Source organism: Cyanistes caeruleus, chromosome 11, assembly GCF_971803275.1.
Source record: "Cyanistes caeruleus chromosome 11, bCyaCae1.hap1.1, whole genome shotgun sequence".
NCBI classification, from domain to species: Eukaryota; Metazoa; Chordata; class Aves; order Passeriformes; family Paridae; genus Cyanistes; species Cyanistes caeruleus.
The window spans coordinates 21,344,617-21,400,991 of NC_141711.1; the positions used below are offsets into that span (position 1 = coordinate 21,344,617).

The 56,375-nt window shown below is 46.7% G+C and overlaps 1 protein-coding gene and 3 long non-coding RNA genes across 5 annotated transcripts; 1 reads left to right on the forward strand and 3 right to left on the reverse strand.

Moving 5' to 3' along the window:
- Window positions 1–3,098: 3,098 nt before the first annotated feature.
- LOC147651113 (uncharacterized) lies at window positions 3,099–5,786 on the reverse strand. Its single transcript, XR_015275107.1, has 2 exons — window positions 5,071–5,786; window positions 3,099–4,732 (listed from the first exon to the last, which is right to left on the reverse strand). It is a non-coding gene; the product is annotated as an uncharacterized LOC147651113 (long non-coding RNA).
- LOC147651114 (uncharacterized) lies at window positions 4,401–18,268 on the forward strand. The gene is made up of 6 exons (XR_015275099.1): window positions 4,401–6,105; window positions 7,784–7,872; window positions 9,638–9,799; window positions 11,934–12,066; window positions 14,241–14,335; window positions 15,061–18,268. It is a non-coding gene; the product is annotated as an uncharacterized LOC147651114 (long non-coding RNA).
- A 4,089-nt stretch (window positions 18,269–22,357) lies between these two features.
- Window positions 22,358–28,884, reverse strand: LOC147651115 (uncharacterized). Its single transcript, XR_015275112.1, has 2 exons — window positions 28,600–28,884; window positions 22,358–27,712 (listed from the first exon to the last, which is right to left on the reverse strand). It is a non-coding gene; the product is annotated as an uncharacterized LOC147651115 (long non-coding RNA).
- Window positions 28,885–42,891: 14,007 nt separating this feature from the next.
- LOC147651116 (E3 ubiquitin-protein ligase PHF7-like) lies at window positions 42,892–50,309 on the reverse strand. Of its 2 annotated transcripts, none has more exons than XM_086846529.1 (16): window positions 49,891–50,309; window positions 49,520–49,795; window positions 49,101–49,192; window positions 48,914–49,015; window positions 48,534–48,658; window positions 48,295–48,457; window positions 48,102–48,208; window positions 47,772–47,885; window positions 47,507–47,625; window positions 46,535–47,347; window positions 45,929–46,211; window positions 44,908–45,034; window positions 44,389–44,459; window positions 44,089–44,176; window positions 43,297–43,379; window positions 42,892–43,081 (listed from the first exon to the last, which is right to left on the reverse strand). In XM_086846529.1, exons 2-10 carry the CDS (start codon window positions 49,560–49,562, stop codon window positions 46,581–46,583), a joined length of 1,632 nt encoding a protein of 543 aa, XP_086702655.1. In that variant the 5' UTR covers window positions 49,563–49,795; window positions 49,891–50,309; the 3' UTR covers window positions 42,892–43,081; window positions 43,297–43,379; window positions 44,089–44,176; window positions 44,389–44,459; window positions 44,908–45,034; window positions 45,929–46,211; window positions 46,535–46,580. The 2 variants fall into 2 exon arrangements, with proteins under 2 accessions (XP_086702655.1, XP_086702654.1); XM_086846528.1 differs by having other exon boundaries at window positions 45,929–46,214.
- Between the last annotated feature and the right edge of the window lie 6,066 nt (window positions 50,310–56,375).

The window sequence follows — 56,375 nt, forward strand, 5'->3', positions numbered from 1 at the left end:
TTTCATCATGTTTAAATATGATTCAATTTGAATTGTTCTATGTTTTGTTAAACATATTTGTTTAAACTATTACAGATAGTTATTTCTTTTAGAGAGATGGAGATGACTACAACTAAAACAGCTGTGATAGAACACTGATGAACCTGCTTGTGGATAAAAGTGAATGCAGTCTGTGACACCCTTGATTTCATTGGGAGTTCTTTTGGTTGTTGCAATCACTGCAGTTTTTGTTTTTTATAGCTTTCTTATTTTTCAGTGTTTCCAGAATTCCAAGAAAATGTACCATTGCTGAGAGTCAGCTGCCATGGGAGAGGCTTCAGATTAAACCAATTGCTGAATGGTTGAATTGGTCTGGTACCTGAGGCTTCTGATCATTTGCTTTGTACAAATGCATTTTAACAGTTTGCTGTGCTGTAAGCATCTCATAGCTGCTACTATTGAGGAACCTTGTTTTAGAAATGAGTTTAGAGGCATCTTTCCAGTTTAAAGCCAGGCCCTGGCCAAGCCTTGACTTTATCTGAACAGAATGTTTGCCAACAGATCCAGATGTTTTCTGTACCAAATCACTATTTGAGTCACTTTTTGACTCAGCAATTTGACCCTATTAATATGACAGCTGGATCAATTTTGAAGTGAGCTTGGAGAATCATTTCTGGAGGTGGTTGTCCAATCCTTCACTGATTTCTTTTGTTTGTTTGCAGACTCTAAGATGCTGGTGCAGTATATAATTGGTTAGTGGTAGTTTGATATTATATATGTTATTAATAATGTTTATGATTTGATTGATTTTTAACTGCTATGGGTTTTTATTTATTGTGTATATAGTTTTGTGTTAACGTTGATGTGTATGACAGAAGTACATCTCATTTTATTATTTTTTTTTAAAAAAAAAACAAAACGGGGGGAATTGATGCCCTAGAAGCATTTGATTAGTGTAATATGTGCATTAGAAATTTGGAGCACAATAATGAAATATTTATATTGAAAGTTTAGAAAGATCATATAACTTAAATTTCCAATTGGGTGAACCATAGCTAAGCCAAAATGCTTCATTAACTTCAAGGGGAGAAGAGTCTGTGTTTTGTTGGCAGGTTCAAAAAGGTCACCTGTCCATCTGACCAGACTGTCTGCCTCTGAACACATGAGATCCAGTGAACAGAGAAGTCACCACACAACCTTGGTACTCCAAACAGGATCAGAAGTGGAGCTGTCAGGACACAGTTGTGAACACTACACAGACAGTTTGCCAACAGAAATTTTGTGTTGTTCTCATGATGTTGTGTCTCTACCAATTCTTTCAGTTATTCTCTGTTTTAAGATTTAGAAGGATGTGAAGAACAAGCTGAACTTCGATGCCCTCACTCAGTCACCGATCAGCTGCCAGTTGACATCACAGGAGCAGCGGACATTCCAAGACTGAATCACGTTAAATCATTGTTTGTGAGAAGAGTTTTATAGAAGATCTAGAAGAGTGTAGAGACTCCATCTACCTGTATATAAAAGCAAATTGTAATTTTATTTGACCCTTTCAGCAAATTGCTTTCACGCTTAGATTGCATAAATACCAGAGCGCGTGTGTTAAAAGGTGTTAGATAATTGTTTAAGATAAAGAGTATAGCTTGTGTGATAATTGTTATTTGTAGGTTATTGATAACTTTAGAAAAGATATTAGTATGAAGTATAAGTATTCCCCTTTGAAGAGTTAATATAAGCATATTTGAAAGTTCATTTCACATTAATGCCTTAATTGTGAGTCTGCAGGCATGGTGTCATTTGCATGGAACACACTGTTTATGGTAATTGTGTTGTGTAAAGTCCCAGCTGTCTGCTAACTGACATCCAAAAGTGACAGAATATTTGGGTCACTCTGGCACACTTGAGTGGCCAAAAAATCGATGTGTTTTAGCCTAGCCACACCTGGAGATCCTTTTCACACCTGTCTCATAGGAGTCCCTGAATGGGATCCTCAAGCATTTAAAGGTTTAGTTAGTAACGAGACTCGACTGAATCAATTGGCAATGTCGCAAGAGTGCAATCACACTGTTGGCTTCACATTAAGACAACTTGAAGCCTGCTGGCAAGCAAAAATTATCAAAGTTCTCAATGTTACCATAGAGCCCCCAGAAGAATTGGACTTGTTAGGTTCCACCAGTACCTCAGGTGGATGAATAATGTTTGAATCCCCAACAGAAAGCCACTCCAACAAAGTAATGCAACACTGAGCTCTAGTTAACCCTATAGTTGATCTTGTTACTAACACTGAAAGTAAAGCTTTTATTCACGGTACAATCTCACAGGACAATTACCAAAGCGATTACCTAGTTCAATATTCCTAATCTGTGGAGATAGAGCATGGAATGGAATTCCTGCTAGTCCACATGGAGGACCCTGTTATCTTGGGAAACTTACATTGTTCCATCCAAGCTTGCATCAATTGCTGAATGTAGCTGGTAAAATAAAAAACATCAAACAGTCAAAGCGAAGCCTGAATGAATTACAATGTAATGATGTTAGAGACCCAGACTTTTGGAATCATGGTATAATATGGGCAACCTCCTTCTTTACTCCAGGAGCAGCTGCTGCTGAAGGCTTGTCAACTCTAAAAAGGCTCGCTTATCAGACTAGAAAAGAATTCTACTAAACATCCACAATGTTAAGTGAACTTTCAGCTGATGTGAGTAGTGTACATCATGCAGTATTGCAAAATACTTGCAATATTGCAACTACAACAGCTACAGGATGGGTTACATGCCCTGAAAGAAGATAGTGACCCCATTGGAAGTCGGTTCGCCAGCTGGGGCATCACTGGATGGTTGTGGCCTCTTGTGCTAGAAGAGGGATGGATTTTACTTATAGTGTAATTGGGATGGTGGTTTTAAGTTGTATGTTATCCTGTCTTCATAGAAGTGTAGTGTAACTTTTCTTTAAAAACTCCTTTCTCTGTTTCTCTGTTTCTGCTGTATCTCTTCTGTACTCTTCTGTCTCTTCCCGGATTTCTCAGCCTCCTTTGGACTGAATTCTTTTGGGATTCTCCCTCGTGGGGAGCCCTGCTTATCTCAGTTCTTCTGATTTGAAGAAAACTCTCGAGCTCATAAGAATCTTGTTTCTCATGTTTATTAAAAGGTCATCACAAAACTTAACAGGTCTCTCCAGGCTGGCTACACAAGGTTAATCTTTGCAATCTGGTACATTTCTTTCTACTGATGGTACAAACAAGGCCTTGTGGCACATTTGTGTCTGATGCACAAAATGGCTCTGAACTACGCAGTTCTTTTATCTTTATACCTATTGTTACCTAATTAACAATAGACACGTATATTATCTTTCTTAATGACCCAATGACCCATCACCTGTGTGCAGCACTGTGGCATTTTCTGTCCAATCACTTACTATTACCCAAAAACCTCTAGGAGAGGAACATGAAGAAGAAAGAGGAAGGGACAAGAGACAACACCCTAAATCCTCCATCTTGTCTCCTGTTCTCTAAACTAACTTTTTCACCCAGTGATTTAAAAAAACTTTCTAATCTACACACTTACACTTTTAGCTTTTATTATCTACCTTTAACATTTGTTCTCATATATCACCATGAAAACATGCTCATGAATTTCATGTTATATGAAATTCAGTGTTTTTCTGGATCTTATAACTAAGTATCAGAAACAAGGGCACACACTCTGTATTCCAGACTCCAACAGGTTCTGATCACTCAGAGCAACCAGAGGTTTTTCAGGAAGCAGAAAGCCTTTATTTTGGGGTTTTCAACCCTTTCTTAAGGTGTTCCAATACAGGTTATCTTGACTGGTAGAAAGAACAAGACCTCCCTCATCCCACTGGTTGGATAAGAGAAAAACACTCTCAGAACATCTGTCTTGTTTTGGGAAAGCAAACCTTACTTTCACTGACATTCCTTGAGAGAGAAAATGTTCTCCAAAGACTTTCTCTTGGAAACAATCAGCCCCTGAGAGCTTGAATGACTCTCAGGTTCAGAAAATCATGTCCACAGTCAGGCTGCGTCCCTGGTGTTGCTCTTGGTGGTTCCCTCTTTTCCTGGGCACTCCAGTGGAGGAGGTGCAGGCCCAGGTGATGCCACTGAAGGAAATGTGCCCTCAGCCCAGGGATGCTCAGCTTGGACTCCCCCAGCCCCTCGGGGCCCCAGCGCTGGTCACAGCAGCCCCTGCCTGGCTCCTGCCCACCCACACCGTGGTCAGCCCTGGCAGCTCCAGGACATGGAGCTCAGCTGGGGCTGGTGCTGTGTGGGCTTTGCTGGTGCTACCAGCCGGACACTGGGCTAACAGCTCCATCTCTTTATTGGAATGGATGAAGGGGCCATCACCTACACTGGCAGATGGGCTCACCTTCAGTGTTGTTTAGAGGGCAGGGCCACGGGGCTCAGGGACAGAGGAAGGGCCATGTTGGTCTCAGGTGGGGCTGGAGGGTGCTGGGCTGGGCCTGGGGTCTCTACAAGAACTAAGGAATGGGCTACGCCGAGGCAGAGGAGGACCAAAAAAGGGACTGAAGGGACCTTGGGGATACCCATGGGGAGAAGAGCTGGCCGTGGGATCTACACGGTTATAGGAGGATTCCTCCTGTTCTGGGATGGCTGCTCCGGGGTCCTCTTCTCAGAGCTCTTGAGAGAGCTGCCCTGGCCCTCATTACTGAAGAGGAGCTGCTCAAGCTGTCAGGGTGTTTAGTGCAGCCACTGTCTTTCAACTGCTGTCCAGAAGTGCTCCTGTGGAGAGAGAAGGTGGCTGAGGCCCCCAGTTGCCGCTGGCACACAGAGACCCTCCTGCACAGCAGGGCCCAGAGCGGCCAAGGCTCCCCAGCACGGCTGCAGCTGCTGGCACAGCTTGGCCCAGCTGGAGAGCTGCCCCTCAAGGCCCCGGCGGGCAGGGGATGGCTCTGGGCAGGGTCCCTGGCCAGCAGCAGGCCCCAGAGCATGTCTGCCTTTCAAGGGCAATCTCTTCCCCTCTCTTCTTCCTCCCTGCCTCAGTCTCACTGAGAATATTTCCTGTCTACAATAGACTTTCAAAAGAAGCTGTTTGAGGGAAAAATGAACAAAACACTCACCGTTTTCTCTTCCAGGCATAGCAGATTCCAAAGCAGAACAACATGAAGATAAGTTCCAAACAAAGTAGGCCTGCTATTATCCCTAGCCAACAGAGTGTTCCCTGACAGAAAGCCCTTTCAATCCCCTTCTGGGAATCAGGAACATGAGTTGTGGCGCCGGCTCCATCTACGGAAGCAATGGGCAGTGTGAGCCCGTGCTGTGCTCTGCTGCTGAGCTGGCAGCATGCTGGATACGGCCAGGACGTTCTCTGTTTGCCCCAGAGCTGGGGCCTGCGGGCACCTTGCTGCCCCTTGGCACAAGGCTGTGCCACCCAACAGAGCCCAGAAGGCCGGGAGCAGAGCCCAGGGACAGCGCAGCTGCTTGGGCAGTGGCTTGTTCCAGGGACTCAGGCCAAAGCCATCCCTGAGCAGCCACAGCCACCCCTGACCCTCCCTGCTCTGTGACAGCTCCCCCAGCCCAAGGGGACAGAGCCAGGCCCTGTCAGGAGCCAGTGCAGGCCCTGCCCAGTTGGGAGACGGGGCTGGCTGTGGCCCTGGGCTCTCAGCAGGGCTCCCGCTTGGAGTGCCTTGGGCCTCTGGGCACTCAGGACCAGCTCTGGGAACAGCTGCAGAGGGAGTGATGTTGGTGCATGAGTCCCATTTCCCAAGGGCTGGGAATGAGCTCCAGAGGCCTAGGAGCTGAGGCACCTCCAGCTTTGGCTGCCGCCACACTGTGCAACGGCCAGCCCTGGGGGTAGAGCTGCTGGCACACAGCCCCGCCGAGGGCTGAGCCCAGCACAGCAATTACCTCCTGTGTCTGGGCCTGTGCCTGGCATCGCCTTCTTTCATGCAGCAGAGTCTGGCACAGAATCACTGCTTCATTCAGGAATGGTTTCCTGCTGCACAGGCTCTCATTTCATTTCTGTAGAATGGAAGAGGGACCGCTGGATCAGATGGGGCTGCTCCTCATTGCGGAAGTGCCATCTTCAGGAGGCAATATTTGTGAAAGGCATGGATAAGGATCAGAAAACATGCAGGATTTCAGGACTGTCCCAGGTTGGTCCCTTCTCCAAACAGCCCCTAGACCTGATCTACCTGGAGACTGAGAAATTGCAGGGGATCTCAGGGTGTGCATGGCCTGTGGTGCAGTTTGAGACTCCCTGTCAGCTGATGCCAAATGCCTTCCTGCAGAGGCTGGGGAGAGGCTGCAGCCAGGCCAGGCTGGGAGACAGCCCTGCAGGCTGTGAAAGCATCAGCGGGGCCCAGGAGCCCCGGCAGAGGCAGCAGAGCAGCGCTGCCCCCAGGGTCACTGCCAGGGAGGACAAGGTGAAGGCTGAGCCCGGCTCAACCTCACGCAGAGCTAAGGTGGGATCTGGGCTGCTCTCTGGCAGGAGGAAGGGTCTTGTGCCATCCCAGAGAGCCTGTGCTCATCCCCAGGGAACAGTTCTGCCCTGCATGTGCCCCCTGCAATGAGCTGTGCTGCTGCCAGTGCCCCGTGTAGCTGTAGGGCTGCTCAGCTGTGGGGCAGGGACAGGAGCAGGAGGCTGCATGTGCAGCTGAGCCATGGCTGCAAAGCCCAGGGCTCTGGGCTCCCTGCTGTCCCAGGCCAGCCCAGAGGCCAGGGGGTTCCTGTGGTAGCTCTGTGCAAGTGGGACAGGGTTTTCCCCCTGGCTCACTTCAAGTGGCTGCTGGCAGGAGCATGTTTCCCTGTGCAGCTATTTAGAAGTTTGCAGGAAGTCTGTCCCATGAAATATGGAGCTCCAGATGTTTTAGGTTTGCATTGTGGCCTCTGTTACATTTTGTGTGTCCATTTTGCAAAGAATGACTGCAGTGGTCCCAAGGAGGTTACCCTGGTGTCAGGAGTTTCCTTGCCAACTTCCCAGATGCTCTTACCTTCCAAGGCCTTGCCTTCCATCTAGAATTGCCTTTTTCCCTCAAAGACTTTATCTAACTCTCCTTTATTTTTAAGCTGACCATTCTGCAGGGGCAAAAAATCCTGATTTAAAACACTGGCTATTTTCTGCTTTTCTGCCACTTGATTTTAGCCTCTGTGAAGTTGTTGTATAGAATGAGTAGTTCTCTGAATTTTTACAGCTCTGTTGGATAGTATTTCAGAATGAGCTGCATTATTCTACTTGCATTAAGAAAATCAGCTTTTAGTCAGTCTGTCCCAAAAGTGGCCCAATCTCATACAGTTTTGAATGAAAATCCTTGGGGAAGGCAAATTATCTAGTGTCAAGAACAGAGTTCACCTTTGGGTATCACTCCTGCACTCCTAAGCTTTTCTTTCAATCTCCTCTAAAATATTCCAACAAAGAGAAGAAAGTGTTGATTTAAATGCCCACAGGTATTAGAACCAGGGTTTTCTTTTAGAAACCCGAAGGAAGATGTTTACTAAAATCAGCATAAGGGCAGATAAGAATCTCTGCCAAGAGCAATCTCCATCTCTGCCCTTCTCTTTCAAACACCGAGGCTCTCCAGCATCCAGGGTCTGAGGCCTTCATCATGCAGCAGGTTTCAGTCTGCTGGCCAACAGAGTAATGTCCTGTCTGCTGCCAGTAGCACATCCACTGGGAGAGGGTCCAGGCATATGTACCTTGCTGCTCTCCTACACAATCTCTGTGTCTTATGAGAGCTCTGCAGTCTGGAACCTGTCTTGCCTGTTGCCCACATGGCGTTTTTGAGGGCTTGAAGTCTGCCAGAGGTTTACACGAACCTTTGCTTCCATTACCAGGCCTCCCACTGAGCCAAGCCAAGGAGAAGGATTATCCCAGCAGAACTGGTCTTAGGAGAGACAAAAACCTGAGGGATGGCTTTGGAAAGGTAAGGGATAAAGACATAGATGAGCAGACTTCCTTCAGGGTCCTTCACAGTCTTTCAGAGTCCCTCAGAACTGAGTCCTTCAGAAGCCAGGAAGTGAGAAACAGCTGCCATTCCTGGCCATGAGTGTTATGCAACAGCAATTACCCCTCCTTGCTGCATATTGCACATGGTTTATATTCTGCTGCCATGGCCTGTAGGAACTGAACTGCCTGCTCACTGGGCATGTGAGCTCTTCATCTGTCTTGGAGCACTCTGATGACTTTTGTACTTCAAGCAGGGTTTCCTGTCATAGGTTGCAGTTGGAGCAGTGTAAGGTTGTGGCCCTAAAGTCTTCCACCTCCCTGTGTGTAATTGCCAAGGTGAGGACAGGAGACATGCTTGTGAAACTATTGGAATGAATATGGAGCTGCATTAAAGGCTGTGGCACTCTATGGACCCTGTGCTCCTGATGAGATGTTGTGTCTGGTTTGGGTGTCTCTGCTTACATCTGTGATGTATTTCCATTGCAACTAGACCTAGTTGCAATGCATTATGCAAGTTGGCTCAAAAGAACTTAGAGTGGAAGGTTGAGGAGCTTATTGAGGAAGAAGTGAAGAAAAGGACACAAAGGAAAACATCCTTGCAGCTGCCTGCACAGACAGTTGACAGTGGGAATGCAGAAGAAGCAAGTAGGTGGTGGCTACACTTGTAGTCTTTTTTGACCACTCGCTTGCCCTTTGCACAGTGCTGCAATTAGACAGGGGGGCTGCTCTGATTGCATCTGAGTGGAAGCTTGAAGAGGAGTTCTTTCTTCTCCCCCAAGAAATATACAGAAGCCCATAGCCTCACTGAGTCAAAAACAGAATATCAGCTTCCCACCTTCACCTCCAAATGCCTTTCAGAGAAGAAAATTTTGTCTTGCAAAGTTGACTGAGGTTTAAGACTCTCTCCTGGAGAGCAGCCTCCAGGGAAGGGGAGTCCAAAAGAATGCTCTTTAGCCATGGTGGAACTGAGAAGAAACAAAATTCAACTTCTTCTAATGGAAACACCAGAGATCCTCCTCCTGCCACAGCCTGCAGAGGAGCTGGCACTGTAGAGCTGTGCTGAAGCCCCAAGCCAGTGCTTCTGCTGTAGCCCCAGGAGCCAGCAGTGTTCCTGACTGAATCCTGGCTGAGGGGCTCTGACTGCAGTGCTGTGTGCGCTGCCCCCAGGGTGGCAGCAGGGACCTTAGGAGGCAGCACTCAGCCCCAGGGCATCACGCAAGGCTATCTGCACTTTCATTTGGTAACTTCCCCAGCCAGCCTCTGAAACAGGAAAACAAAAGCAAAGCAATACCGTGTTTTCCCTGTTTATTAGGGGAAGCATCACTGCAATTTGGTTTTAAACTCTAAAAGAGGGTAGATTCAGATTAGGTACTGGTGGGAATGTTTTTATAATGAAGGGGATGAAGCACTGGAAGGGTTTGCTCAGAGAAGCTGTTGTTGATCCAACCTTGAAAGTGTTCAAAGCCAATTTACATGGGGCTCTGAGGAATCTCATCTAGATGAAGATGTCCCTGCTGACAGGGGTTGGACTAGATAGTGCTTAAAGGTGCCTTCCAACTCAAACTCTTCTAGGATTCTGGGATTCTGGGATCATTGTCCCATGTTAGCGTGCCAGTGTTATACTTGAAGTTCTTTAGGATAACAAAGAGATGTTACCCAACTCCAGCAAGTTTTCTGGCCCTTTTCATCGTCACCCTGTGCAGCAGCCTTCACTTACAAGCTCCTCTTTGGTCTCCCCACAGGCTTTAGCCGACTGCCTATCAATGGCACAGCTTCCAGTGTGCAGAGAAAACACCCTGGTAGTGCCTTGAAGAAGAAGGTCTTGAGGAAGCAGGACAACGTGCCCGTACTGCCCAATATGCCCATCATCCATGGGGATGGCAGCTTCCCACAAAATTCCTCAGGTAAGCCTGCTCCGAGGCAGCTTTTTCCCACACGGGTTTTTTCCTGCCCCAAGAAGCCCAAACTGCCATCTGCCTCACCCAGCACAGCTTGGATCTTGGGTCCCTAGCCTGTCCTGAGAATGAAGAGCAAATGTACTTTTGAGTCACTCCAGCTCTGCAGTAGTGGAGCAGCTGGTTCTTAGAGATCCATTGGAAAGTGGAGCTGAATAAAGTAGTGGTGAAGGCCTAACTCTGGCTTTTGCCCCACCTGATAGTCCAAACTACAACACTGGTGCCAGGAGGCAGCTGTAACTGCAGGGATGTGGTGTGGGGCAGTGTGCCAGGGTGTGCTCACTGGGCACCCACGAGTACCACCACGATCAGTTGTCCACTCACCATCTCGGCCCTCTGCCCGTGCTGCTGTCCGGCTCTGCAGCCAGCTTTCTGCTATCCCAGCAAGGGCTGTCTCTACATGGCAGTCAGCCCTTGGTGCAGTCGTGCTGCTGCTCCCAGAAGTGCCCAGTGGCTCCTCACTGCTGCCATCCCACGGCCTGCAATGCCAAGAGGGAACAAGCAGTGCCTCCTGTGTCCCCCCAGCCAAGTACAGTGGCCGTATGTAGCAGGTGACAGCCGGGCGGGGCTGCCTGGTGCTCCCGGGCTGTTTGCTGCCTGCAGTAAATACCCAGCAGATAGTCCCAGTGGCTCTTGTCTCTCCCTTGTGGGTAGAGTGCCTGTGCTATCATTCCAAGTAGGGAGAGATGAAAAAGAAAGGAGCTAGGATTGATACTTGGAATGCTCCTTTCTAGAGGTGCTACTTCCATGTTCAGAATTGACCAGAACTAGCGTGACATGGCTCTCCATTGGTAGTGAACCTAGATGTGTATGTCTACACACTTCTGCAGTGACATCACTGATGTCAGTGTCTGGGGTACATCAGTGACATCCACATTAGCTCCTGGCTGAATATTTTAGATGTTATGGTATACTTTGTGAGAACAGGCAAGGTAGCACAGAAACCCTGGAGAGTCTAGAGCAGTTCATCTGGGTTCTGTGCAATGTTTATTACTCCGTCATTGTAGACAGCTCAGATGTTTTCATCCACACATTAGTAAATGATCTTTTGAGTGCACAACATGAAATTTTGGATGGACAGTGCTTTTGATGACAATTTGATTTCATAAGAAATGTTTTTATCATCTGATATTTCTCATACCATGTACATTTTTTTCCTTACAAAAAAATTCAATTAAGACAAAGCCTGGACACCTGATTATCAAGAGCATGTGTCTGGCAACCATTTGCAGCTGTATTTGCATATTTTTATCAGAGTTTGCATTTGGAAGGCTATTTTATCAACTGTCTAGACTGGAAATTGCATTTTTCCACAAGAGAAAGCTTAGGCACTGCTGAGTTCACAAACATGAACATTTGATGACAAACAAATTTCACCTCAGCATCTTTGAAATACAGCCAGTGTGTACCTATGCAAGAGCAAAGATTCATGATGCTTGGTAAGAGCAAAATCCATAAAGTACTCCCTGGCCAACAGTAGGCTACAATGCATGTGCAGTCAGCTGCCTGCTGTCTAGAAGATTTGAAGGCAATGGAAAGAGAGGCGCTGTCAGGAGTGAAGGGTCAGGTATCGCTGCTCCCTGGTCGCTGCTGCGTGGGGATTCAGCCGGGCCCAGCAGGGCTGGGTTGTTCAGCCTTGGCTTGGGGCTGTGGCAAGGCAGCTGCAGGTGTTTCCTCAGGGAGCTGCAGAGTGCCTCTGTCCTCGGGGCTGGGGGAAATCAGGGTGCTGAGACAAGAGAGGTAGCTGAGGGGTTCCCTCCTGGGGTAGCAAGTGCTGCTGGTGGGCGCTGTCTGGCAGGCAGTGGGAGCTCGGCGGCCTCAGGAAGCTGCCGCTGCCTGTGGTAGCTGTGGCACTTGGGAGCTGGTGTGTGTGGGCAGCTGTCAGCTTTAGCCTGGAGCTGTGCCCAGCTGGGGGGGCTGGGAGAAAGCAAGCAGCCCAAGGAGCCAGGCAGCAGGGAAGTGTCTGAGCCAGTGCCACTTTGTCCCACATGGAAGCCTGGCTGGGAGGTGGGGCTGCAGGCCGCTCCATGGCGGGGTGCCTTGCCCGGGGCTGCAGCGCTCATGGCTGACCCTGTCCTTACAGAGACCTGGCAGACGGCCACTGGTGCCAAGCGTCGAGAGGAGCCGCTGCGTGGGAACAGGCAGAAGGACACAGCCTCTTGTGACCCACAGCAGGCCTTGCTCAAGGCACTCTCCTTGCTGGGCAGCGATGACTGGTAAGAAAGGCCCCGTTCACTCTGTCTCCCTCTTAGCGTTAAGGTAGCTCAGAAGTGGATCTTGCTAGTGCCTCTGAGCCCCAAGAGCCCAGAGGGCCAAGGAGCACCAGTGAAACCACTGCAGAGCAGTGGGAGGATAAAGATCTGACAGCAGCCTTTCCTTGGCCTTGGTCTGCAGCAGTGCTCCAGCTGCAGCAGGTCCCTGCTCTTTGCTGGCTTTGCCTGCTGCTTCATGGAGCTGCAAAGGCAATCTTGAGGGAAGAGAGAAAGCTGTGGGACAAGATGATTTGCTGGCTGAAGGCAGAAGCAGGACGGCAGCACTTTTGAGTGTAGAGATTTGGGTGCCTTGGGGCACTGGCCCAGTGGGATTGAGTAAGGTTTCTTCTCTCTGGTCCCACTGCTGACAGCAATGGCAGCTGACAGGGTCTCCCTGGCACCTCCTGCATGTGAATGCCACAGGCAGCTCCAGGGAGTTCCTCTTTCTGAGAAATGGCCTGACTTGTGCTTTCAAGTCCCTCAGCCTGTCATTACTGCAGAAGGGCTCATGGCAGAAGAGAAGGAAAAAGAAATATAATCCTCTAGGAATCTTGCACTTTTGGAATTCAACTTTTTCCTTCAACTTTTTCCTTCTCACTGCATCATATGGGCCTGAGATGCTTGGTCAAAACTCACATCATGTCCCAAAATTTGACACAGACAGAAGGAGGCCCAGCGGTGCTAACCTGACAAATGTTAGTTGGTATTGTTAGCGTTCAGGAACACAGAATCATGGAATGATTATATGAAGGTGCTTTATTGAAGAGCTCTGGGTGTCAGGGGTACTCATACCCAAACCTGACCCACCTTGGTTTCGAGCTGAACATGTTTTTATATTCTATCATTATATAACTTACATGTTAATTATTAAACTTACATTGTTCTATTGTATCCATTGTTTTTACTCAAGCAGGAATTTCTCGTGATCCCCTCAAAACCCCCTCAATTGTTTCTCATGTTCTTTAAACAATAATTATATCTAATCACATCTAACAATTGTATCATTCATCATATACTGATTACACAGGTGCAGTTTCACATGATCTTTAGCAAGCACAAGGCCAACCATTCCCAGGACCTACTTTTCCCAGGGCTTGCCAAGCCTAAATTTCTTTCTAAGTCCCCAAATTTTCTATGATTTTAAAACCTTTTACTATCAGTATTGATTGTCTTTTTGATGTCTGTGTTAGGATCCACTCATTGGTGAATGCTTCATTCACATGGGGATAAGGACTCCATTCACATTGGGATAAACATGAAAAATCTGCTACAATGCATCTCCATGTGCAGTCGCCTTTGCTTTTCTCTTTCTCTTCTGATTTCTCTTCCCCATTTCTCTTTGGTGCCCTGTGAGGTGCAGAGAGCATCTGCAGGTGTGGGGGTGTCTGGGTGACACTCAGGGGTGCCCGTGGGATCATCACCAGCCCTGTGCTGCATCCCTGATGCCTCACCAACCTTCCTGGAGCTGTGGGCCTGCACAAAGCAGGCGCTGAGAGATGGAGTTGTTGTTTGCACCTTTTAAATAACACATTGCTGTTATGGGGGTTGTTTTAGGTAGGGGGTTTTGCCAGAGTTTCAAGTGTTCTTGCCCAGGTGTGGAGTCTTCTGGGACATGCTGCTGCTTTTTTCTGGGCAATGTGGAGGAGGAGTGGAGTGGGTGACAGACATGCGTAGATTGCAGAGTGGAAAGTCAGCTCCAGAGTGCCAGTGCAGTCTCTTACTGCTGAACTGCCTGCTGGGGCTGGTAAAGAAGGAAAATGCCCCAGGAACAGCCCAATGGGACTGTGTCTCAGGGACAGGAACAGGGAGGTGACAGGAAACAGCAACTTGGTCTGGTCTCACAGCTTCTAGGAAGCAGTGACAGAGGAACTTCATGGGCCAGAGGTTTCAGAAAGGCTATCTTGTAAAATGGCCACAAATGAAGACTCTGAGAAAAATCCTCTATTTGCCTCGTCGATTTGTGTATGCTTTTGACAGCCACAGCATCCTGTGGCAACAAGTTGCACAATTTGCTTAAGTGCTCCTTGAAAAGCACCTCCCACTGAGGTGCCCCTGAGCTGCCAGCCTGGTCATTTCAGAGGGTGCTGCCTAGTTCTTGGTGGAGAGAAAAACCAATCTTTTTGGTACTTGCCTTTCAGGGAGCTGAAGGAGAAGCATCAAACAGCTGGCTGGGTCCCATTCAGAAGTCGTGCTTTGCAGACTTTGTGAAATTTGCCTGGCAGTTACCAGCGAGGTGAGAACATTCTTCTGAATTGTCCCCTGTACTTCATACATGGTGTGTAGAGTAGATATGTTCATGTTCATGTCCATGTGTGCTCAGGAATTGCCTCCAGTTCTGTTTTTAGACCTTATATTTCTAGTGTCTGTCAGCTAGGATGTGTGTGTGCATGTAGCTGTATTTCCTGGTAGGTTGGGTGTCTGACACTCATCTTTGAGTGAGGTGTCATTGTAGTGCAAGGTGCAAATGCACAAACTGAGACACTAATTATGTTATTTACCAGAGTCCTAACCTCTGCCTGAGCTGTAATTCAACACTGCCAATTAGTCTGTAGACTTGAGCCTGTGCTTTCCGTTTCTTGGCTGAGTGCTTCAACTTCTGGTGTTGCTTTTTTGAACAGGAGCACATGATTCTTTTGTCTTTATGACTTGTGCCTTATGGTTTGCTAGCAGCCCTTGTTTAATTTGTTTGTTTCCAAACAAAAGGACCTAAAATCAAAGGGGTGGGCATTACAGAGGAGTTAAGTTAAATTATTTGTTTTTAGGCCTGCTGTCAGCAGGTCTGAGGCCCGAAATTGGTGCCAGACTAAGTGCCTTTCTGTGCTTCAGCTCTCCTGCTCTTATTGTGCTTTTTGTTCCCCTGGACAAATTGGGATGTGTTGCCATTTCCTGAGACTTTTGTCTAAGGCCACAGGTTTTCTTTTCAAGGTGATTCTTATGTTTCTCTCATCACTTCCCCAGGTGAGCAACCTCTGCTCCAAGGTGTCCTACACTGCAATCGTCACTCTTGGAGAGCTCTTTGCAACCTTGAAGAAGGACATGGACTCCGAGGTGGATGAGGTTGCTCAGGTCCTGCTCCCGATGGTTTGGAATTCCCCAGAGTTTGTTGAGAAAGCAGCCAATCAGACCCTGGGGATCATGGTTTGTAGGAGATGGATTCGGGAATCAAGAGAGGACCCAATATGAGTTAGCTGCTTGTTCTAAATTTATTACAACCTTAGCTACATTTTTATAGTATTTTGAAAAGGCAACATGCGATCTGTATTCTACTAGGTTTGGATAATTGCTATTTTTCATGCGTTAATTTCTACATTTCCATTGGTCCAGCTCATAACACCCAAGCTCTATAAGATACTTTTTAGGAAAACTTATTAAGATACATTTAGCAGATTTCTCACCCTAAAATTCTTATTTTTCATTGTCTTATTAACAATTAGTCTTCTTCATTTCTTTGATACAATATTCTGCCAAGGACTCAAGCTAGCTCAAAGGCAGGGTTGTGCAGGCCCCCAAGGAGCTATGGCCTCGAGAAGCAAGTCATTCTCCAACAATTCCCCGTTTTTCTTCTGCACAACCATGACTTTGGTTACCTTAACAAACAAACGCTTGATTATAGATATTGCACAATTAACACATAACAAACCAAAGATCATAACACAGAAAATTAATAATCCTATTTTACATAAACTCTTAACCCATCCTGTCAATCCAAGCTAATTTGCCAGTCCATCAATCCTAAAGAATCTCACATCTCCTTTGATCTTCTGTGTATGCTGCATAAGTTCTTGAATTTCCTTGTGGATGGATTTTGAATGATCTTGTAAGTCCATACAACACATACCATCAAAGTCTTCACATCCATGATCATGTGCAAATAACAAAAAATCAATGCCTGCTCGATTTTGAAATACTGTATGCTGAACTTTTGACATATCAATTGCTAATTCAGAAAGTACTCTGCTAGTACCTTTTGCTTGTTTTACAACCCAACAACTAAGTTTCTTTAAATTGCAATGAGCTCTAGCAGCAGCAGCACCTGGCAAAAAGGTTGAAGCAAAAAACACTTGCCATCTGTTCCATAAATCTAAATTATCATCACAGTCAGAACTCAAAATTTGACTAAGATCTCTTTTCCATCTGACACGACGTGCGCTATTAGGATGATGGAGTGGAAGTGCCACGCTGAGTTGTCCAATTGTGCAAGGACCTCCCACAGGTTGTGATGGGATACCTGCCCATGCTCTGTTACCACAAATTAGAAAATAACCTGTTGGTAGTCTACGATTGATTTGGGATTGAGTCCCAAATACAGGGTTTGATGCATTCCTCAACATTTTAGCACACCACTGTGAAAAACTGCCAGTTGGACTTGTCAGTGTGATGATATTGGATTGTTCACATCTTTGATCAGTACTTTTTGCACACAATTTTTTGCTAGCATTTTGAAGGTTTTTAAGCAAGGCAGGCACCCTGGCCAGCGCCAGCATGGTGGCTATCTCCAGCCACACGGGCCATATCCCACAGCATCAATGTGATGGATGGCGTAAATGGCGTTTTATTGCAGGGGAATTTAACATTTTATAACCTAGGGTCATTGTGTTACTCCCATCTGCTTACGTCATCGTTAGGTGCTACAGGCTAATTGCAGGAGGTTTTACTATCCTAGAGAGAGGGGTGGGTTACTCCTTTCCGTTACATCCTGATTTCTTCCGCACCGCAAGGCCTTAAAGTACAACATATTCCCCCCTCTCTATGAATAACTAATTGCTAAAATATAAGGTATATTAGTCTTAAAAAATTCTAATGTTATTTTTATATATGTATCTCTAAACACTTTGTCTACTTATCTGTATTAAAAAGTTTTAAAAATGGATAATATAAAATTGAGTAAAATACAAAATACACTATATTTAACTAAAAAGCTAAAAGCTTATAAAATGGATACTATAGTTTGCATTAGTAAATATAAAGCACATGCAGTAACTAAGTATATTTTAAAGCATCTGTTGCCTTTCTATAAACAAAATGTTAACTTTTTCTAGTTGGCTTTTAACAAAGGACACAAGCTTATTTAAAATACATGGTCTAAAGATTAGCACGAGTAAAATCATCACAACTGGTCCAATCAGGGTAGACACCAGGGTGGTTAGCCATGGAGATTGATCGAACCAGGACTGGAACCAGCTTTGCTGGGCTTCTCTCTCTGCTTTCCGTTGAGACAGCCTGTCTCGCAGCTCTGCCATGGTGTCTCTCACTACTCCGGTGTGATCTGCGTAGAAGCAGCATTCTTCTTTCAGGGCGATGCAGAAGCCTCCTTGCTGCATGAATAGAAGGTCGAGACCTCGCCTGTTCTGCAAAACAACTTCAGAGAGTGAGGAGACTGATTTTTCTAGAAAGGATATGGATTTCTCAATTCTCTGTAGATCCTCATCTACAGTCATCTGTAGCTGAGAGAGGCTCTGACTCTGGGTTACCAGAGCGGAGACACCCGTGGCTGCTCCGGTCGCTCCCAAGCCGAGCAGCATTGCTATTGACAGTCCTGCCAGCAGCTCCCTTTTCTGAAGGCGGCCTGCTCGCTCAAGGTACTGGTTCACTTCCTCTTTGGAGTGGTATAGAACTCTGGGAATGATAACACCTAATGCACAAAAGTCAACAGAGGAATTAAAGCTTTGGGTATAAATGCAGGGGCTTAGCCCACTGCTTCAGGTGTTATGACTATAAACAGCACAATTACTATAAGCAGTTTACCATGTAAATGACACCATACTTGCAAACTCACAGCTAAAACTTAAAAGTTAAATGAACTTTCAAAGATACTTACACTACCTCTTAAAGGAAAAATACTTACACTTTATACTAACGGCAATTACTACACAGGCTAAACACTTTACCTTAAACTATTATTTAACTACTTTTAACACACGTGCTCTGGTATATATGTAGTCTAAGCGTGAAAGCAATTTACTGAAAGGATAAACATACAATTACAATTTGCTTTATATACAGTTAGATGGAGTTTCTACACTTCTTAGATCTTCTATAAAATTTCTCTAACACGATTCAGTCCTGGAATGTTCACTGCTCCCGTGATGTCAGCTGGAAGCTGATCGGTGACTGAGGCCTTTGATGTTCAACTTGTTCTTCACATCCTTCTAAATCTTAAAACAAAGGATAACTGAAAAATTGATAAAGACACAACATCATAATAACAACATAAAATTTCTGATGGCAACTGTCTGTGTAGTGTTCAGACACAACTGTGTCCTGACAGCTCCACTTCTGATCCATGTCTGGAGTACCAAGGCTATGTGGTGACTTCTCTGTTCACTGGATCTCGTGTGTTCAGAAGCAGACAGTCTGGTCAGATGGACAGGTGACCTTTCTGAACCTGCCAACAAAACCAGGCACTTCTCCCCTTGAAGTTAATGAATTACACTAATCAAATGCTTTTAGGGTATCAATCTCCCCGGTTTTCTTTAAAATATAAAAATGAAATGTACTTTTGTTCAACATTAACACAAAACTATATACACAGTTAGTAAAAACTTATAACAGTTAAAAATCAAATAAATCATAAACATTATTAATAACATATGTAATATAAAACTACCATTGATTACTAAAACACTGTACCAGCATCCTATAGTTAATAAACAAACAACAACAAAAAATCATCAGTGAAGGATTGGATAATCACCTCCGGAAATGATTTTCCAAGCCCACTTTAAAATTGATCCAGCTGTCATATTAATAGGGTCAAATTGCCGAGTCAAAAACTGACTCAAATAGTGATTTGGTACAGAAAACATCTGGATCTGTTGGCAAACATTCTGTCCAGGTAAAGTCAAGGCTTGGCCAGGGCCTAGGCTTTAAACTGGAAAGATGCCTCTAAACTCATTTCTAAAACAAGGTTCTCAATAGTAGCAGCTCTGAGATGCTTACAGCACAGCAAACTGTTAAAATGCATTTGTACAAAGCAAATAATCAAAATCTTTAGGTACCAGACTAATTTAATCATTCAGCAGTTGGTTTAATCTGAAGCCTCTCTCATGGCAGCTGATCTTCAGCAATGGTACATCTTCTTAAAATTCTGGAAACATTGAAAAATAAGAAAGCTATAACAAACAAAACTGCAGAGATTGCAACAACTCAATAGAGCTCTCAGTGAAGTCACGGGTGTCACAGACTGTATTTATTTCTGTCCACAAGCAGGCGTTCATCAGTGTTCTATCACAGTTGTTTCAGTTGTAGCTGTCTTCATATCTCTAGGAAAATAACTATGTAATTTAAACAAGTGTCTCCAATAAAACATAAAACAATTCAAATTAAACAATATTTCAACTTAACAATAATTATTTATGACAAAAGAAAATAACAAAACTTAACTTTAAAAAAATATCCAAGTTATACAACTTAACTTAAAAACATTCAAGTCTAATTTTTAAACTAAAATTCAAAACCCAAATTGGTATATATGCTGTTATATGTGTTTTATATAACAAAAAGATTCACATTAAAATTTCCTTATTAAAATTGTCAAAAAAACAAGCAAATGGGTAATATATGGTTAACATAACTTTGAGATTACTGAAACAAAACAAAAATCTTTTAAGTTTCTTGGGATGCATAAATATCATCATTTTCCATGTTATTTTGTAAAAACAAAACCAGCAGATATTATTAAAAATACAACATCTATATATATTTCACTATAAAATATCTATAAACTTTTTAATCTATTTTTGAAGGCACTTCATTCAATAGAAACTTATTTTTAAATCTCAATCTTGATTACAACAATTTGCTGATTTACAAACAATACAATTTACAAAGCTTCTAATTTTTGAATTGTCCAATTAAAACTCTCTTTTTTATCCCTCTCCAAAATGTCCAGCTTTCTGTTGTTTCTCTTTTGTTTTGTTGCTTTGCTTTCAGTCTTATGGGGGGCTGGGGGCGGGGGGAGGTGAACCGCTCGCTCTGCTGTTGTAGCTCTGCTCCCATGCCCCTTCACATTTTCTACTGTTTTTTTTTTCTGAGGACTCGGGCTCTGAGCATTCATCGCTCGTATCTCGATCAGCGTCAGAGTTCGACTGGCTGGTTACTTCCTGTTTTCTGTGCCTTTTTGTTGGGCTCCGGCCCCGCCTGCCACCCCTGTGGGTGGGCTGTTCCCTCCCTCCTGGTTCTCCACGCCTTTTGTTCCACCCTCCATTCCGCCTTTCACCCTGCCTTTCACTCCGCCCCTCACTCCAGGCTCTGTTCTGCCCCCTGTTCTCTCCTCTTCCTCCCTTTGCATTCCAATCATTCTGCACCCATCCCCCACTTTCTTCTCCACAGTTCTTATCTCTCTCAACTTCCTGCCTGTGCCCATCTTTCAAGGCCAGTCTTTGTTCTTTGTTAAAGACATTTTTTCCCGCTTTATAACTTTTTTTCTCAGCGCCATCTTTGAGTCTTTGGGGGGATGTTTCTCCCCTTCCTGTCTTTGCTACATTTCTGGCTTCTTCTGTTAAATTTTTCCAAAAATCTCTTGCTTTCTGTTGCCCTTCTGAGGGCAGCTCAGGGTTTGGGGTTTTAGGGGGCATATCGTCCTCATGTGTCCCTTTCTGCTCAGCTGAGCTGCTCTCATCTGGAGGCTCTAAAGTTTGTGTTGTAGCACTGACTCCTAGTTTTGGGGTGACCAACAGACAGCTTTTTGCTGCTGTCCAGGTTTCTTGCTTTTGTCTAGCTTTTTTCAAGGCCTTAACGACCTTACCCCATGACTTAAGATGTTTTATATTACCAGAATCTAGTTTCATTAGCCAGAGCTCTGGTACATTTCTCCCACACCTCAGGGTGAAGAATGTCCACTGGCTGCTCTATAACACCGATTTGTAAAAGCTGTGTAACAGCAAGCATAAAATCCTTAGATTTACAATCTACCCCCCACTGTTTATATAATTCAGATACGACCTTTATCAACGATTCCATCTTTCTTCTGGGCCCAGGATTTCCCTCGCCAAGATTAGTCCAGCTATCTTGGCCGCTGCTCGGTGGTCCAGGGTATCCTTGCTTTCTGAGTTTCTTGTCACGTTTCTTCCCACTTTTCCTCCCGGGCTTCGGCACCATATGAAGGTTTTTAAGCAAGGCAGGCACCCTGGCCAGCGCCAGCACGGTGGCTATCTCCAGCCACACGGGCCATATCCCACAGCATCAATGTGATGGATGGCATAAATGGCGTTTTATTGCAGGGGAATTTAACATTTTATAACCTAGGGTCATTGTGTTACTCCCATCTGCTTACGTCATCGTTAGGTGATACTGGCTAATTGCAGGAGGTTTTACTATCCTAGAGAGAGGGGTGGGTTACTCCTTTCCGTTACATCCTGATTTCTTCCGCACCGCAAGGCCTTAAACTACAACAGCATTTAGATAAATACAATAAGCAGCATCTGATGAATCTGCTAGATCAATTTCTTGTGGCTCAAGGCCTTCTGGAAGATGATCATTTCAAACATCATAATTCTCTATACACTGTGAAAAATTGTTATGGCCATTCCCTAGACGCTTTGTCTTAAAAATGTCCTGAGTCTCTTTCATTGCCTTGTCTAACAAAGTCCATCTTGATTCATTGACTGGAACACCAATCAGACAAGTAATGAAAGGAGTCTGAGGTGTAGACAGACTAGCACAGAAGGTCGTGGTATTTAAACTACGAGCAAGTGAAACCCATACATTTTCCCGTGGATCTGTTAACGTGCCTGTTATTAAAGGTAAAATTACGAGAATGAAAATGCCAGTTGCCATTTTGAACTCTTTCCCACTGTCTATGTGAAATAGTACAGTTTCTGCACTGTGCTGCAATTATATTAGTTTTCTGAGCAAGTTTTGTAAAAGTTGCTGTTTTCTGAATTCTAAATATTAGACTGGCTCTTTCTAAGGCACCCACATTTTCCCATAATGCTAAGGCTTCTGCCTGTGTTAAAGAACAATTTAAGTATTTTGTCAATGCAGTAAGCGGAATTAAATGGTGAATTTCTCTATAACACCTAAGACACCCTCCATGAGATCTTGATCTCTGATATTTCCACAAATCTCTTTTACAACCTCCACACACAATTCTTATCTACAATTTTTCTGTGGTTTTACAATAGTAACACCTTATACCTTCTAATTTTTCTTTAACTTGTTGTAGATAAACAGAAAAAGAAACACTTTCAATATATGGATTTCTATAATCAACTGGTACACCTAATAGATAATTGACTTCTCTCACTAATGGTTCAAGGGCAAGTTGCCACCATTTATTTTCTCGCCACCGTCTACTTTCTCGCAGTCTGGCTGTGATATCCCGCTGTTGATGTGGTTGATCGCGGCTCGCGTCCATTTACTCGGCACCCATAACGGTCCTGTAAGGGTATCAACACACACGTAGCCTCGGCCATTAAATAGGACTTTGGCTGGTCCTATCCAATGTCCTGTTTTAGGATTTCTGTAATCAACAGATATTTCATTAGTTACAACACCTGATTTTACACATCCATTGTGTATGACAACTGGAGGATCTTGACAATCTGCAAAAACACACAAATGGTTAATTACAAAAAGAACTTTATCTAATTTTTCTTTTGGATCAGAGATGTCTCTGAATTTGTTAAGATATTCCTTTCAGGTTCTGTTGGTTCGTTCCACTATTGCTTGTCCTGTAGGAGACTTTGGGATCCCTTCAATATGCTCAACTCCCCATTGCTGCATGAATTTTCTAATATTGTCACTGGCATATGCAGGGCCATTATCAGTCTTAATTTGTTCTGGGACCCCCATAATAGCAAAACATTGGGTTAAATGTTTCTTTACATGCAAACTCTTTTCTCCTGTCTGGGCTGTAGCCCATACCAATTTTGAGCAGGTATCTACAGTAACATATTTTAATCTGCCAAATTCAGAAGCATGGGTAACATCCATCTGCCATTCCTCTAGGGCTTTCAACCCTCTAGGGCTGACTCCTATCCCTAACCCAGGACCATGATGACTACATTGTGGACATGCTTGTACAATTCCTTGTGCTTCTGAAATTGATAATGAGAACTGTCTTCCTAGGCCCCTTGCATTTTGATGAAACTGTTCATGAGCCATACGAGCAGCCTCAAACTGATTGAGAGGAACTCTCCTCTGCACCCAACTAGCTAATTGATCTGCAAGATGATTGCCAAGACTAAGGCCTTCTTGAAATTTATGACTTCCAATATGTATTACACAATATGGTGCTGATCTTAATTGTGTAGCTTGTTGTATTTGTTGAAACAACTGCATAAACCGTTTATTTTGAGTTTCCTTAATAAAAGCATCCTCAATCCTTTGTAAAACACCTGCAACATACAATGAATCTGTAACCACATGAAGGGGACAATTTATCCACCGACACATAGCCCAACAAACAGCTGCTAGTTCAAGTGCCTGTAATGAGTCTCCCTGTTCAGCACGCAAAATATGATAAGTCCAAGATCCTTGTTGCTGCCAGACAATTGCTGCTCATCTGGTTGTTTTACGAGCATCTGTAAAAACTGTATGTCCCTCTTTTAAAGGCATTAATGAATGTTTAGGCAATTGAATCCAGTTATGATCTTTCAATATTTGAATAACTTTACTTTTTGGAATTTCATTAGTTACTTGCCCATTATATGCCAATAATGCAAGCTGAAGAGGATAAGAGTGAGGCATTGTCCATTCAAGATCAGCAGCAGTCATTGGGATATGAATACTCGCTGGTTCATTTCCCGAAATAGCAATTGTACGATCACAACCTTTTTTAATTGTCTCTCCCACTTGTTCCATCCGGGTCTGTAAGCTATGCTTAGGTTGCATTGATACAAAGACCCACTCAATTACGTAAACCAGATCTTCTCCCCCGTTTTTCTTTTGCCATTGGACAATAATGGCACACACTGAACAAGGCTGTGAAATAACAAGCAAACAAAGAGGCAAATTTATTACACACTGTGACGACCATCTTTTAACACGTAAAGAAGCGAGATATGAAATACACTGTTGCTTTTTTTCTGTGAGGACAATTGGAGCAGCAGGGTTAGTTCCTTTTAATAAAGGTCACAAGGGGGCAAGATCTTCATTAGTAATTCCAACAACAGTGCGGACCCATTGTAAATCACCCATTAAAGTTTGCGCATTTGTAAGATTTTGTATTTTGTAATTCAGTGTTGCTTTCAGTGGACGTATTATGCTGTTACTAATTTGCCACCCTAAGTACTTCCATGGGGCAGTTTCTTGGATTTTCTCAGGAGCAATTTGTAATCTAGCATTAGCTAATATTTGTGTGAGCACATTTAATTGTTCATCTGTAAAAGGGTGTTCCTGTGCAATGAGAATATTGTCCATATAATGATAGCTGATAGATTGTGGCCATTGTTCACGTATTGGCTGCAAAGCTGTGGATACAAACAGCTGACACATGGTGGGACTACTGCACATTCCTTGAGGCAGTACAGTCCATTCATATCTCTCACTAGGTTTCTCTTTATTAATTGCAGGTAATGTGAATGCAAACCATTTTGTATCATCTGGATGTAGTGGAATAGTGAAAAAACAGTCTTTCAAATCAACAATTAACAGTGGCTACATCTGTGGTAACATTGCAGGTGAAGATAATCCTGGTTGTAAAGCTGCCATGGCCTGTATTTGTTCATTGACCTTTTGTAAATCATGCAAAAGTCTCCATTTCCCTGATTCCTTGAGTACGACAAAAATAGGCGTATTCCATGGACTTACTGATGATTTAATATGTCTTGCATTAAGCTGTTTTTTAACTAATTCATGTGCTTTTTGCAGCTGTTCCTCACTTAGCGGCCCCTGCTCCACCCACACAGGATCATTAGTTTTCCAGGTCAGTTGTCATGGGGCTGGCTGCACTGCAGGGACCGCTGTGAGAAAACCCAGTCTGGGGTAGTTAGTACTAGTCCCCATTGAGTTAAACATTCTTGACCAATGAGGGCAAATGTTCCTTCTGGCAAAGGTATTACTGTTGCAACTGCACGGGCCTTTTTCCCTTCAAGCACAAATGTTAGGAACAGGTGTGACTAAAGCAGCTGCAGACACTCCTCCAACTCCATCCACAGCAGTTGCAGTTGTTTGCAATGGCCAATAGCTTGGCCAAATTTTGTTAGAAATGATGGTAATATCTGCACCTGTAACTAACAGTGCTTGTATATTTATTTGTTCTTTTCCATTTATGATAGTTATTTTTTGAACAGGACCATCATGCATTTGTAGTGTTAGATATGCAACTGGTCCCGTTGAACCAAAGCTAGCATCTCCTCTCATGGGTCACATAGGTTTGGATCCTTTCATCATTGCAGATACAAGATTTTGAAAGGGAATTATTTGTGCAATTTTACTGCCTTGAGGTACAAACAAAGGCGGATGCAGTGTATATGCAACCATTTGAATAACTCCCGTGTAATCTGCATCAATGAGTCCTGGTATCACTAAGATACTTTTTAAGCCTGCCAATGAACGTTCTAGCAATAATGCTCCTACATCATGTTTAGAGGAATGAATTGGACCTTTGAAAGTTGTAGGTATCTTTTGTGGCCGATTATCAATAAGGGTAACTCCTACTGCTGTTTCCAAGTCGATTCCCAGGCTCCCTGCGGTTGCGGGGCATAGCTCTGGGTCTCGGGGGCAGTTGCTGTTATCCATGCGTGACTGCCTTTCGCGCTCTTTCGCCCGTTTCCCGAACACCGACATGCCATGGTAGCATGAGTATTAGATTGGCAATTATTACACCAGACATGGCCTACACATTGCTTTCGTAAATGCCCAGTTTTTCCACACCGAATGCAAACATTTGTCGGTCGGGAGCGTCCTCCTTTTACAAGAGGTTTTAAAGCTGCAGCAAAAGCTTAGTTTTGGGTGGTTATTACATTTAACATTGTTTCATTTTGTTTTTTCACAGCAGTAGCCACAGCCTCTGACATAAAAGCAGCTTGTTGTTGATACACTGCATTGGCCATGCGTTCTAACATTGTTCCCAAGTCAGCTGTGTGTGGGAGAGCAGTTCGTATCATTTTAGCTTTTGGATTTGCATTTTCAAATGCAAAAGTCCTTGTTAGTTGTTCTCGTACTTCAGGAGTTAGGTCTGCTGCCTGATGGAGTGAAATGACAAGTCTGTTAATAAAAGAGATCAAAAGACTCATTCATTCCCCGTTTGATAGTGGTGTAGCTTGGTGTCCTTTTATCAGCTGGAATCCTCCACAGGGCTTGCTTTGTTTCCTCAGCAGATGCATTATGCAAATCTGCTGGAAATTGTAATTGCTGTGCCGCTGAGGCATAGATACCTTTGCTCATTAACATATCGATAGTGGCACCATGAAGAGGATCAATTGGCTGTCATGGTGTATTTATAATTCTCTTACAGCCAGATTCCCATTCTCGCTCTCCTAGTACATACTGTGAGGGACAGAGTAATAGTTTTGCTATGGCCATACAATCGTCAGGTGACAAAATATTAGGTGCAAAAATATAATTAATCATTTGCTTAGAGGGCTCTGAATGTAGTCCATATTGAGTAATTTTATTTTGTAATTGTTGCATTAATTTCCATTCAAAAGGTGTATATTGTGCTCCAGGCTGGCCATTATCAAGAGTTCCTTGCTGTACTGGATAGTGTGTGGAGAACAGGCAGCTGCAGCTTCTCATTGTCCTTGTAAAATAACATCCCTGATTACTCCAGACCAGCGACTATGAGATTCGACTGATCGTATCTCCATTCCCCCTGAAGTGGTAATTATCATGTCACCTACTGGCTGCCTTCCATGAGGATTTAGATTGCTCATGTAACATGCGATCTATATTCTATTATGATTGGATAATTGCTATTTTTCATGTGTTAACTTCTACATTTCATTGGTCCAGCTCATAACACCTGAGCTCTATAAGAGACATTTTAGTGAAACTTATTAAGATACATTAAGCAGTTATAGAGGATACATTCTGCAGAATTCACATCCTGACAAACTTCGTAAGACACATTCACAAGATACATTCAGTAGATTTCTTATCCTAAATTCTCATCTATTCTTCATTGTCTTATCAACAATTAGTCTTCTTTATTTCTTTGACACAATATTTTGCTAAGGACTCATGCTAACTCAAAGTCAGGGTTGTGCAGGCTTTCTAGGGAGCTATGGCCTCGAGAAGCAAGCCATTCTTCAACATTTTGTGACCTAGGAGGCTGCCATGACTTCAGCCTCTTGTGACCCCAGAGTCTGCTGTGACCTCAGCTTGTTGTAACCCCTGAGATTCCTCTGACCTTGGCCTGTTGTGTCCTCAGAGCCTTCTGTGACCTCAGCCTGCTGTGATCCCAGAGCTTGCTGTGACCCCAGAGCCTGATGTGACCTCATTGCCTTGGCCGTACCCCCTGAGTGTACCCACAGTGACCCTTCTACTTCACCGCCAAGCTGGGGTGCTGTGGGGTGGCCGGGAGTGCTGGTGCTCTTCTTTCCAGGGTGACTCCTGCTTCTGAGACTGTGTCTGAGAGCTGCCAAACCAGAGGGTCTCTGGGCTTCCTAGGGGCAAGGAAGAGTCACACATTCTTGGCCACGATGCTGGAGCTACAGAGGTGTTCCTGTGGAGAGAGAAGGTGGCTGAGGCCCCCAGCTGCTGCTGGCACACAGAGACCCTCCTGCACAGCAGGGCCCAGAGCGGCCAAGGCTCCCCAGTACGGCTGCAGCTGCTGGCACAGCTTGGCCCAGCTGGAGAGCTGCCCCTCAAGGCCCCAGCGAGCAGGGGATGGCTCTGGGCATGGTCCCTGGCCAGGAGCAGGCCCCAGAGCATGACTGCCTTTCAAGGGCAATCTCGTTCCCACTCTCTGTCCTGCCCACCTTGCTTTGCCTCTGCCCACTGCTCCTGGGGCTGCTCTTGGCCAGGCAGCCTCAGTGGCAGCCAGCACTGGCTGCAGCCCCAGCGGGCTCCCCAGGACAAGGCCCAGCAATTAGGAGGCCAATGAAAGGCCTGGGCAGCAGCAGAACTCTCAGCAGAATTCTGTGGACTACCATTGACTACAAACAAGTGCACAGCAGCATGACTATGTGTCAGGCTACCAGTGCTGTGCGCAGTTTTAAGAAAACCCTGGAAAAAAACCAAAAAATTACTGTCTGATCTTGTACACTTTCTGGACCCCAAAATAACAGCATTTAAGCACAAGTGGCACAGTGAACAGTGTCACTACTGTGTCTATCATGCAGGAGTTGAGCACGTCCTGGGGGCAGACAGTTCTTGAGAAGTGTTATGCTCTGAAGCCGCATGATCAAGTCCAGGGGGGCTGCACTTGCTGGTGACAGGCATGGGACTCCAAGGAGATGTGCTTCTCCTCAGGAAACCATTTATTCAACACAGGAACCAACTCAGCTTAGATCCAGCGACAGAAAGCTCCAAACAGGGGCAGGGATCCCCAATCTCCCCAGGGAGAAGGGAGCACTGTCTGGGGAAAGGGGAACCAGGCTGCCTGCTCACCTGCTCGCCATGCTCGCTGTGGAGCAGCCTGGGCAGCCCTGTCAGGCAGGGCCCCTGCCAGGAGCAGCAGGAGGAAGAGGTGCAGAGCAAGGGCCATGATGCCTTGCCCTCTGCCTGTCCCACAGCTCTTGCTGCTACCACTGTCCTGTCACCGCTGTCCCAATGTCTGCACCACTGCTGCCGCCGCTGCAGCTGCCACAACATTCATGGTCAAGGACTGACTGCTCGGTCCTCGTGGTGCTGTGCAAGTGCGGGGCTCTGGGACCTCTGTGACCACAGAGCCTTCTGTGACCTCAGCCTGCTGTGACCCCAGAGTCTGATGTGACCCAAAGCCTGCTGTGACCTCAGCCTGTTCTGACCCCAGAGCATGCTGTGTCCTCCGCCTGCTGTGATCTCAGAGCCTGCTGTGACCTCAGAACCTACTGTGACCCCAGAGCCTGTTGTGACACCAGAACCTGCTGTGAATTCTGCCTGATGTGACCTCAGCCTGATGTGACCTCAGTCTGACGTGACCTCAGAGCCTGCAGTGACCTCATTCTGCTGTGACACCAGAGCCTGCTGTGATCTCAGGCTGTTGTCACCTCAGCCTGTTGTGACCTCAGCCTGCTGTGATCCCAGAGCTTGCTGTGATCTCAGCCTTTTGTGACCTAAGAGCCTGCCCTGGCTTCAGCCTCTTGTGACCCCAGAGCCTGCTGTGACCTCAGCTTGTTGTAACCCCTGAGATTCCTCTGACCTTGGCCTGTTGTGATCCAAGAGATTTCTGTGACCTCAGCATGCTGGGAGCTCAGAGTCTGTTCTGACCTCAGCATGTTGTGACCCCAGAGATTGCTGTGACCTCAGAGCTGTCTGTGACCCCAGAGGCTACTGTGACTTCAGAGCTGTCTGTGACCCCAGAGGCTACTGTGACCTGAGAGCCGTCTGTGACCCCAGAGGCTACTGTGACCTCAGCCTGCTGTGATCTCAGTCTGCTATGTCCTTAGTCTGCTGTCTCCTCAGTGTGCTGTGACCCAAGAGATTTCTGTGACCTTGGCCTGTTGTGACCTCAGAGCCTGCTGTGACCTCAGCCTGTTTTGACCCCAGAGCCTGTTGTGATGCCAGAGACTGTTGTGAATTCAGCCTGCTGTGACCTCAGAGCTTGCTATGTCTCCAGAGCCTGCTGTGATCTCAGCCTGCAGTGACCCCAGAGCCTGTTGGGACCTCAGAACCTGCTGTGATCCCAGAGCTTGCTGTGACCTCAGCCTCTTGTGACCTCAGCCTGTTGTGACCCCAGAAACTGATGTGACCTCATTGCCTTGGCTGTACCCCCTGAGTGTACCCACAGTGGAGCTTCTACTTCACAGCCGAGCTGGGGTGCTGTGGGGTGGCAGGGAGTGCTGGTGCTCTTCTTTCCAGGGTGCTTCTGAGACCATGTCTGAGAGCTGCCAAACCAGAGGGTCTCTGGGCTTCCTAGGGGCGAGGGAGAGTCACACATTCTTGGCCACTATGCTGGAGCTACAGAGATGTTCCTGTGGAGAGAGAAGGTGGCTGAGGCCCCCAGCTGCTGCTGGCACACAGAGACCCTCCTGCACAGCAGGGCCCAGAGCGGCCAAGGCTCCCCAGCACGGCTGCAGCTGCTGCTGGCACAGCTTGGCCCAGCTGGAGAGCTGTCCCTAGTAGATAATATTTTATATATTAGTAAAGACCTGTCTGCACAAACCAGTCTTTGAAGTAAGTCGTGATATTAAAGGCTAAAGTCCTTGAAGACTTCCTGCTGAAGAGAGAGTAAAGCAAAACAATATCCTTGTGTATGAGTGTTGTGGTTTTAAAGCAGCAACTAGAAAATCTCTAGAAAACTTACTTATCTCTTGCTGTGAGATGTGAACTAAAACAAGAGCAAAACAGGTTTAAAACTTAAAATGAATAAAGAAAGCTTATTAACAAAACTACAAGAATAAGAAAATCAAACTATAACCTCCAGAAAACTCCTTTTTCTCCCACTACCCAACAATTCCCTTGTTTACATGACAACATAGAGACAAAAAACTTTGGAACTTTGGTGTTTAAAACAGTCCCAATTCCTGATAGAGTCTTTTCATCAGCCTTTGTAGAGAAACAGAAGTCTTCTTCTGCTAATCTATGGACTTTCTCACAAGAAAATTATTTCTGTTATAGCTTTCTATTTCTCTGATGCCAGCTGCCTGAAATCTGCTTTCAGTTCTCTCCTCCCATTTCACATCACTCTGAGGTGTGCATGGGTCAATGAGTCTAGGGATGTCATTTTTAAGGATGAGTTATTCAGAGGTAAAAGTTCTTTTCATCTGCCTCTGTGAGCCTCCCTGGAAACAGAAGTTTTCTCTTTGACTCTCAAGGCCCCAAATCTTCAACTGTTACTTCTCCCCCCTCTGTTCCAGCACCTCACTGTATCACAATTACTCTACCTTTTGCTCAAAATCCACACTTTGAACATTCCATTCCTCCCAATATACTCTGTCATGAATTAAAGGAGTTTTTTTTCAGGACGCTATTGTCCATCTCCATAGCTTTAACAGAAAAATATTTCAGCTTAATTAAAGCATCTCCTTATTCTCTCTTCCTCATCTAAAACTTAACTCTTTTCTTCGCTGTCTTTGATGGCTTTATGATGTCTTCTTCATGTTATCTCTTTCTCTCTCTCCTTCTCTCTCTCCTTCTCTCTCTCTGGGAAAAAGGAGTAATCTGTACGTCTCATCGAGGCAGTAAAAGAGTCAAAGTCTTGGAAAGCTGCAGATGTTCATGGTGTCAGGTTTCAGTTCAGCAGCAGAAACTGCAAACCCAGTCAGGCCGGCCAGCTCCGTTTCTCTTCCCCCCGCCCTCTGCAGCCTTGTCCGGCCTGGACGGGGGAGGGGGAGGAGGCCGAGACAGAGCCTGTTACCTCTTCAGAATCAGGAAACCAAAGAGAGCAAGAGAACCCTGGCTTTACATCTTAAGGTGGTGTTCACAGGTTGATCTCACTTCTCAATGGTTAAAACCACCGCCAGTTCTCAGAAATGACCAATAATTGGTCAGAGGAAAAACTCCCATCAGCCTCCAGCAGCTTCAACTTCTTCCCAGCTCCCGAAGCTATCTTAAAGGTAAAGTCACCCCATGACAATAAGAGAAAAAATGTAAATCTATGTGCATTAGCCAATAGTAATTTGCTTAGCCCGCAGATCCTGGCAAACCCTATAATAGGTGTGCTAAAGATAGAAATAAACGGTGTTCACTTTTACTTCTGTGAAGAGTCGTGAATAAGCTGGTGGTCTCTCAATATCGGGTGCTCCAAACGGGACCCTGCGGGCAGGGGGGCTTCGGCGTTGGTGGAGCGGATCTGAGCGCGGATAGACGCTACCTCGGATCGGTACCGGACAGGCAACCTCTGCGCGGTGAGACGCGGTGGTGTGACACGGAGCCGGATTTTTCCCCAGCCAGCTCCTGGCACCGAGCCAAGAGTGGGCTGCTCCTGGAAAGCAGGGCAGCTTAGGGCTGATGCTCTACAGCAGTGGCTGTCCAGCGTCGAGGGCAGGAGCAAGGACGAGGGAGAGGTCTTCCATGTGGTTTCCAAAAGGGATTTATTCTCTTGAAGGTTCCAGGGAAGAAAGACAAAAGATACAAGGGTACAGCAACTTATGTGTGGGTGAGGAGCAAGGGGAGTGTACAAATAATAAACCAATAGGGAAGACTTAGGGGAGGAGCACAAGGCAGGGTTACATAATACATAAACCAATGGGGAACACAATGGGAGGAGAGTGGGGCACATGTGTTGCCCTGAAAACTCTCTCTTTCTTTTCACCACACCTCGACCTGTGTCCGTGTGATCTATTCATCTTCAGCATCAACACACATGGGCCAATGGGGCTTGGAAGAATAGGGGAATTCCAAAGGGGGTGGTCCAGGAAGGGGAGTGGCACAAGGGAGGATTGACAGCTTTATGGGAGGGGGAACAGGGAACATTCGGGAACAAGGGGCAGATATCAGGGTGGATTGGCAGCTGGGGTAGGAGGGCACAACTGGGACCAAAGTATTAACATGGTGGGGGTGGTAGAATTTAACAATAAAGAATGTAATTGAATCAAATATAATGAACAACAATGCACTGCAACAGTGCTGTAAGACGTGGAATTGGAATTCAGGTTGCTGGGGGAGACCGAGTGCGGAGGAATAAGTGAGGGGGCGCGATCCTCCCCGCGCCGTGCGCCGCCAGCATGGAGGTTGAATTTGCAGCGGCAAAAAAACTGCTTCTGAGTATTCTCGTTAAACGAGGTGAAGCAGTCAAGGAAAAGGACCTGGAAAAGCTTGTTGTGTGGGCTTAAAACCATGGGCACTTGGCAGTGCCCCCTCTGCTCTTTGCAGTTGCGGAATGGATGGATAGAAGGGCTCTGATGTGGGAAATGGCAATCACTGGAAAGAGTAAAGACGTAATAGCGCTCAGTTCGATATGGAAAATTGTGTTAAATACCTTAAGGGATATGAAGGCAGAGTCCAGAGTCGTAGCCGCCGCTGTAGAAGCCATGGCACATCCCGAAACGCACGTGCCACCACAGTCACCTCCTGCCACATCAATCAGCCGTCTGGGAGCTTTCTTTGGGGTTGGGCACGTTTGGCCAGCGAAGGGGTTCACAGGAAGGCAGTGTAGCACCGTATCGGAAATTTTAAAAGCTCAGGAGTGTGCCAGGGCAGGCAGGACCGTGGCAGCAGAGCCCAAACCTGAAGTTACTCCGCCGGATGTGGATGTAGAAATGACTCGTCTCTGGAAGGAGATGGCACCAGCCCCAGGCAGGCACAGCCTCACACGTCATCAGAAATCAAAGCCCCAATTGCCAGCCCCCATCTACTGTTCACTGGGGAAAGCTGCAGGACGTCCCTCTCCCCCCTTGGCGTGTTGATACATTCAACAGACAGGCAACCACCGGCAGCAGATGAATCAGTCAATTGTAATGGTGCATCTAAAAAAGATCTATTAGGGAGGCAACAACAAATAAAACAGCTCGTGCAACAGCTGCAAGCTCAGATTGAGCAGACACTACGTGCAAACGAAGTACAGCGGTATCAAGAGAAAGCAGCTCTGCATCAAACACTGAAGCAGCAGGGAAGAGTCTGTTCAGCTACGGCAGGATGTGATACATGCTGAACTATTTGCTTCACTTTTGGACACACTCTTAACACTACAGTCTTACTCTACATATCTAACTATATGGTATCTAGTTTGAAATTCATCACTAATTAAATAATTAATTAAAGTAATTAATTAAGTAATTAAGTAATTAAAAGTTGATAAGCTGCAATGGTCACCATTGTTACAACCTGGCCCTGAGAGACTTTTCATGTAACATTGCCTGCTTTTGTAAAATCGTGCCCTTTTTCCTCTATCTGTGAACAACAAGAGAGAAATTGAGAGAAAGAACTGTATGTGTTATAGTTAACTTTGTGAGTTTTTTTCCTTCTCTCCGTTTTTCCTCTCTGCAAGAGTATGTCGGGGATGACAAAGAAAGATAACAGCAGAGCTGCAGCAGCAGCAGAGCGGGCAGTCCTTCCCCCCTGCTCCCTCTCTAAGAAAAAGCACCAGGTTAGCACCCAGTTTGTTAAAAAGTCATGATTCATTGGATTTTTAAAATGTTTTTATATACCCTTTTAGAGATAATTTTATAGTAATAGAGATAATTTCAAGTAATTATGAGTTTATGCAGTTGCAGTTTTAAGAGTTTTACTAGAGAAATTATTGTGATTCTTTGAAAGTTTAAAAAGGCCCCTTTTCAAAAGAAGGGGTTAAAGGTGAATATTAACAGAAGTTACCTTGCAATAATTAGCTTTAAAACCTAAGGTTAAAATATGGTATGATGTACAGCTCCTAAGAAAACAACCTTCCAATTAATGTTATCTACCAAAGAGATTTATGGTTTAAGAAATAATTAGTTCACAGAACTTTACTATACAAGAGAAAGTTAAGTTAAAGCATTTATTACCCATTTGATTGCTTTGTCCACAACTTTAATAAGGTCATTTCAATGGGAGTAATTTTGTTATATAAAATACATATAACTGCATATATACCAATTTGGATTTTGGATTTCAATTAAGAATTGGACTTGATGTTTCTGAAAAGTGCTACAAAAGCTGAATGGCAACTTGCCAAATCCTGTGTTGTTGTGGTTTTTCTCTAGAAAACTGCACTTTAAAATCCTAACCAACTTAAGCATATACTAGGCAAATTCCTGTTATGAAGAAGTATTTTTAGTAAAATTTGCAGTTATTGTGAGTTATTCTCAAAGCTAGAAGACATAGAATTGTGATGTATTTGTTACATTTTTATAATCTTTATAGTGAATCCATGTTATCGTTATATTGTGTTTAAAAGGTACATATCAAACTTTTAGTTGCCTTTTTGTAGGAACAGAATGAGATCATGTTATGTTTTTATTTAATATAGATTAAGTGTTAATAGAATTAAGAAAAGTCCAGCCTGTATAGTAATAGTAATTGTTATATTAATATAAAGTATAAGTATTCCCCCTTCAAGAGTTAATATAAGCATATTTGAAAGTTCATTTCACATTAATGCCTCAGTTGTGAGTCTGCAGGCATGGTGGCATTTGCATGGAACACACTGCTTATGGTAATTGTGCTGTGCATAGTCCCAGCTGTCTGCTAACTGACATCCAAAAGTGACAGAATATTTGGGTCACTCTGGCACACTTGAGTGGCCAAAAAATCGATGTGTTTTAGCCTAGCCACACCTTTTCACACCTGTCTCATGGGAGTCCCTGAATGGGATCCTCAAGCATTTAAAGGTTTAGTTAGTAACGAGACTCGACTGAATCGATTGGCAATGTCGCAAGAGTGCAATTGCACTGTTGGCTTCACATTAAGACAACTTGAAGCCTGCTGGCAAGCAAAAATTATCAAAGTTCTCAGTGTTACTATAGATCCCCCAGAAGAATTGGACTTGTTAGGTTCCACCAATACCTCAGGTGGATGAATAATGTTTGAACCCCTGACATAAAGCCACTCCAACAAAGTAATGCAACACTGAGCTCTAGTTAACCCTATAGTTGATCTCGTTACTAACACTGAAAGTAAAGCTTTTATTCACGGTACAATCTCACAGGACAATTACCAAAGCGATTACCTAGTTCAATATTCCTAATCTGTGTAGATAGAGCATGGAATGGAATTCCTGCTAGTCCACGTGGAAGACTTTGTTCCATCCAAGCTTGCATCAATTGCTGAATGTAGCTGATAAAATAAAAAACATTAAACAGTCAAAGTGAAGCCTGAATGAATTACAATGTAATGATGTTAGAGATCCTGACTTTTGGGATTGTGGAATAATATGGGCAACCTCCTTCTTTACTCCAGGAGTAGCTGCTGCTAAAATCTTGTCAACTCTAAAAAGGCTCGCTTGCTGGACTAGAAAAGAATTCTACTAAACATCCACAATGTTAAGTGAACTTTCAGCTGATGTGAGAAGTGTACATCATGCAGTATTGCAAAATCGAGCTGCAACTGACTTTTTGCTCTTAGCACAAGGCCATGGTTGTGAGGAGTTTGAAGGCATGTGCTGCTTGAATCTTGGTGATCATTCAGTTTCCATCCATAAGCAACTACAACAGCTACAGGATGGGTTACATGCCCTGAAAGAAGATAGTGACCCCATTGGAAGTTGGTTCGCCAGCTGGGGCATCACCGGATGGCTGAGGCCTCTTGTGCTAGAAGGGGGATGGATTTTACTTATAATGTAATTGGGATGGTGGTTTTAAGTTGTATGTTATCTTGTCTTGGCAAAAATGTAGAACAAGTCACATCCAAAGCCTGGTTTGTGCAAAAAGAGAATCAGGGAACTGTAGATAATATTCTAACAGAAGGTGGGCATGAAAGGCCTGTCTGCACAAACCAGCCTCTGGAATAAGTCGTGATATTAAAGGCTAAAGTCCTTGAAACTTCCCTGCAGAAGAGAGAGTAAAGCAAAACAATATCCTTGTGTACAGGAGAAAAAATGTAAACCTGTGTGTATTAGCCAATGGTAACTTGCTTAGCCCGCAGACCCTGTAGAACCCTATAAAAAGTGTGCTAAAGATAGAAATAAACAGCGTTCACTTTTCCTTCTGTGAAGAGCCGTGAATAGCTGGCGGTCTCTCAATACACCTCTGTCCCTCCATTGGGAACAACGAGAAGAACGACACAGACTCTCTTGTGCATTGAACAGGAGAGCGAGGTTTATTACCTCAGATCTTCTTTTATAGACCGATACATGAAAGTACAGAAAGGTACAACTCTTATTAGTTAGTAAACTAACACATCGCCATCATTGGTCAGTGCGGTACACCACCCCTCAACCTTCTCTTGCAAGATAACAAGGAACAGACAAACAGCACCTGCAAGGCTGTCTTCTATCTCTGAGGGTTGTTTGAATTCCCCCTTACGATTTCCCAGGCCACTTTTCTCAGGCGAGACTGAGAAAGTTATGCGGCCTGCTTTTCCACAGGCACTGTGCTCCCTGCTTTTGCTCACAGTTAGCATCCATACACCGCTGCCAGAGAAGCTGTCTTTTCCACCAGAGGAACTTGAGATAGTTAAAGAGAGTGGGGCAGAGGAAAGAGGGGGTAATTGGTTTACAAGGGATAGTAAGCAGTGGATACCCAAAGCTCTAGCTTTACAGTTGTTAAAACAACTTCATGAAGGAAGTCATTGGGGCTCCCAAGGAATAGCAGAAGCCTTCCTCAAAATGTACGCTGCTGTGGGTCTTTTTACTCTGGCAAAGCGAGCTATTGAGGGGCATTTGATTTGTGCTAAAAACAGTAACTGAGTTACAATGAAACTTGCCAGGGGAGGGAGGCCTTGGCCTGTACATCCCTTCCAGAGATGCCAGGTAGATTTTACTGAAATGCCTCGAGTGGCAAGATTTAAATATCTTCTGGTAATAGTATGTCTGTTAACAGGGTGGCCAGAAGCGTTTCCAGACACTTCAGCAACTACAAGACCAGTTATTAAAGTATTTTTGGAACAAATAATTCCAAGCTATGGGACTGTGGAGGCAACAGACTCAGATAGGGGCACTCATTTTACAGGAAAATTTCTTAAAGGAGTAATGACTGCTTTAGGGATACAATGGAACCCCCTGGCACCCCCAGAGTTTGGGCCAAGTTGAACAGATGAATGGGGAAATGAAGAAACACATTCTGAAGCTGGTGATAGAAACTAAGATGCTGTGAGTACAGCTCTTGCCACTGGCTTTTGCTAGAGTAAGTATGGATGCTAACAGTGAAGCAGGGAGCATAGTGCCTGTGGAATAGCAGGCCACATACCTTTCTCAGTCTTGCCTGGGAAAGTGGCCTGGGAATTCATAAAGAGGAATTCAAACAATCCTTAGAGATAGAAGACAGCCTTGCAGGTGTTGTGTGTCTGTTCCTTGTTTTCTTGCAAGACAAGGTTGAGGGGTGGTGAACTCCACTAAGAAATGATGGTAATGTGTTAGTTTACTAACCAATAAGAGTTTTCCTTTCTGTACTTTTCACTTATCGGTCTATAAAGAAGACCTGAGGTAATGAACTGAGAGAAATTTTCCAGTTCGACTCCACAAGAGAGTCTGTGTCGTTCTTCTCGTTGTTCCCAATTTTGCGACAAATAAGGGCCAGACTCAGGGGGGATATTCAACTATCTCCCTTTGAATTGATATTTGGAAATCCTTATCCTTGTAATTCTCCGCCTGGGGCAGGGCTAAAGATAAGTGATGTATATTAAAAACAGTTTGTGGCCCAGATACTGACTCTTGTGAAATCTCTTCAACAGGAAACTCAGCTGGCACAGACCTTGCCTTTGGACTTTGCTGTTCACAACATCCAGCCAGGAGACCGGGTCCTAGTTAAGGAGTGGAAAGAAGCACCACTGGTGGTTAAGTGGCTTGGACCTTTCCAAGTGTTGCTGTCCACAGAAACAGCTGTCAAGAGAGCTGGACACAGGTGGACCCACCACACTCGGGTCAAGATCTCTGAAGCCTCGGAGATTTGGACATCTCAGCTGGAGGAGAAGGATGGGAAGCTGTGACTGACACTCCACAGGAGTGGACCAGAGCAGGAGCCAGTGCGTCGACATCGGGGGGAGCCCCGAGTGCCTCCCCACAGACTGCCTGCTGAAATAGTTTGTGTGGGCATCCCTTCTCTCCAACCTCCAGTCATTAGAGGCCAATCCATGCTGTCATTGCTTTCTTTATGCTAAGCTGTTTCTGTGCCTTCACTCACCACAGGTGGTGCAGGAGACAACATGAAAGTGAAAATTAGGTGGGGAAATTAGATGACACTATTAGAATGTTTCTCTTAATAATCTTACCTTTATACTGTCAGGCTGGGGCTAAAATTGGGAAAATAATTTTTTAACCTTAGGAGAAGAAGTAGCAGAAACCTTTAACCTTAGCAATTGCTGGGTCTGCAGAGGCCCAGGGGAATCTGAAAACAGGCCATAGGTGGCCAGCCCAGTCAAACCTTAATAGTGGGTTAGCACCCTGGATGAAGTCCATAATAGAAACAAGATTTTGGGATGAAGAAAAAATCCATGACAGCTTCATTCTTCTGAAAGAGGCATTTATTGTCTAAATAGAACAGGAAGCATATACAGGAGAATGGGACATGTTTCCGTGGTTACCTCATGAGCTATAGATTAAACAAATGCTTTTTTGTGGTGCAGCAACTCTAACCTTTTTACCATGCATCATCCCTTGCTTAGTAGAAATTATTCAACGTGTGATCAAAGAGATGCAAGTATTAGCCATGCCTACTGATCCAGAGATGGCTGCAAAAGACAGAAATTGATGTCACTGCAAATACTTGCAAAATCAAAAAAAGACCCAGGAACAAGAAATTAAGTCAATGATAATTAAAGTTTGGAAAGACAATTATTAAAAAAATAAAAGGAGAGGGATTGAGAGGAATAACAGATTTGTCTTTACAAATAAGCTGTGGGTCTGCTGGTAGGTAAAACTAGCACTGAGAGATAAAAGAATCAATGGGAAAGATTCCACTGATTGATGAATGGAAAAAAGATATTTGCCTTTACAAACAAATTGTAGGTTTGCTGATAAATGAAATTGGATATTGAAAGATGAAAGAGACAATGGGGAAACACCATAAATTCCTAAGAATTAAAAATGAAGAGGCAGGGTTATACATTAGAGGGGAATCTTAGGTATCAGGGGATTTACCAAAATATGGATATGATCTAGTATCAATATCCAACTGGATGGACAAAAACACTCTAATTGTTTTAATTAGAAAGGATATGTTTAATTAGTGCTGGACTGGTGCTGGGTCATCCCTAATGTGCACGCAGCCCTGAGTACAAATGGTAAAAGGCTTTGATTTACAAAAGTATTGAATACAAATACATATTCATAACTCAGTTACCACCCACTCTCCATTTCTCATGTTAATGAGGAAAAAGGAAATTAAGCACGCCTGGTTTGTTCTTTGAAATAAGTCGGTGGTCTTTTTATGAGTAGTGGTCCTGGAAGGGAGGAAGGAATGCATCTTGACCTTCCTACCTTTCAGGGTAAGATGACAAATGGGCCAGATGGGCGTCTGTCTGCACTCTTAGTTTCTTGTTTTAGTGAGCCTTTCTGATTTACTCTTTATCAGGTTTTCTGTTTTCTTTCTTAAGCCCAACTGAGTCAGCGTCTCCATCTTCTACCCTTGGTAAGGCCTCCCCATTTGCCCTTGGTGTCTTGGTTTTAGAAGACATGTGTCTGCTAGGGAGGGCAGGAGCCTCCCTTGGAATAAAAAAATGTAGACCCCCTCCCTCCAAATTATTATAATTCTGAAATCAAGGGGCCTCTCAGGCAGAGATCTGGGGATAGGAATAACAGTTCTTTACTAGTATTTATAACAAGGCAAACAAACAACAATAACTACAGCATTAGCAAGAAAACAGAACCAGGGACCCCGTGGCAGCTTTCTCGGCCAAGACGGGAAGGGATGGAGGAGAGGCTTTGCTTCACAAACCCCCTCGGGCGGGCAGTCCCGGTGCTCCTGCAGGGCTCTGAGGAACAGTCAGCTGGAACAGCAGGGATGAGAGGAGATCCTGGAGCTGTGGCTGAGGTGTAAGGAGACACCATCGCAGGATGACACATCCTGGTCATCCCCCGATGTGTTATCCATCCCCCAACGTGTCTCAATGCATCCCAATGTTCCACCAGGCACATTGGGCCTCCAGTCCAGCATTCCAAGGCCCTCCAAAGTAGAGGCCAGACCCCCAGAAAGAAAGGCCAACCATGCAGCTGGCTGTGAGACAAAGTCTGGCTCCCAGCTGCTCTGTGGAGCCTCTGGAACAGGAGTTTCCCTAACCAGCTGGCTCTGAGGGCTGAGAGCCAGCAGCAGCCCCATCCTGCGCCCTGTCCACAGCCCTTGGGCCACTTGGGGAGGCCCCGAGACTGCCGCTGATGGGGCTGCTTGTCTCATTCCAGGCACTGCTGCGTCTGTGGCCAAAGCAGGGCCACCATCATGTGCTGCAGGGAAAACTGTGGCACATGGGAGTGTGACAGCTGGGCTGGTATTGGCACGGGTTATAAGGCCAAAGAGCCGGGTGCCCCTGGGCTGGGGGCAGTGCCCAGGCTGGGCTTGGCAGAGCCTGTCTGCTCCCTGGGGGCTGGGGGCACTGCTCGGGCCTGGCCGAGGCCTGGGGAGCCCTTGGCCATCCCGCTCGGCCTTAGAGCCTGCACTTGTGAGCCAGAGTTCAATGGCCCCAGCCTGACCAGACACTCAGGGCTGGAGCCTTCCTGTGGTTACGCAGAACCTGAGGCCATCAGAATCTGCCTCTGTACACTCCACCTCCAGGGGCCAGCAACCGCAGGAGCCCCCAACATGAAGCATACCAAGAGTCGCTGCCATCTTGCTCTCTGGAGAGCAGCAGCTGCAGCACACAGAGTGAGGCAATAGCAGGGTCAACATACAGCAGCTCCCCAGGCCATGGGCACCATGAGCAGTGCCTGTTGTAGTTATAGTAGTTGTAGTACTAGCAGTATTAGTAGTAGTACTTAGCGGCCTCAGCAGAGTTATAGACATGCTGGGCCAGATCACTGGGGAAACGGCTCCTTCCAGCAAAGGAAAAGCCTACCAAGTGTAACTGACATTAAAAAGGGCCACCTTCATAATTTTGCAAGTATGTTAAACTCTTTACCAAGCAGTCAGCTATTCCTTTGTGCAGCTCTAACAATGTAATGCTGGGATTTGATACAGTTGCCCTTCAAATACCCCAGGTAAAGGGAGCTGAGTGCTTTGATTCCAGGGAAACCGTGAGTAAGTATTAAGAGAAGTATGCTGCTATGTAGCAGTTCCGTAGTTAGTCGAGCATTCTTCCTTTCTGCCATGGAGGGAGAAGACTTGCACGTGGAAGAGAACATGGTGTTCCTGCACAGGGACTCACCACTGACCAGAATCATGTGCGACAGGGAGCAGGAGGGCCCTGATGGCAGGGAGCCAGGTGAGGGCAAAGCAGCCCTCCCACAGCCTGGCCCAGGGGCTGTCGGGGTGGCCAGCGTGGGGCCCAGAGCAGAGGCCGGGGCAGGCAGGAGCTGCTCAGCCAGGCCAGGGCTGGGAGCCTCCTTCCTCCTCAAGTGGGGCCCAGCTGGGCCAGGGGGCAGCTGTTGGGAGCCCCGTGCCCGCAATGGCCGCTGCTCTCCAAGGCCTCCAGCCCTGCCCATCAGCCAGGCACGCAGGCAGGGACAGAGCAGCCCTTGGGGCCGATGCTGCGGGCTGAGAGCCCCACAGAGCTGTTCATGCCCGCTGCCATTGCCTCTGTCCCCTGCAGCATGCCTGCTGTGTCGTTGTGTAAAGGCCGACCCCTGCGTTTCCCCAGGCCCTGGCAAGTGCTCCTGTGCTGCTCCTGCATTGCCCAGGGCACCCACAGGTGTTGCTCGTGCCTGACAGCGACCAGAACCAGCGCCGAGTGTGACAGCTCTGTTGCTCTGGGCACGGCTGTCAGGCCAAGCCCCCTTTTGGGCTTGGCAGAGCCCGTAGGCTCCTGGAGGGCTGGGGGCACTGCTCCGGCCCAGCCTGGCCCAGGCCTGGGAGGCCTTTGACATTGCTGATTGCCCTCACAGCCTCCAGGGCTGAGCCGGAGCTCAATGGCCCCAGCCTGACCGGACAGTCTGGACTGGAGCCTTCCCGTGGCTCCCCGGAACCCGAGAGCATCAGCGCCAGCTCAGAAACACTGCCTAAGCGGGTTTGCCAGTATTGTTTCTTGTTAGATCCTTGAAAGGATTTAAAAGGTAAAGTTGTTTGGCAACTTCTTCAAGGAACAAATAGGACACGATTCTTTTCAAGAAAGGGTTTATTAGTTTGGGTTCAGTTTCCGTTTGGAATTCTTATGCTTCCTTAGACGATCCAGAAATTAATGAAAATCTAACATATTCCTAGGAGAAGTTTTTGAATCCACTACTTGCAGAAGTCTCTAAATTCACTGTTTCTCTTAAACACTTCCCTTACATCTAGTTAGCTAGCTGCTCCTGTAACATACAGAGATGCAGTGGTTTACCTGGATGGACATCACATCATGTTACACACACCAGTATACTAACAACCTTTTGTTCCCTGACAGTTACAAAGCTTCAGGCTCTTCTGGAGGTCCTGAATTAATTTTGCATGCACATCCATAGCCGTGTTCCCTCCCCATGCTCAGCATTCAGCCACAGTTACCAGGGAACAGATGTTCCATACTCACCTCAAACAATAATCTACATCTGTCTTCCCAACCCACTTTTTCTTCACTGAGCTCTACAGATCTACAAAATAACTCTGGGCCCTCTGCACAAAACAAAACACAACATCAATCAGTAGGGTTCAACCCTTCTGATTCTGCTGCTGCTCCCAACAATCATGAATGAACAACACAACAGTCAAGTCAGAAGCTCTATTCTTCACGTCCCTCCTATTCTCTTGCCCCCCACCACATGTCGGCTTCAGCAGAAATGTTCCCTACTGCAGCCTGGTGTACTAAGAAAAATGAAAGGCAGCAGCTGTCTCCCTGAACCTGCTGAAATCTAAATTGCAGTGAAACAGCAGCTCTTGCATTAAATGCTCAGCAGCAGGATCCCACAGCTGCCCCCAGAAGCGCTGCTTCCAAGGGCTGAGATCTCCATTCTAACACACCCTGTAAATCAGACGGGCTGGAAGATTGCAGGGCAGTAACTGTATGAACACAGCCATACATTTCATCAGCGTTATCTAACAAGTCTCAAGAAATAAACGTCATTTAAGCCTGACTTGAGACTATATTCTACAAAATAGAACAAGCAATTGTTTTGGCGGCCTGTGTAATTTTTTGGGGCTGTGTATGTTTTCTTTTGTTGTTGTTGTCTTTGTTTCTAAATCAAAAATTCACTGGCTTCAGAAGAGAAAGCCCCAGATTCATTAGGATGAAGAACCGCACGCACATATGTCACTGACAAGAGCACTCGGCATTCCTCAGATTAACACCAGAAAGATAGGAAAAAGTTAAAGGTGATAGACCTACCTGAAAGGATCCTAAATGTCTCAGTAACCTGTCTAGTGACTATATTTTTGCTAAGCTCTAAAAGTTCCTATAGCTATGAGGCAATTATCTGAAAGAAAGGAAAGCCAGAAAGCTGCTCAGCCTTTATTTTTTACCAGGACTCTCTCATGGGATCCATCACAACTTTGACCACAAGTGAGGATGGCAAATTTTGACTACAGAGCATTCATAACCAGGCAGCATTTTTTCCTCCTTACTCAAGTCCAGTAAGGGTTTAAAAGGGAAAAATATACAAAAGGGGCTGAACAAGTTGTGTCGTACCTCTTAGGCGTTCATCATCTATGGAGAAGAAGAAAATTCTAGCACTTTCTGTGCGTGGTAGAGAAAAAACCCTAGAAAAGTACAAAGGGGTTTTAGCATCCTAAAAGGTCCTATCAAATCCCATGAGCATGAGTTAGAGCTGTAGTGCCTCAGAGAAATGGTATACACGGAAGAGCTCTACTGCATAGTATGCAAATAAACCCTTCTATTAAAAGACCCCACTTTTTACAAGAAAACTGACTGTGTCTTTGCCTTTTGGCAAAACTCAGTTTGGGCTTGGCCAAACCAAAACAACCCAGTCAATTTCTTGTGCTCAACTTCTCTCTCTTCACATTCAACTTCACATCCAAGGGGCTGCTGGGACTCGGGACTCCACACAGCACCAATGGTTTTCCAAGATGACTTTCCTTGCTCAGAGGTGTGCAGTGTCAGTTTCCCATTTCCTCAGTGCTGCCATTCATATTCCCACAGCATCCAACTACTACAGCCAAGTAGACAACAAATACAAATGGAACTTGCCTTTCTTGGTGCTTTTCAATTTCTGACATCTCAGGCTCATCAGCACCCTCAGAAGTGAGGTCTTGGAAATGTGAATCCTCTTGCCACCTGACTTTTTCCAGTTTTATTGTTCCAAGTATGTGAGGCTCTGCAAAACCAGCACCAAAAGAGAAAGCAAGCCAAAACCAGATTATTTCTCTGCTTGCCAGGAAAAATTCCTTCTTTCAAGTGAAATATGTACACTGGAGAAGACAGATTTAGGAAGGACAGAATCTTCTCCTCCCTGATTTTCTGAGCTGTAGCTCTGCTCCAGGATCTTCCGCTTTCTTCTAGGCATCTCCTACGTATTCTTCAACATTTATCATCGCATCCAGAAGACAGTGAATAGCTTCTGAATTCAGCACAAGTGTGGGGGGCTTGTTGCTTTGTGTTGTTGTTTGTTAATATTTTGGATAACTTGGCACGGCTTTCTTTCAGTCCTACCTGACTGTGACTTGATTAAATATTCCTTCATCTTCATTTCATAAGGCCTTATTTTATCTGAGCTTAGGACACCCCAATGATCCTTCAGTGTCATTCAGTTTCACTTTTCTGAAGGTCCAGGAATAGAATTTGGTAACTAACGGAATGGTCATGGAGCTTGGGGTCAACTCCAGGATTTTGCACCTCCCTCTGCCTTAACACCCATTTTCCTTAAAATCCTGTTGCGTTCCATGTAACTTGGTATGACTGCTGTGTCACCTTTGTCCCTGTTTGAGAACTTTAGGGCATGACAACAAGCTTTTTCACCACTCTGCAAAAATCCCAATGCCTTCTCAAGGCGTGCCTCTCAAAATTCCTGAGATGCAAGCAGGTGTTACCTCTCATTAATCTCCCACAACCTTGGCAAGTAGCAATGAAGATCAAAATGCTTCAGCATAAGTACTGACTTCTGCTGCTGATCATCCTCTGGATTATGACCTTCTTTACACCATATTGCTCTACAGTGCCCGCCAGAAGCCGTTCCTTAGAAATGGCTCTGTTAGGAGGGTTCTGCTGTTACCTTCTTTGATGCCCAACTCCTCTGTGTCTCCAAAGAAGGAAAACTTGAACGCACTCGACTCCTGAGTTCTGTCGTTTTCAGGTAAAGGTCTCGGACATTCGTCTGGGGCAGAGTCCTGCACATCCTCTTTGTCCCAGGCTATTTCCACGGTCTTTTCTGGTTTGATCTTTGAAGGTCCAATCAAGTCTTTAAAATCAGCAGCAGTGTCTCAATCGATTTCTCCAGACACTTGAGGCAGTGTCTCACTCTCTTCTTTCTTCTTCCGCTTTACTGAAGGAAGGCTCTACTGAAATGAGATGGTTTAAGGATAGCAACTCAGCACACGGCCTTTTCAAAGACAGCTTCCCTAAGAGCCACCTTGCTTTTCATGTCTCCCTAAACGTATCCAAGCCATTAAGGACTGGTTCACGTTCAAGGGTAAGCAGTGGGGAAATATCTGTCTAAAGGCAGCAATGAGTGTCCATTTTTAATTAGCTATGTCCTTAAGTGGCTTTTCCCTTAACAATACACGATAACAGAAACCAAGAATCATAGAAATGCCAAGAGCTAATTTGGGTTTTCCCACAGACCTGCAAATCTCAAGCTCCCTGTACTGACCCTTCTCACCTTCACTTACAGCAGCAAACGGAAGGACTAGAAAGAAAAGATGACACTACGTGCTGCTGTTAGAGGTCCGAGTTGAGGCCTGACGTGGCTGGCGGGAGCGGTTGCTCCAGCGCGATGTCCCTGATGGTGTCCCCCTGCGCCTGGGCGTCTCAGCACTTGCTGCTGTCCTCCTGGTCCTGTCCTGGTGACTCCTGGATTGGACAGGTTGATTTGAGGCTCGACGTTGCGGGCAGGAGCGGCTGCGTCTGGGGGACGTCCCCGAGGATGTCTCCCTTCGCCTGGGCCTCTCTGCCCTCGATGTTCTCCTGCTGCGCCTGTCTCGGCAACTCCTCGACCGGGCAGGTGGACTCTGGGCATGAGCTTGCTGCCAGGAGCGGCTGTGTCTGCGGGAAGCCCGCGACGGTGTCTCCCTTTGCCTACGCCTCTCTGCACTTGATGTTCTCCTGCTGCTCCTGTCATGGCGACTCCGCGACCGGACGGCCCCATCTGAGGCCCGCCTTTGCTGGTGAGAGCGGCTTCGCCTGCGGACAGGCCCAGCATGTCTGGAATGGACCCTGTTCTCAGGGCCCGTCCAGCTGCTGGATCTTGCCCTTGCTGTGCGTGGGCTGCTGGTGTCTGCCAAGGAAGAAGCTCGACGCCGGAGGCTTCTGTGGCTGCTGGTCCCTGGAGTTGGAGACTGGGGAGCCAGACCCGATGGCACTGCGCTGCTGGAGCTTGGCCTGATGGCCTCAGATTCTGACAGGCCATGAGCAGGCTCCAGTCCTGACTGTCTGGTCAGGCTGGGGCCATTGAGCTCCGGCTCATCCCTGGGGGCTGTAAGGCCAAACAGAAATGTCAGAGGCCTGCCAGGTGTGGAACAGGACATGCCCGTCCAGAGCACTGCCCCCAGCCCTCCAGAAGCCCATGGGCTTTGCCGTGCCCAGCCTGGGCACTGGCCCCAGCCCAGGGACACCCGCCTGCTTTGCCTCATACCCGTGCCGAGACCAGCACAGCTGTCACACTCCCAGTGGGTTGTCCTCACTGTCAGGCCAGAGCAGTGCCTGTGGGTGCCCTCAGCAGCACAGGAGGAGCACAGGAGCAGCTTCCAGGGCCTGTGGAAGCAAACGGGTTGATGGCTCTGAAGACAAAGTGTCCCAGCATGGGATTGTGCAGCCGAGCTCCTCTGGCTCTTTCCGCTTTGAGCCCTTCCCGAGACACAGGTTCCCTGCAGAGCCCCGGGTGCAGCTTCCCAACTCACCCCTCTTCCTCTGCCTCCTCCCTGCCTCCTGGGTAAAGGCATTCCCTGGCAGTGCACGTGTTGTGCCTCTCTCCTAGATCTGCAAAGGCGTCATTGTCCTCCCATGTTGGGTCTCTAATGGAGAAAGGAAAAGCTGATGTGTTTCTGCTGCCCTGACCCCATGGAGGTAACAGGGTGTCCCTGCTCTTCCTCCAATGCTTTTCCAAGTCCCGTGAGAAGCGGAAGTCCAGACTCCCTGGATGGGGCAGGGTCTGGACTTCTGGGGCAGGGCCTGGCACAGCACGGCACTTGCACCCTCCTGCCTTGTGAGCCCCGCAGAAGGACACCAACCTGATGGGGATGCGAATTCCCATGACAAACATTTCAACAAGGAATGTCTCACGGTCTCTGCAGAGGGGGCAGCAGAAGGAAAAAAGACCAGCGCGCATGGCCTGTCCCTGCAGGGCAAACAGAAGCAGTGTGAGCCAGGCCCCGGTGCTGCTGAGCACCTGCTGTGTCCCAGGCCTGAGGGCATGGCTCCCACCTGGAGGCAGTCCCTGTGGAACCAGGCTCTTTTGCATGCCGGGCACACTATGGTCTTGTAGGTCATTCTGTCCTCCACTGGCTCCATGCAGATGGGGCATTCGGTGCCCGGCTCTGGAGTCACCTGCACGTCCTGCTCTGGACGGTGCTCAGGGCAGTAGGACCTGGGGGCAAAGGGATGGGCCTAATGAGAAAGACTTGGTCCTTCCCTGGGGGTGGCCAGGAGGGGAGAGGGGCTACCTGTATGGGCCAATGTACAGATTGACACAGCCACCCTCCTTGGCACAGGGCAGGTGGAACCATCTGTCGCAGCCTTCCTCGCAACACATGATGGTGGCCCCGCTCTGGCCACAGACGCAGCAGTGCTGGAATGAGACAAGCAGCCCAATCAGCGGCCCCAGGGCTCCGGGCAGGGCGCAGGAGGGGGCCGCTGCTGGCTCTCAGCCCTCAGAGCCAGCTGGTGAGGGAAGCTTCTGTGCCAGAGGCTCCACGGAGCTGCTGGGAGCCAGACTTTGTCCCACAGCCCGCTGCATGGCCAGCCTTTCTTGCTGGGGGTCTGGGATAAGTTCTGGCCAGCCTCTCCTGGCACAGATGTCCCTGCTCTTTTGCCAGGCTCTCACCTTCTGTGCCGCGCGCCTGACTGCAAGATGGATATCTCGAGGCAGAAAACCCAGGAGTCCAACACGTTCATTTTGTTGCCGAAAAAGAAGAGTGGCAAAATACTGCAGAAAATGGGAAGAGCTGATGAGGACAGGGTGGCAGGGACTGCCCATTGCAATGCTGGGTGGAGTGCCCGGAGCCACTCACCAGGCAGAACATGTGGGCACAGAGCCCGTATTTCTCTTTTCTGTTTCCGCAGATGTCCGGGTCAGCCTCTACACGGTGACACAACACGCATGCTGCAGGGGACAGAGCCAATGGCAGCGGGCATGAGCAGCTCTGTGGGGCTCTCAGCCCCCAGCATCAGCCCCAAGGGCTGCTCTGTCCCTGCCTGCATGCCTGGCTGATGGGCAGGGCTGGAGGCCTTGGAGAGCAGCGGCCATTGCGGGCACGGGGCTCCCAACAGCTGCTCCCTGGCCCAGCTGGGCCCCACTTGAGGAGGAAGGAGGCTCCCAGCCCTGGCCTGGCTGAGCAGCTCCTGCCTGCCCCGGCCTCTGCTCTGGGCCCCACGCTGGCCACCCCGACAGCCCCTGGGCCAGGCTGTGGGAGGGCTGCTTTGCCTTTACCTGGCTCCCTGCCATCAGGGCCCTCCTGCTCCCTGTCGCACATGGCGGCTGTCAGCGCTGAGTCCCTGTGCAGGAACGCTGCTGCCTCCGCCAGGTGCTGGACCTCTCTCTCTCTGCGGGAGAAAGAAGAGTGATGGGAGTTTGGAGAACAGGCCCAGAGCTACGAGGGTGCTACTCCCTGGTAAGCCCTGCGTGAGCCCTGCTCCTGTCCGCCTTCTGCTCCCGTCGTCGCGTTCAGGAACACCGCGGTCTCCTCTGGATGTTCCTGCGCTGATTCTGGGAAGGGAGAGGCAGGTGAGCCTGCAGCACAGGCCCAGAGCCCCAAGGTGTGGGGCCCCTCTGGTCCCTGGGCAGCTGCTTCCCTGCCTTACCTTCTCCTCCCGTTGCCAGGTCGCACTGACACACGGCCTGAGCCCAGCCTTCCCTTTTGGGGCTTTGGTCGCACGCGTCACAATGGCCACTCTGACATCAGCATCTTGCTCCCAAGGTTCAGGCAGCCATGGCCTCAGTTGCCCGGCAGCCACTTGAGGCTGCCCCCTTGGGAACCGAGGTTCTGAGATGCTTCCAAGCCTTTGGTCAGCACGGAACCAGGCCAGGGACACCTGCAGCAAGTGCAGGGTCCAATCCCAGGCCCCAGGGTGGCACTGTAGGCAGAAAGGTGCTGTTCAGGCACGGCCACGCCAGGGTTCTTGCCCCTGACAGTCAGTTGCCCAGAGAGCTTGTGCAGAGTCTCTTGCACTGCACAGATTCCAGATTGCACCTGCTCTTGGTGCACTGACATTTTCCTCAAGACCTCTCTGCAGTAAACTGAGATGAACCTGATTTCATGCCCGTGCTGATCACTGTTGGGAACAGGAGATGAAGCTGGGGACCACTGCAGCTACATCCCAACCTCAATTCTCATGTCATCTAACCATCTAATGAATTTGACATTTCATATTAAGTGGAAAAATTAGTATTAAGCTCCTTAGAAAGCTCATTATTTACATTGACTCAATGGAAACCCAGGAAATTCAATGGAAGATTACCTTGTATCTGACTGGAGAGCTTGCGACAGTACTCAGCTCAGGAGTCAAATGCTTTTCCCACATTAAAGAACTTTGTCAGTTTGGTCCATGCTTTCCTTCTAGCAAATATTTTGAAAAAAGTAAAGACGGGACACACACAAACCGTTCTTGTAGAGTTTTCGCATTCACGTCTTTGCAAACACGCTCCTGCAAAGTCCAGATCATTGACTGCTAGAACTGTCAGCAGGATCACAGGGAAACAGGGCAGGGGCTGACAAGCAGAGATAACCTGCACCTGCCTGATGCTGGGGCACCGGGAGTTCATCCATGTTCCTGTTTCCAGGGGAGAGCCCCCTTGGGTGGAAAACAATGCCTTCACTGAACTAGGAGGGAGGCACAGCAGGTGCAATGCCAGGGAATGCCTTCACCCAGGAGGCAGGGAGGAGGCAGAAGAAAAGGGGAGAGTTGGGAAGCTGCACCCGGGGCTCTGCAGGGAACCTGTGTCTCGGCAAGGCATCGAAGCAGAAGGATCCAGAAGAGCTCAGCCATGCAATCCTGAGCTGTGGACACTTTGTCCTTAGCACCAGGAACTCGTTTGCTTCTCCAGGCCCTGCGAACTGCTCCGGTGCCGCTCCTGCAAGTTATGCATCAACACAGAGCCACGGACTCTTTCTCAACCCTTTTCAGCACCGGACAGCAGCACACAGAAAAATGTTGTCTCTGCTGCACAACCTAATTACTAAAAGTCTAATTATTCAAAGTCCTGCAAAGAAGCAACTTACATTCAAAGCATACACACCAAAAACCCCAAACCCTGGTACAAATCTTGAATTGACACAAGAAACATGTTCCTATTCAGAAACACAGGCTAACACTTTTGGACAATATTTTTTCCTATTAGATCTTTGAATGGATTTCAAAAGTAACATTGTTTGGCAAGTTCTTCAAGGAACAAGCAGGAAACACATGTGAACTCTAAAAGAGGATTTATTGGCTTGCTTTCACATTCCTTTTGGAATCCCTATGCTTCATCCAGCATGCCAGAAAATGGTGAACATCCAGCTTCATATTAAGAGAAGTTTCTGAATTTGCAGTTTGCCTCAAAGACTTTCTTTACACAGTTAAGGAACTGGTTTTGTAACTTACAGAGATTGAGTGGTTCCCCTGACTGGACATCACCACATGACCTTATACATTCCAATATGCAAAACAACTATTCTTACCTAGCAATTAAAAAGCTTCAAGCTCTTCTAGAGGCTTTGTCCTGAGCAACTTCATTAGGTCCCTCTCTGCTCGGCTGTCGAGCCTGTCCAGGTCACTCTGGAGGGCAGCACAGCCTTGTGGTGCATCAGCCCCTGCTCCCGCTTCTGTGCTATCAGCAAACGTGCTGAGGGAGCGCTCCGTCCCTTCTGCCAGGTCACTGGGGAATAAGGCAAACAAAGCTGGCCCCAGCACGGCCCCCTGAGGTCACAACCCCTCTGAGTTTGGAGCTCCACTGTCCACTTCTCCACCCCACTCTCCCTCAGCTGCCTCAGGAGCATGTGATGGGAGGCAGGGACAAAGCCTCGATGAAGTTCCAGCTGACAACTCAGCCACTGCTCTCCCCACACAAACCCAGCCAGTCACTGCAGCAGAGGTGGCTATGCTATGAGATTCCTCAAGCAGGGTTTTCCCTTCCTGTTATTCCAGAGCTTTGGAGATGACATCCAGGAGGAGGCGTTCTGTCACCTGTCGGGAGATGGAGGAGAGGCTGATGAGCCTGCAGTTTCTTGGCTTCTTCTTGGTGCCCTTTGGCAAGACTGCAGTGATGTAGGCTTGCCTGCAATGCTCATGCCTCTCTTGTGGAGCATCACTTTGCCTGACCGGCTGAGAAAGGGCCCAGTGCCGGGGCCAGGAGCAGAGATTTCCCTTGGCCCCAAAAGGGAAGGCTGGGCTCAGGCCGTGTGTCCGTATGGTAGGGAGCCAGGTGAGGGCAAAGCAGCCCTCCCACAGCCTGGCCCAGGGGCTGTCGGGGTGGCCAGCATGGGGCCCAGAGCAGAGGCCAAAGGAGGCAGGAGCTGCTCAGCCAGGCCAGGGCTGGGAGCCTCCTTCCTCCCCAAGTGGGGCCCAGCTGGGCCAGGGGGCAGCTGTTGGGAGCCCCGTGCCCGCAATGGCCGCTGCTCTCCAAGGCCTCCAGTCCTGCCCATCAGCCAGGCACGCAGGCAGGGACAGAGCAGCCCTTGGGGCCGGTGCTGCGGGCTGAGAGGCCTGTGAGGATGCTCACGTACGGCGCCATTGGTTTGTTACCACAGAAAGGAACGTGTTTGTACCAGCCTACCAGCAGAAAACACCTATTTTGCAACAGTCCATTACTAAAACATTGCCTTTGCAGGAAACCTGCATGGATGGATCAGGGATCATCCATGCTCGCACAAAACAACAGACTTCTTTTACTGAATACTGGCTAACGACAGAAATACTACACAATGGCAGATTTCTCATACTAACTCACGTCTTCCCTGTGAGAGAAATGAGAGATCTATCTTTACAAAGATGCTGTGGGTCTGCTGGTAGATAAAACTAACATTGAGAGATATAAAACTACGGGAAGGATTCCACCGATTAATGAATGGAAAAAAACATACTTGCCTTTACAAACAAACTGTAGATTTTCTGGTAAATGAAACTGGATGTTGACAGATGAAAAAAACAATGGGGAAAACCCAAAAATTCTATAGGAATTAAAAATAAAGAGGGAGGGTTATACATTAAAGGAGAATCGTAAGTATCAGGCATTCTGCAAAGTCGGTACCTCTCAAATACCTCAGCCAACGGGGAAAGAGAGAGGGACAGGGAAATTAGGATAAAAAGGAGGCTGCGTCCACCAAAAACTTTGAGAGACCCCAGGGGAATGCCCCATGGCCTCTCCCTTTTTTTTGAATAACGTAAAAGGACTCCCGTGTCTCCTTTTTGGATATAAACCTCTGGTGTTTGGGGATTACTTTCCCTGACAACAAGGCACAGAGAAGAAAACAAAAATTAGAGAACCTTCAAAGAACCAGGTTTTCTTCTTTGTCTTCTCAGTACTTGCTCTTTGAACTTTTCTCATCCTACTTGTCCCTCCTCCAAACAAGGCACTTGTCATGGAGTTACTTTACCTTTAAGGGAGTTGGAGTTGCTGGGAAGTGCTTGGAGTCTTTTCTCCTGACCAATTATCGGTCATTGCTGGGAATTGACAGTAGTTTAGGCCATTGAAAAGTGGGATCAACTTGTGAACCCTACCTTAAAGTGTAAAAGCAGAGCTCTCTGAGCTCTCTCTTTGTTTCCTGGCTGTGACGGGTGGCGGAGCTCCAGGCCTCCTGTTCCCTGCCCAGGCCATGCGGCCGGGCGGGGATGGGGCTGGGCCTGCCCCGTCTCCCGGCCGGGAGATGGGGGGGGCCTGGGGAAGGTTTTCCTCGGGCCCGGGCCGGGCTGAGCCGATCTCTGGCTCGGCTGCAGGTTTTGCTGTAACTAATTCACTAGAAACTGCCCAGTGAAGAAAGAGAGAGGCCCTGGACTTGCAGCGGGTTGGAGCAGCGACTACACGCTCCAGAGCAGCCATGAGGAACCTTCCATCACAGACGGCTCCAGCTCCTGTTCGGCAGAGATCTCCAAACCATCTACAAAAGCCTGGGCAAGATGTTAACTCTTTCATTACCCAGATGAGACTTGCGGATTAATCTTTTTATCCAGAGAGAGAGAGAAAGAAAGATCAACATGAAAAGAGACTTTATAAACTACCAGTGACAAGAAAGAAAAGAAGCTTCAGGAAAGGTAGAGAATTAAGAAGATGCTTTAATTAAGCTGAAATATCTCCCTGTTAAAACTATGGAGATGGACAATGAAGTCCTGAAAAGAACTCCTTTAATTCATGATATAGGATCTAGACAGGAATAGTGTTCAAAGTGTAAATTTGAGTAAAGAGTAATTATAGTATAGTGAAGTGCTGGGAGATTAAAAGCCTTGAGAGGCAATGAGAAAACTGTTGACAGATTTGAAGCCCTGAGAGGCCATGAGAAAACTGTTTTCTGGTGAAGCTCACAGAAACAGATGAAGAAGACTTTTTTTTGCCTTTGAATAACTTATCCTTAAAAATGCTATCTCTAGACTCATGGCCCATACATACTTCAGAGTGATGTGAGAATGGGAGGAGTGAACTCTAATAATAGCAGCTCTGGACAGCTAACATTAGGGCAATAGAAAACTGTAACAAAAATAGTTTTCTTGTGAGAAACTCCATAAATTAACAGGAAGAAACTTCTGTTTCTCTATAAAGATTGGTAAAAAGACTAGCAAGAATTGGGACTGTTTTAACCATCAGAGTTCCAGAGTTTTTATCTCTGTTGTCATGTGAACAAGGGAATAGTGGGTAGATAGGGGATAGAAAGGTTTTTCTGGAAGTTTATTCTGGTGTTCTTATTATTGTGGTTTGTCAATAAACTTTCTTTTTTTTCCCTTTTAAGTTGTATGCCTGTTTTGCTCTTATTCTAATCCATATCTCACAGCAAGAAGTAAGTAATTTTCTTAGTTAGTGGTTTAAAACCATGACAGCACTTTACAGCTTTTTTTGTCTCAGTGGTGTATTTCTCCAATCGCTGACTTGCCATTTAAGCTCCGGTTTATCAAAAATACACAACAAGGTATTCTCCATGGAGGAGGGTTGCAAAAGCCTCTGGATTCCTGACCATTCACCTGTGCCAATGCTCACAGTTATCTCCTAACACACCTGAGCTTCCTGTCTTTCTCTGAGGGAAGGATTTGGCTCAAGTCTAGGAAACGGGGCAGGAGAGACCAAAAGCTTCCCCTGAGACGCTTTCTGGAAGGCCTGCAAGGACCCTGTCTTTCTTCGGGACAGAGTGTGATCATTATGCACAGTGTCTTGCCCTAGATGCCCCCTCTATTCCAGAAGGACTTTTGTCCACTTCATCGCTTGTCTGAGCCTCCACTTCCAGGGCCTCCAACCTGCTCTGTAAGGTACTACATGCGTAAGTCGACTGCAAGGTTTCAGAATAAAGCAGTCAGCATGGCTCTAACTAGGTTTTTTTAGTCAGCCTTACAATATATTTTGAGAAGGAGGAGAGAAGGGGGAGATTCCACACCAGAATCCAGCACAGTCTGGCCAGCTTTCTCAGCTGGGTTCTTGAAGCACAATGCCCAGCGCTCGCACTGCGCCGTCTTTACCTGTGTTCTGGTGACCGGGACCATCCCATGGTCAGGCCCAGGATGATGTTGGTGCCAAAGCCCTGTTGCCTGCAAACATCACACTCTTTTTTTACCCAGCTGGAGCTGAGTTCAGCCTATTTGCTGAGTTGACTTTATCCAAGTTTTCCTTATCTTGGCAGTTCTACCAGATGTCTTTATGGCCCCTAAATCCTGCATCCTTTGTGTCCCCTGGCAGTGGGCATCCTTCTTCTCAAGCTTTCTCAGCCTCCCTCTGGGGCTGAGATCGGTGAAACTGAGCCTTAAAAAGACAATTGTAGCAACAAGCCCTTTGCTTTCCTAACACCTGGACATCACTTGGAGCTCGCAGGCTGCTGTGTGTGTCACAGGTGAGATGTCTCTTCTTGTGGATCAGGCTTGAAAGTGTGTAAAGCTCAAGCACGAAAGGCCATCCTTTCTTCAGGAAATGTGACCTAGGCCGCAGTTTGCAACAGCTCCGCGCCCGCCCCTTCCTGAGAGCCAGACCGCTGGCGGCGCCATTCCGGGGCTCAGGGCGCTCCCTGCTGAGCCAGAGCCGCCATGACAGCGCGGGCGCCGCGCGGCGGGGGCTGGAGGGCGGGAAGGGGAGGGCGGGCGCGAGGGCCGGGGCGGTTGGTGCCCAGAGCCGGGCT

Excerpts from the sequence above, each read along its gene's own strand:
- LOC147651116 (XM_086846529.1), bottom strand. The coding sequence starts at position 49,562 with ATGTGCGACAGGGAGCAGGAGGGCCCTGATGGCAGGGAGCCAG. Across the intron at positions 47,886-48,101 it reads GGAATTCGCATCCCCATCAG|AGACCCAACATGGGAGGACA; the intron begins GTTGGTGTCCTT and ends TTTCTCCATTAG. Across the intron at positions 47,348-47,506 it reads CTGTGCTGGTCTCGGCACGG|CCCCCAGGGATGAGCCGGAG; the intron begins GTATGAGGCAAA and ends TTGGCCTTACAG.